This window comes from Dendrobates tinctorius, unplaced genomic scaffold (genome assembly GCF_039654945.1).
Source record: "Dendrobates tinctorius isolate UK_male_01 unplaced genomic scaffold, ASM3965494v1 ptg000093l, whole genome shotgun sequence".
NCBI lineage: Eukaryota > Metazoa > Chordata > Amphibia > Anura > Dendrobatidae > Dendrobates > Dendrobates tinctorius.
The window spans coordinates 12,529,990-12,590,937 of record NW_027361761.1 but is presented as its reverse complement, the minus strand read 5'-3'; the positions used below and the strand labels follow the sequence as shown (position 1 = coordinate 12,590,937).

The window sequence follows — 60,948 nt, the reverse complement described above, 5'->3', positions numbered from 1 at the left end:
CGCTTCTGGAGGAGGAGGAGGGTCGAACGCCTACAGCCAACTGTTTCCTATACCGTGGGCTAGGCAGCACTGTCCCACCACCGCTGTCCTCTGTGGACCCTGCATCCACCACATTAACCCAGTGCGCAGTGATGGACACGTAACGGCCCTGGCCATGCCGACTGGACCATGCATCAGTTGTGAGGTGCACCTTTCCACTCACTGACTGCTTGAGTGCATGGACAATGTGGTCTTTCACGTGATGGTGGAGGGCTGGGATGGCTTTGCGAGAGAAGAAGTGGCGACTGGGTAGGTCATAGCGTGGTACTGCATAGGCCATGAGTTCGCGGAAAGCTGCGCTTTCCACCAACTGATAGGGCATCATCTCAAACGAGATTAGTTTGGCAATGTGGGCGTTCAAACCCAGTGTACGCGGATGAGAGACTGAGTACTTTCTTGACCTACTCATAGTGTCTGGGAGGGTGAGCTGGACTTGAGAGCTGCATATGGTGGAAGTAGCGGTGGACAGGGCGGACTGAGAGAGGGTTAATGATGGTGATGGAGTTGGTGTTCTTTCTGATGGCCTAGATTCAGTATTTTGTTGATATAACAGTGGGATTCCCTGACTGCTGTGGCCTTGCAACGACACCTCAACATTTGCTGCTGTGCTAACCGGTGGGCTTACAGTGGGGGAAACAATGTAGCGTTGCTGACTACCTTCTTTGTGATCAGTTGCACATGTGGCACTTGAGGTTTGGTGTTGTGTCCACACTTGCAAGTGCATGCTGGTTAAATGTCTAAGCAAGCAACTGGTATTCAAATTTTTCAGATTTTTCCCTCGGCTAAAGGTCTTTGCGCACTTCTTACAGATAACCTTGGCCTGATCATGAGGATTTTGTTCAAAAAAGTGCCACACTGCACTCTTCCTACTTTGGCAGACATTTTGCGGCCTAGCACGCTGTGATCTTTTGACCCTCTGGACAAGCTGTCCAGCAACTCTTTTGATGTTTGGAACCTGTCTTTGGAGTGCTCCGGGCCTGCCAGATAACAGCTGTTGCGATGTCGATGTCTGCTGTGGATGCTCCTCTTGTGAGCTATTGGAAGCAGCACCCTCTTCCCCCAATGGATGCCAATCTGGGTCAACAACTGGGTCATCCATCACCTCCTCTTCAATGTCATGTGCACCTTCCTCTGTGTCACCCTGTATGGTGGTATAGTGTGCGGGAAGGGGCACCTGAGTCTCTTCAGGGTCAGAATCTGGCTCTGTACACTGCGAGAACAATGTAGTGCTCTGAGTGAATGTACCAGCAGAATCATCTATCAGCGGCTGTGCATCAGTGCACTCCATGTCAGATTCATCTTGGCCTGGGTAATTCACCATTTCACTTGATAATCCAGGCATGGTATGTGAAAACAGCTCCATGGAGTAATCAGTAGTATGGCCTGCGTCATCCTTCAATCTTGGTTGGGGTGAAGGACACAAGGAAAGGTGTGGTTCATGAACATGAGCCTCCAATGACGACTCAGTGCTTTTACTGTTTACAACTTCAGAAGAGGAGGCGATAGAGCTGGAGGCTGAGTCAGCAATGTAAGACAAAACTTTTTCCTGATGCTCTGGCGTTAAAAGCGGTTTGCCAACTCCTAGAAAACTAAGCCTTCGAAGCCTTATGGAGCCAGACGATGACGCAGGCTCAACACCTCCTGCATTCGGTCCTATTTTGCTTTTGCCACTACCATCAGATCCATCACCAACACCATCATTACCAGCTGCCAACCCCCGCCCAATTCCACGGCCTCTTCCACCAGCCTTCCTCATTTTTGGTAGAAATGTAGACAAAATCCAACAAACTATATAGTAATGTAAAACAAGGTACAAGGTGTCTATAGGACAGGGGAGATTTAGATTTTCTGCAGACACTTGTGGACACTGGACACTTGGATTGTGTGAGGCCCACTGAATATCAGAGCGCTATGTCACAGGCTCGATGCAGCAGGTGTGAAAAAAGTGACTACAGGATAAGGGAGATTTTGAATTTCTGCAGACACTTGTGGACACTGGACACTTGGATTGTGTGAGGCCCACTTTATATCTGAGCGCTATGTCACAGGCTCGATGCAGCAGGTGTGAAAAAAGTGACTACAGGATAAGGGAGATTTTGAATTTCTGCAGACACTTGTGGACACTGGACACTTTTGGATTGTGTGAGGCCCACTGAATATCAGAGCGCTATGTCACAGGCTCGATGGCACAGGTGTGAAAAAAGTGAATTGTAGAATTGGGCAGAATAGGAATCTCCCTAGAGTGTAGGTCTGTAAGAACGGAACAAGTCCTCCACTTATCCTTCCACAGTGACACACAGATAGCTTCACTGTGGCTATGATAACAGCTGTTACACGGTACTGTGTGAGGAGCGTACACCGCTGTATGGTGTGAATAAATGCACGCTCAGTACCTCAGCAGGACAAAAAAAAAATTGGGATTGCTTTTAAAAAAGCTGTTTGCAGAGCAGTGGGGAAACAGCAATCCAGCTGTCAGGAAGCCTTAGAAGGCAGCCTAACAACCAACACCGCTGATCCACCACAATACAGCCTCCCCTTGCACTGCACACACAGTGACTGGTGTGTTGCACAGGCAAAATCGCTAGCAACAGAAGCAGTTTTTTTTTCTTCTTCCCTGCCTAACGCTCTCCCTACAGAATCAGCAACCTCTCCCTATGCTAAGATCGGCAGAAGTAAGATGGCGGTTGGCGTGCACGCCCTTTTATAACCCCTGTGCATCCCACCAAAGCAAGCCAATCACTTGCATGCCCTTCTGAAAGATGGTGGTGACCCCTGCCTATGTCATCACGTTGCCCACAGTGTCCGTGGATCCTGATTGGCTGAAAGAGCGCTAAACAAACTTTTGAAACGCGACTTTGGCGCGTAAGTCGCCGACCTCGTGGCCGACTTCATCCTAGGGTCGGGTTTCGTTTCATGAAACCCGACTTTGCCAAAAGTCGGCGACTTTTGAAATTGTTCGACCCGTTTCGCTCAACTCTACTCATGATATTAAAAAGATGTACCAGATGTACTTTGAGTCAACACGGGGTGATCAAGACAAAAGCTGGGCCCCTCATCTGATATGCTCAAGATGTTCAAATGGTCTTCATCACTGGTTGAATATGAGGAACGTGGCTATGCCATTTGCTGTTCCTGTGATTTGGAGAGAACCCAAAAATCATAGTGATGACTGCTAATTTTGTTTTGCCAAACTGAAGGGCTTTTCTACAAAGAACAAATGTAAGATTAATTACCCTGAACTTGAATCTGCGATTAGGCCAGTTCCACATGGTGGTACCTTGCCAGTTCCTGTACCACCATTGTCTGGATTGGATGAAAATGAAGTAGAATATGAAGACTATGGAGATGAAGATACTGGTGAAGATATGGAGACCTCAAGTCAAGATGATTATGTACCTGATGGAGCAGCCGAGAAGCTAGAACGCTTTGCTCAGCATGAATTAAATGATCTCATCAGAGACCTTTCATTGTCAAAAGATGAAGCTGGACTTCTTGCATTTAGGTTGAAACAGAAGAATCTTCTTCATGATGATGTCAAAGTGTGTCATTACTGAAGCAGAAGTAACACTTTAACACAATTTTTCACAGTTGATGGACCAATGATGTACTGTAACAATGCAAATGGCCTCTTTGAAGAACTGAATCAAGAGTATTTTGTTGCAGATTGGCGATTGCTTATGGACTCATCCCAGAGAAGTTTGAAAGCAGTGTTGCTTCACAATGCAATCCCTATTCCTCACTCATGTCATCTAAAGTAAAGTTATGAAAATCTGTCCGTTGTTTCAGATGCTATACAATACGAGGTATAGGCATCATCAATGGAATATGTGTGGAGATTTGAAAGTGATTGGTCTGCTAATGGGAAAGCAAGGAGGTTTCACAAAATATTTTTGCTTCTTGTGTTTATGGGACAGTAAAAATACAGTAGAGCATTATGTTCATCGTGATTGGGGACAGAGAAACATCTATTCTCCAGGTAGAGACAATGTTCAGCATAATTCTTTAGCTGTTCCAACACAAATCTTTCTTCCTCCACTACATATAAAGTTGGGATTGATTAAAAACATTGTGAAAGCCATGGCAAAAACAAATTCACATGGAGTCCAGTAAATTTCACAGAAATTCTCCAGCATTTCACCAGCAAAACTGAAGGAAGGGGTATTTGTTGGTCCTCAGATCACAGAGCTTATGAGAGATGATGTGTTTGAAGGAACTCTAAATAATAAGGAATTGAGATCTTGGAAAAGCTTCAAGTGGATCTGTGAAAACTTCTTAGGAAAAAAAAATCTCCTTAATATGTAGAAGGTGTTGAGGAACTGCTAAAAGCGTACCAGTGTCTTAGATGTCGCATGTCTCTTAAAATGCACTTTTTGCAGTCACATTTAGATTTCGTCCCTCAAAATCTTGGGGATGTAAGCGATGAACAAGGTGAGCAGTTACACCAGGACATTAAAGTAATGGAACACCGCTGCCAGGAATGACTCAATGATGGCTGATTACTGTTGGATGTTATATAGGGACAACCCGGACAAATCGCGTCAACGACAGTCTAATGTCAAGCACTTTTAATTTCTGCTCATATTTTGGTTTGTATTTTGCATGTGAAATTATTTTGGTTCAATATAAACTGTTTTGTAAGATGAAGCTTTTTTTATGATATGTAGGTTACTGTTTTCTTAATGTCGCCTGTATATTTCCTATACCTTATAATAATAATGCTGCTCCATGAAAAACTATGTACAATTTTGAAATCAGGACAAAAAGATGATTCAGAAAAGTACAAAGTCACCTGCGATGATTACAAAAAAGATATTTTTTGCAGACCTGTGTTATTGTAAACATTTTAATAGCAAGATTTCATTATTTGCCTACATCAGAAATTATCTTCACGTATGTTTTAGATCAGGCTGTAATAATAAAAAAAACATGTTCTAGTTGCGGGGTATAGCACGGATTTCATACTGTTTGGGACCATTTGTCACCGACATTGCAGGGTTCAGGTCCAATATTGCTCCAGGTGGGGCCTGGAAATTGAAGTTCTGTAACAGGGTGGTGAAGAAGATAAACAGCTCCATTATGGCCAAGGTCTCACCTGCACAACTTCTTCTACCTGGTAGAAAAGGAGACAAGAACATGAGCATGAGCTAATAACTATCCGATACTAGAATAGTGGAAAGGCAATAATAAGAGCAATTCACACTCAAATGGATCATATAACACTATATTTGCCCTGCAATGGGCACATGGGCTTAATGGTCAAGAGTAAAGTTAGACAATTACGCAAGGTCCAGCTGTAGGTTGAGGTCCAGCTTTGGATTCTCAGGCAATTCGGCTGTTATTAGCTGAGCTTCAGCCAATATGAATCGTATAGCCAAGGATTCAGGAACTAGACCTCCATGTAGAGGTCTGCTTTTGCCAAACACCTACCTTGTTGAATTTTTTTGCTATACCACATTTGGGTCAATAATATAGACAAAACTGAACTCATTATCTTTCCTCCATCTCACGTATCTTCCCTACCCAATCTATCTATTATGGTAAATGGCATCACGCTCTCTCCTGCACCTGAAATCCGCTGCCTTGGATTAACTCTCGACTCTGCCCTGTCATTCAAATCACACGTCCAAACTCTTGCCACATCCTGTCGCCTCCAACAAATATTTCCAGAATCCGTCCCTTCTTCAGTCCTCATTCTACTAAAACTCTTGTACATGCCCTCATCATCTCCCGCCTTGACTACTGCAACACCCTCCTCTGTGGCCTCCCTGCTAACTCTCTTGCACCACTCTAGTCTGTCCTCAATTCTGCTGCCCGACTAATTCACCTCTCTCCTCGCTACTCCCCTGTCTCCCCCCTCTGCAAATCCTTCTATTGGCTCCCAATTCCCCAACAAAACCAGTTCAAACTACTAACACTGACCTACAAAGCATCCACAACTTTTCCTCTCCCTATATCTCTGAACTAATCTCCCAATATCTTCCCTCACATAATCTTCGATCCTCCCAAGACCTCCTACTCTCCTCCACACTTATTCGTTCCTCACACAACCGCCTCCAAGATTTCTCCTGAATATCTTCTATCCTCTGGAATGCCATGCCTCAACACGTCCGATTATCCACCACCCTTGGATCCTTCAAATGGAACCTGAAAACCCATCTTTTCAGGAAAGCATACAGCCTGAAATGACCATTCTGCCGCCTAACCACCACCTGAGCTGCCGCCTCATCATCACCAGAGCTGCTGCACCCCCAACCATCTGTCTCTCCCCCACTATCCCGTAGAATGTAAGTCCGCAAGGACTGGGTCCCCTCCCCTCTGTACCAGTCTGTCATTTTAAATTTGTTTATTGTTAACAATATCTATAACTTTGTATGTAACCCCCCTTCTCATGTACAGCACCATGGAATTAATGGCGCTATATAAATAATAATAATAAATTTAACATGGATGACCATTTATCTAAACGACTTCCATTTATTACTAAATTTTCCCTATAGCAGTTACTGCTATATAGGTGGTCCTGCAAAAATGTTACTTCATGAGGGTCTCCAGAGCTGGACCATTATTAAATGGCTGTCTATGTTAAGGCAACATCTTTAAAAGTGCAAAGACTAAATACCTAAACATCCACTATAAACTATAGCATTCAGTAATAGTGTTACCTATGGAGAATGGTATGAAAGCCTCAATCTTCCTCAGCTTTCCTTCTAAGTCAAGAAAGTGTTCAGGGTAAAACTCAGTGGGTTTCTCAAAGTAAGCTTTATCTCTGAGCACAGAGTGCAGTAACGGGATGACAACTGTGCCCTGGGGGGTCAAAGAGCTTTGAATTAATACAGAATAGATATTCAGAAGTCGATATATCCTATGCATTCATCTACAATGATCAGTAAAAGATTTTATTTAGGCAATCACAAAAAATATTATCTGGCTGTCTCCCTCCCTGTTACCTTAATTATAATTTTTTACTCCTCTCAGCCCCTACAGTAATTCTTGTGGCATGTTACTATATACATCCTGAAATTCCTTCGCACAGCCACATATCAATTAAAATAGTAATTTTATTAAACAACTTCATAAAATAATTTTTTTAAAAAAGTTAAATACAACAGGTACAGAAAAATTTGGATGGGTATGCCCAGGAGAATTAATGATCCTCACAGAATAGTGTTGTACAAATTTGTACAAAAATTATCTGTTGCATATACAGTATATTCCATTATGCACACAAAATATTATATTTGATATCACACAGTAGGGAGAGAAAAATCCTGAATATATCAAAAGGCAAATAGTAAAAGGAAGCCACAATACCATACAACATAGTCCAAGTAAACCCATATTATGAAGATCTAATTTGCAATAAGAAAGTAAGGAATGTATAGGTGTGTGGTAAGAGAGGCACAATAAAGGAGCCTCCTGTATAAACCAAATTAATGATAGCAGAATAAAGTATGCATACATGTCCAGTGTAATGGTATAAATGGTAAACCAGGTACAAAGGAAAGTATGATTACCTGAGTTTGAAACCTGTTGGACCCACAAAACCTGACGCGCGTTTCGCTTGGAAATGCTTCATCCAGCATCTCCCTGGATGAAGCATTTCCAAGTGAAATGCAAGTCATGTGTGGTGGGTCCCCTGAGTTTCATCCTCAGGTGATTATACCTTCCTTGCTCCCTGGTTTAACATATAGGCACCTTTATTATGCCTTCACAATGGACATGTATACATACTTTACTCTGCTATCATTAATTTGGCTTATACAGGAGGCTTCTTTATTGTGCCTCTTTTACCACACACCTATACATACCATACTTTCTTATTGCAACTTTGATCTTCATAATAGGGGTTTACTTGTACTATCATGCATCAGATAATAATTTATGTACTAATTTGATTGTACAATACTATTCTGTGAGGATTGTCCAAGAAGCAATGCTTTATCTGTCTCACAACTACATCACTCCCACTCCCACCAAGCTCCATCCTGAGACTCCAATAGTCTCCAGTTGGTTAATTTCCTGCACATACAGTTTATCCCTATCAGCATTCCTCTCATTTCACCCAGTATGTACTACCCTGACACTCTACTGCAGTCAATATTTGGTCCTGGTGTTGACACTGGCAACACATAGACTCAGTGTGCTACAGGGAAACAATGGGTCAGACAATCCATTCACTGTAATCTAGTGCTTCAGAATTCCCATCACCATCACTTATGGACAAAGTTACAAGCTGACAACACTACTTGTTCAGAGTGCAGTCTGCAATGTCTGGGTCCTCTCCCTCTCTTACTGTGCACATCCCCAGTCACTGTAAACTTGCTGGAAATCATACAAAAGAGCACACTATGAAGATGCTGGCTTAGCAATTCAAATCAAAGACTTGAAATTTCTGCTCTTGATGCTACAGTACATCAACCTAATTCTTACTGTGATGGTGTGATATGTTATGTGGGTATCATTTTGTGTTTATTTATATTTTACGGATTTCCATAGTGTTCTCTTGTTGCCCTGTATCATTCCGTGTATTCCCCATATTGTCTAGCATCTCAATTACCTTCCAAAAGTCTGATAATTGAATTAGCTCACTTACTGTCTGCAGCCTGACAGTATCTATGCCTCTTGATGAAGCCCCTGAAGTGCCTTAATCCCCAAGGCACTTTTGTCAGGTCTGGGAGGCCTGAAAGCCACCCCAGCCTGTCTGACTACCACAGGACATAAGGAGGGGGCTGGGGAGGACAGGAGCTGTTCAAGTCAGACCCTGTGTGGTATTGATCGTGTGAAGATGGCACGTCAGAGAGAAGGGGGAAGCATATGGACCCATTTTATCCTCTGTCTCCTGGATTATTGGACTCTCATCTCCTTGGACATTCATCCTGTTACTGAACTGCATTCGTGTTCTGGACTATTGTATCCTCAGTGTGGTGGATTGTTTATGGACCTTTTAGTTTTGCCTATAATAAAGGTCTTGGGATTGTTCACACCTCCCTTGCTCTGTTGACTGTGTGGTATCGGAGAAGGACCCGTGACACTTACTTTAGGAATAGAATAACCTCTGAAGGTAACATCGCGAGAGGTGGCATGGGGAGCGCTTCCAGGTACAATATCACCAAATCTTTGGATTTCATGTATGACGGCATCTGTATACGGCATTTGTTTTCTATGTTCTATCTGAGGCTGCGCAGATCCGATCACTGCTTCAATTTCATCATGAACTTTTCCTGAGAAAATAAAAATATTGATACTGATTATTGTCCTTACTGTTCATTTTTAATGACAATCAAGGTTAATTATCATTTTAAAAAATCAACTTTCAGCACTTTTCGTATAGTTTGAATGTAGTTAACTTAAAAAAATCTTAACAGAATTAATCATATTGCATCACTTATCTTTTACTGAGTTACAGCATATATTGTACTCCAGAGCTGCACTATCTATTTTCGTGGCAGAGTCACTGTGTACATACATTACATTACTGATCTTGAGTAACATCCTGTATTATACTCCTGAGCTGCACTCACTATTCTGCTGGTGCAGTCACTGTGTATATACATTAAATTACTGATCCTGAGTAACATCCTGTATTTTACTCCAGAGCTGCACTCACTATTCTGCTGGCGCAGTCACTGTGTACATACATTACATTACTGATCCTGAGTTACATCCTTTATTATACCCCAGAGCTGCATTCACTATTCTGCTGCTGCAGTCAGTGTGTACATACATTACATTACTGATCCTGAGTTACATCCTTTATTATACCCCAGAGCTGCACTCACTATTCTGCTGCTGCAGTCAGTGTGTACATACATTACATTACTGATCCTGAGTTACCTCCTGTATTATACTCCAGAGCTGCACTCACTATTCTGCTGGTGGAGTCACTGTGTACATACATTACATTACTTATCCTGTACTGATCCTGAATTACATTCTGTGCCTTACCCCGGAGCTGCACTCACTATTCTGCTAGTGCAGTCACTATGTACATAAATTGTATTACTTATCCTTTACTGATCCTGAGTACATCCTGCATTATACTCCAGAGCTGCACTCACTATTCTGCTGGTGCAGTCACTATGTACATAAATTGTATTACTTATCCTTTACTGATCCTGAGTACATCCTGCATTATACTCCAGAGCTGCACTCACTTTTCCGTTGTTGTAGTCACCGAGTACATAATTTACATAACTTATCCTGTACTGATTCTGAGTTACATCCTATACCAAACCCCGGAGCTGCACTCCCTATTCTCCTGCTGCAGTTCCAGTTACTGTATACATATATTACTGATCCTTTACTGATCCCAAGTTAAAGCAATCATTCCATTACTCTCCTTAGTGTCTAAGGGACCTTAAACCATTGTTCTCCCTGCCACTAGTCCCATTGTGACTCACATGCAGTCACAGGTGATGGGTTTGGACTGAGGAACACACCTCGACCAATGCACAATTAGCTTTGGGAGGAGAATGTGAACACTTCTACCAGCTCAGGAGAGGAAGGACAATAAACCTTGTGTTTAGTGAGTGTAGCACTTGCATCCCAGCACGGTGCCCCTCTCACCCAGCAGGAACAGCGACACACTCACCGCCATGGCCCCTGTCCCATTCCTCCTCTTCCTTCCCTGTCTGCATGGCATGCAGATCCCTGGGTATTGTGCTTAGGGCACGCTCCCTCATTCTTAAAAGAGGCAGGACTGTAAGTGTTTAAGGCACCTCCATCTACATAGAGGTGCCTGTGCATCATTGTTAGGCTGTTCCAACACGCTTGCTGGTTCTCAAGTGTCTGTCTGCTAGTTCCAGCTAGTTCTTCTAGTCTCTGTATCATCCGGAACCTGCCTGTACCTGCCATGCCAATCTGTATATTAGCCGGACATGCATGCACCTGCTGTGCTTGTCTGCATATCAGCCATAGTCTCCTACTGGGCCATTCTATTTCCTTGGGGGCCACATGCCGTGCATCCGTGGTCTGTTCTGGAGTAACACCTGGTGTCCATCGGGAGCAAAGTCTAACCCTTCCATCAGGGCCTCTAGTGAAGAGTTAGGTGATCATCTATTCCTGGCCCTTCAGGCTTTCCTCAGACCATGGCACAATGGTTCCACCAGTCTCATTATAGTTTGCACAGGCAATGGAATCTGCTGGTACTCAGGCTACCTCTATGTCTGGCCAGTACCATGAGGTTTGCCACAAGAAAGACCAGCAGGATAAAATCCTTTATTACCTGGGGACAATAACCACCCATCTGAAAATTCCAGCCGCTTCTGCACCTACCCAAGCTGCAACCACCTCGGCTGTGTCCCTTCAGCTCACCAGCTATGTGCCCAGTTCCGAATCCTGTCTGTCAGCTCTTCCACGTTATGGTAATGACTGTGCCCTATGTCAGGGGTTTATTAAATGCATGCTGCACTTCAACTTCTTGGCTCATCAGTTCATCTCAAATCATGTCAAAATGACTTTCATTATGTCTTATGTCACTGGCAAAGCTCTGGTGTGGCTCAATTCTCTATGGTAGAGAGGGTATACTTTTATGTTGAACCTACAGCCCTTTATTGATTCCTTTCGTAAGGTCTTCAATGATGCTGGCCGTATCTTCTCTTCTCCACAGAATCTTCACTCCTCTGACTCCGCAAACTAAACCTCACAGAGGGCCAGGACGCTGTTCATTTCTGTGCACTGTCATTCGAACAAGATTTCTCCCGCGCATCCCCCCTACTCTGGAATTCTCTACCACAACAAATCAGACTCTCGTCTACCATGGAAACCTTCAAAAAGAACCTGATCTACCTCTTCCGACAAGCCTACAAACTACAATAACCACCGATCCACCAAACCGCTGCACGACCAGCTCTACCCTCGCCTACTGTATCCTCACCCATCCCTGGTAGATTGTGTGCCCTCGCGGGCAGGGTCCTCTCTCATCCTGTACCAGTCATTACTTGTATTGTTTAAGATTACTGTACTTGTATGTATTATGTATACCCCTCCTCAGCACTCTGTGAACAGTCAGCTTCTTTAGCAATGATCTTTTTGGTTTACCCTCCTTGTGGAGTGTGTCAATGACAGCCTTCTGGACATCTGCCAAGTCAGCAGTCATCCCCATGATTGTGGAGCCTGCGTAAACAGACTAAGGGACCTTTTTTAATGCTTAGGATGCCTTTCCAGGAGATTTTTGTTAATAATAACAATAATTTGCTGAGAGAACGACTTTTGGGTTTTCATTGGCTGTAAGCCATAATCATCAACATTAACAGAAATAAACACTTGAAAGAGATCACTCTGTGTGTAATGACTCTATAAATTATAGGAGTATCAATTTTTGTATTGAAGGACTGAAATAAATTAAGTTTTTGATGATACTCTAATTTTGTGAAAAACACCTGTGTATGGGGTTCAGGTTCCGGGGTCAAGTTTGAGTCAAGTTCGCCCCAAGGACCAGACTTTAAAAGAAAAAAAAAAAGTCTGCACGAACCAGCCGAATATGGACATCCATAGATTCGCTCATCTCTATTGATGGCTTTCATCGACAACCATAGAGACCACTTTAAAACTACAAAGTATTGCCTTTTGCTCTTACTTTGAATTTCTGGATATTTCATCATGAGCAGGAGACCCCATCTTAGTGTAGTTGAAGTGGTTTCCATTCCAGCAGTGAAAAGATTTTCCACAAGTGCAATTAAGTTCTCATCGTGGAAATACTGTGCATATTCTGACTTTCCCTAAAATAAAAACAACCATAAATAGCACATTCTTTAAATAAAATTGAACTTTTAAAAAGGTTATGTTTGATTGTAGAGGGTCTGTCCACCCTTCTCATGAACCTAGCATCAGGCTGGCTGTTAAACAACTGTCTGCAGCAGAAGCACGCCCCAACTTGAATGTCTGCTTTCGAACTTTGCATACTAAAACCTTAGCTTCATTTCTACCTTTTTAAGACAGCAGAGACCTAAATATGAAATGCAGACAAGAGGAATTTGCCCTGTTTGCTCCCTACAAAGTTTGTACAAGACTGTGAGAAGAGCAGAAGACCCTGAAGACCGAGAAGCACCAAAGGCAATTTTATTCTGTTTATTTTATAAATTTGAAGATTAAGGTTGTGTGCCCACGTTGCATTTTTTATGCATTTCCACCGCATTTTTGCCGCAGCGGAGACTCTTAAAAAACGCTAATAAAATGCATCCCCATGCAATCCTATGGGATTCCGCAGTTGCTGTGCCCATGCTGCGGATTTTACTGTTGCGGAATTGCATAGCGGTAGAATCCGCAGCATGTCCATTGTTTCTGCGGAATCACGGCGATACTGCTGCCATAGGATTGCATTGAAACGCTCACTTTATGCATGTGGCTATTGTCACCATGCGTAAAGTGAGCCCTTCATGTGTGGATGGTACCCCGGGTCTGGAGAGAGGAGACTCTCCTCCATGCCCTGGGTACCATATGCCTGTAAAAAATAGAAATAAAATAAAAAATTGGGATACACTCACCTTCTGTCAGCCCCCGGAGTCCCTCCCGCCTCTCAGCGACGCTGCCAGAATCTTCCATTCCCAGGGATGCATTGCGCGAATGACCTCTGATGACGTAGCAGTCTTGCGTGATGCTACGTTATTAGAGGTCATTGTTGCAAGGCATCCCTGGGAACGGAAGATTCTGGCAGCGTCGCTAAGAGGCGGGAGGACTCCAGAGGCCGACAGAGGGTAAGTGTATCCCTATTTTTTATTTTTTTATTATTTTTAGCATTCTATCTTGACTAGCACTATGCTTGACTAGTGTGACCAACCTGTCAATCACTTTTTCAAGCGATCGTTCAAATCGCTTGGAAAAGCACAAGCTAAAAAGGCTTGCAAAACGCTTTGTGTTTTGCGGGAAGATGCATGCGAATTCCGCATGCGTTTTACCTGCGGCGGGGAGTTGCGGAAATGCTACAGACATTTCCGCAGCATTTCTGCAATGTGGGCACTTAGGACTAAAAAAAACTCTTAGGCTAACAGAAGAGTAGCAATCAAGGGCTCTGTGTTCCACAACCTGGGTAAGGAAAATTAAAAAGCTACACATTTTTATTTAATGTAAATCCAAAGTTAGACAAAAAAGTCCTAAAAAGGTAACACAGACTGTGTGTCACAAAGACTGAGATACCAATCACCTATGCAGTGAAATATGTAATCTCCCATTTGATCTCTATAGACAAAAGTCTTTAAGGTGCAAAATTTTCTAAATTTAAGAAATTTGAAGATTGATGAATTCTACCAAAGTGTTTGCATAACGAGCATCAAAGGGAAAGAAAGAACAATATTGAATTCCAGGCTCTCTCCCCCCCTGCATAGTGTATATGACCATGAAAATTTAAAATTAGCCTCTTCCGGGGGTAGCCCAAATTAATAGAGGATTGATGCAAATATGGCTGACAGTGAAGGCACAAAATGAGTCAACCTCTTTTTCATCTAGAGGTGGTAAATCGGTGGCAGAAGTTAGGACATTTTGATTTTGTCAAGTATCGGTTATAGCTGATGAAATCTAGTTTTTACCTCTTGTTGCTTGGCAAGGTAGGCGTCAACCAGGTTCCTCTGGTCATTGACATCCAGCTCCTTCTTCTGTTTTGTAAATGTTGCTCTTATGAAGTCATGCATCTCCCTCATGTTCACAAGTACTTTCTTGTGTGGTCCGGGCATCCAATGAATCAGATATGGATAACTATTGTACAGCTTTAAAGAAAATGAGAAAAATGGAACTCCATGAAATTTCATTATATTCAATTTAAATATGACAGAATACAATTTTTTTTAAAAAAAGGAAAGAAAAATTACTTAGCTAAATAAACTATTCATAATAGAAATAGAGGATATGCAAGAAAAATTGTGACTATATTCACAGTGCAAAGTAAAGATGGTAGAGATGGTGGGAATCGATCTACAAGAGTCCAGCGGCCACATCAGTCATCTGGCCGCCTGACAGGAGCCCAGCAAAACTCCTGTTGCTTAACGGCATATGCACTTCTTCTTTAATTAACCAGCATGGCACAATACCATAGTTCAGGTGTGTCACACATGTGGTTGGCTAATCGAATGAAAAACTGTTGATGCCATCAAGTAAGAGGTGGTTTCCTGGGCTTACTTGACCACTTGCCCAGGACCTGTGAATCAATTTGCACCATCTCTGCTTGACAGATGTAAAGTATAGTATATATTTATTCAATATACCAAACAACAGTTATTTGTAAAGATTGCCATGTAGTGATGTGTGATTGTAGTAATTAGATGTTGAATTTTTAGAAATTTACTGAACCTAGTGATGTCTTTAGAGTTAAAAATGCAGTCATATTGGCAAAAAGAGCAGAGCAGATGGTATAATTATTATAGTTTTTTGAAAATATTCAGTAGAACCAGTAACTAAAGGTAACTTCTCATGTCCCCAATTGCTATTTAATTGCAGATTAACCTTTTATAGCATTGCAAAGTCATCTGGCTGCTTTACTGAAAGCATGGCTAACAGGAGAAAATGAATGCCTACTGGTAGCCGCCAGCTCTCAGTTGTAGAAGCGTGCCAGAGTGGTTTCAGTCATTTCTCAAAGCACTGATCACTATACTGTATGAGCAGCGGCTGTAAGCCCCCTCTCTTGCACTTTGTCTGACAGTTCACTCTGCTGGCTAGCAAACTGTCAATGAAAGTACTTGATGTGCTTATAGCTGCTGAGTGGTGACTGAAATGGCTTTGGGCACGTGTTATGAACGAGTAACCGTAGGAGGCAGACACAAAAATAGAAGCTACGTCCAGAAAACCGGAGAAGTTGGCAACTATCAGATTGCAGACCCCTGAACCTATCAACACAACTAGCAGTAGCCGTGGGGGGTTCCTACGGTGCCCTAGATCCCTTGATCACAGCCGGAGAACTAAATAGCCTAAAGACAGAAAAGGAAATCTAAACTGCCCCAGAGCAGACCCCAAAGTAAAAGGCAGCCCCCAACATATAATGACGGTGAAGCAAGATGAAAAAACACTCACACAGATAGAAAGATAGGCTGAGCAAACAATGGGGCCCAAACTAACTAAACAGGACAGTAAAAGGACGGTTGCTGTCTGCAATCTGCAAAAACCCTATGAAAGACATAAGCCAACCGGCTGATATGGAAAAAGGCCCTGAAGCAGCTAGGCTTCAAAAACTAAATCAGCACTCTGGTATTTTCTGAAGACAGCGCTAAAGGAATTCAGCTCACCCCAGCAGGGAATGGCAGAAATCCAGCAAAACAAAGACAAAGCACAAATGCAAAAAGCAGAGCAGAAAACTTAGCTTTAGAAGAGCAGGAATTCAGACTGGTATCCAAGGATCCCACAGAGAAATCACCCGCAGGGCAGAAGGGCGTCGACGGCCTTATATCCAGTCAGTAACTCCACTCAGCCAGTCATCATCATTAGTCTCAGATGTTTGATAATCAGACTCACTACCTTTCTTAACCAGCAGAGGGAGTTCATCGGGCCTGAGTGGTGAAGGAGAAAATGAACTCACAACAGTACCTCCCCCTTGAGGAGGGGTCACCGAACCCTCAACCAAGCCACCAGGGCGATCAGGGTGAGCCCGATGAAAGGCACGCACCAATCTTTTGGCATGATTATCAGAGGCAGAGACCCAGGAATTATCCTCCTGACCATAACCCTTCCACTTAACCAAATACTGGAGTCTCCGTCTAGCCAGACGGGAATCCAGTATTTTCTCTACCTCATATTCCATGTTACCTTCCACCAATACAGGGTCTGGAGGTGCCACCCCCGGAACAACAGACTCAACAAACCTCTTCAACAAAGACTTATGGAACACATTATGGATTTTAAATGTGACAGGAAGAGCCAAACGAAAAGAGACCGGATTAATAATCTCCAAAATCTTGTAAGGTCCAATAAATCTAGGCTTAAACTTAGGAGAAGCCACCTTCATAGCAATATTTTTTGACGATAACCACACCATATCACCAACCTTAAACTGGGGACCCATGGTCCTATGTCGGTTGGAAAACCGCTGGGCCTTTTCCTGGGAGAGGGATAACTTATCCACCACTTGGTCCCAGATCTGGTGCATTCTCTCCACCACAGTGTCAACACCTGGGCAGGCAGAGGGCTCCACCTGCCCTGAAGAAAATCAAGGATGAAACCCAAAGTTACAAAAAAAAGTGACATCAAAGTGGCAGAACTAGCTCTATTATTTAAAGCAAATTCGGCCAAGGGCAAAAATGAAACCCAATCATCCTGATCAGCGGAAATAAAACATCTCAAATATGACTCCAAGGTCTGGTTTGTTCTCTCTGTCTGCCCATTGGTCTGAGGGTGAAAAGCAGAGGAGAAGGACAACTGAATTCCCAGCTTGGAACAGAAAGTTCTCCAAAATCTAGACACAAACTGAACTCCTCTGTCAGATACAATGTTCTCAGGAATCCCGTCAAGCTAACCACCTGTTGCAATAACAATGGCACCAACTCAGAGGAAGATGGCAACTTAGGGAGTGGTACAAGATGGACCATCTTAGAGAATCTATCACAAATCACCCAAATAACAGTCATTCTCTGAGAGACAGGCATATCAGAGACAAAATCCATTGAAATATGGGTCCATGGCCTCTTGGGGACAGGCAAAGGCATCAACAACCCACTAGAGCGAGAACACGATTTAGACCGGGAGCAAGTCCCACAGGACTGCACAAAATTCCTGACATCACGAGACAAGGAGGGCCACCAAAATGACCGACTCACCAGATCTCTAGTACCAAAAATACCTGGATGACCAGCCAAAGCAGAGCAATGAACTTCAGACATCACTCTCTTCATCCACTGGTCAGGAACATACAACTTTCCACTGGGACAACGCTCAGGTTTGTCCTCCTGGAACTCCTCCAGAGCACGTCTCAAATCGGGCGAGATGGCAGAAAGAACTACACCTTCGCCTAAGATGGTAGCAGGTTTGGTCACCACAGGAGAATCAGCAAAGAAGCTCCTAGAGAGGGCGTTTGCCTTGACATTCTTAGTTCCAGGAAGAAAAGAAACCACAAAATCAAAACGTGTAAAAAACAAGGCCCACCTAGCCAGTCTAGGGTTCAAGCGCTTAGCCGACTCTAGGTAAATCAAATTCTTGTGGTCAGTGAGGACCACGACTTGATGCTTAGCTCCCTCCAACCAATGTCTCCACTCCTCAAATGCCCATTTCATGGCCAACAGTTCCCGATTCCCCACATCATAGTTACGTTCAGTTGGAGAGAACTTTCGGGAAAAGAAAGCACAGGGATTCATTTTAGATGTTACAGGATCCTTTTGGGACAAAACAGCTCCTGCACCAATCTCAGAAGCATCCACCTCTACCTGGAACGGAAGTGAGACATCAGGTTGCCGCAAAACCGGGGCGGAGGTGAATCTTCTCTTCAGCTCCTGAAAGGAAGAAACAGCCTCTGGAGACCAATTTAACACATCAGCACCCTTCATAGTCAAATCAGTCAATGGCTTGGCAATACTAGAAAATTTTGCTATAAATTTCCGATAAAAATTAGCAAAACCCAAAAACTTCTGAAGGGCCTTCAAAGAAGTGGGCTGAACCCAATCGTAAATGGCCTGTACCTTGGCCGGGTCCATTTCAATAGTTGACGGAGACAAAATAAATCCCAAAAAAGAAATCCTCTGTACCCCAAAAAGGCATTTAGATCCTTTAACATACAGGGAATTCTCCCTCAAGATCCGGAACACAGTCCGAATATGTTCCACATGAGAATCCCAATCCTTGGAGAAGATCAAAATATTATCCAGATAGATAATCAAAAATTTATCGACAAAATCTCGGAAAATATCGTTCATGAAGCACTGGAAGACAGAAGGGGCATTAGTGAGCCCAAAAGGCATCACCAGGTACTCAAAATGTCCCTCTGGAGTATTAAACGCCGTCTTCCATTCATCCCCATGCTTCATGCGAATAAGATTATACGCCCCCTGAGATCAAGCTTGGTAAACCAGCAAGCACCTTTAACTCTAGAGAATAGATCCGAAATCATGGGTAACGGATACTGATATTTAACAGTAATTTTGTTGAGGGCACGATAATCAACACAAGGTCTTAATGATCCATCCTTTTTGGCTACAAAAAAAAACTCGGCACCTAAGGGTGACGAGGATGGTCTAATATGACCCTTCTCCAATGCCTCCTTAATATAGGATCGCATAGCCTCGTGCTCGGGTACAGATAAATTGAAGAGCCGACCCTTGGGGAATTTACACCCCGGGCTCAGTTCAATTGCACAGTCATAACTCCTATGAGGAGGCAGAGACGCAGACTCATTCTCACTAAATACATCATAAAAGTCCGCCAAATTATCAGGAACATCATGCGACTGAGGAGACGTGGAAAACACCGGAACCTCACTAAAGGCACACCGACAACCCCAACTCACCACAGACACAGATTTCCAATCCAAAACTGGATTATGAATTTGCAACCAGGGAAACCCCAGAACAATGGTATCATGCAGATTATGCAACACCAAAAATCTGCAATTTTCTTTATGGTCTGGGGCGACCCACATTACCACCTGGGTCCAAAACTGAGGTTTATTTTTTGCCAAAGGAGTAGCATCAATCCCCCTCAAAGGGATAGGCGTCCGCAGAGGTGTCATCGGAAATCCACAACGTTTAGCAAAATCCAAGTCCATTAGGTTTCGAGCTGCTCCCGAATCCACAAAAGCCTTGGCGGAAAATGTGGACAGGGAGCAGATCAGGGTAATAGCCAGAAGAAACTTAGGTTGAACACCACCAACAGAAAACGTGTGTGCAAAGCGTTTCTCTCGTTTAGGACAGACAGAAATAATATGCGAGGCATCTCCACAGAAAAAACACAACTTATTACGCCTTCTGAACTCCTGACGCTGCTCTCTGGACAAAACTCTATCACATTGCATAGGCTCAGACATTTGTTCAACAAGTGGCAACACTTCTCGTGCAGTTTTGCGTTCGCGCAAACACCGATCAATCTGAATGGCTAATGACATAGAATCGTCAAGACCAGAGGGAACAGGAAATCCCACCATGGTATCTTTTACGGCTTCTGACAAACCGTTCCGAAAGAGAGCAGCCAGGGCATTATCATTCCAGGTAGTAAGTACCGCCCACTTTCGGAATTTTTGACAGTACGATTCTGCAGAATCTTGACCCTGGTTCAATGCCAGCAGGGTCTTTTCAGCCTGATCAATGGCATTAGGTTCATCATACAACAACCCCAAGGCTTGAAAAAATGCGTTCACATTAGTCAGAATAGGATCATCAGGTTTCAAAGAAAACGCCCAATCCTGGGGATCGCCACGCAGCAAAGAGATGACAATTTTAACCTGCTGCGCGGAGCTCCCTGACGAGTTAGGCTTCAAGGCAAAAAATAATTTACAATTATTTTTGAAATTCAAAAATTTAGACCGATCCCCAAAAAATACATCAGGTGTGGGAATCTTTGGTTCAGCAGCATGTGAATGAGCAAGGTAGGCGGAAATTCCCCGCACTTCCGAAGCGAGCTGCTCCACGCGATCAGACAATTGCTTTATCTCCATTGAGAGAAAAAAAAATTCCCCCTACGGCCTCAGAGATATAGAGGAAAAAATATACACACTTTTTTTTTTTTTTACAATTCTTTCCTGCTACTGAGTACCCTAGGATCTGCGGTATGGCGGGTGATTCTGTTATGAACGAGTAACCGTAGGAGGCAGACACAAAAATAGAAGCTACGTCCAGAAAACCGGAGAAGTTGGCAACTATCAGATTGCAGACCCCTGAACCTATCAACACAACTAGCAGTAGCCGTGGAGGGTTCCTACGGTGCCCTAGACCCCTCGATCACAGCTGGAGAACTAAATAGCCTAAAGACAGAAAAGGAAATCTAAACTGCCCCAGAGCAGACCCCAAAGTAAAAGGCAGCCCCCAACATATAATGACGGTGAAAGATAGGCTGAGCAAACAATGGGGCCCAAACTAACTAAACGGGACAGGAAAGGACGGTTGCTGTCTGCAATCTGCAAAAACCCTATGAAAGACATAAGCCAACCGGCTGACATGGAAAAAGGCCCTGAAGCAGCTAGGCTTCAAAAACTAAATCAGCACTCTGGTATTTTCTGAAGACAGCGCTAAAGGAATTCAGCTCACCCCAGCAGGGAATGGCAGAAATCCAGCAAAACAAAGACAAAGCACAAATGCAAAAATCAGAACAGAAAACTTAGCTTTAGAAGAGCAGGAATTCAGACTGGTATCCAAGGATCCCACAGAGAAATCACCCGCAGGGCAGAAGGGCGTCGACGGCCTTATATCCAGTCAGTAACTCCACTCAGCCAGTCATCATCATTAGTCTCATATGTTTGATAATCAGGCTCACTACCTTTCTTAACCAGCAGAGGGAGTTCATCGGGCCTGAGTGGTGAAGGGGAAAATGAACTCACAACAGGGACGCCTCTATGACTGAAAGCCAGTGGCTCCAAGGTGAAATAAAGTTAATTTTCTTCCAGTAGCTGCCCTTTCAATACAGCGGCCAGACAGCAATGTAATGCTATTAGCCTGCAGATTTACCCTATATTTGCAGGTTAATAATGTTTGGGGACATGATAGGTTAACTTAAGTTATGTTGCACCTCTGTTCGTTCTTCAGTTGAGTCCAGTGGGCAATCATATTACCTTCTGAATAGATATCATGTGTACCACGTAGAGCATAGATGTACAAAATATCACTATTTCATCATACAGGCCTTTCTCAAGCTGTGTATATCCAAGGATGGCCACCAATCATCAAGTGTAATTGTGCTACATAGACTGCTCTGTTGATTAAATTTTCCTCTGGGGCTATCTACAGATTTTGCTATATTGCATTCCATATCTACACTGTGTGTTTATAGACTCTGATGTTTTTCCAGCACCTGTTTGAAACACCGCGTGATATAATATAGACTTTACCACCTTTAAACTGTGTCCTGTAGTTGTCTTGTTCCACGCAATCAGACTCCTGAGTCATCCATTATAATAATTACACTGGCATTACAGAAAGCGTGGCTAACAGGAGAAAATGAATGCCTACTGGGAGCCGCCAGCTTTCAGTTAGAGAGGCGTGCCAGAGGGGCTTCAGTCATTGCTCACAGCACTGATCACTATAGTATGTGAACAGTGGCTGTAAGCCCTCTCTTGCACTTTGATTCACAGTTCACTCTGCACAATTATGCTAACGAGCAAACTGTCAACCAAAGTACTTGCTGTGATGAAAGCTTCTGAGTGGTGACTACAATAGTTTCGAGCACGCCTCTATGACTGAAAACCGGTGGCTTCCAGTTGGAAAAAAGTTAATTTTCTCCCAGTAGCTTCCCTTTCAATACAGGGGCCAGACAGCAATGTAATGCTATTAGTCTGCAGATTTACCCTATATTTGCAGGTTAATAGTGTTTGGGGACATGATAGGTTCCCTTTAGTTATGTTACACCTCTTTTCGTTCTTCATTTGAGTCCAGTGGGTAATCATATTATCTTCTGAATAGATATGATGTATACCACGTAGAACATAGATATACAAAATATCACTATTTCATCATGCAGGCCTTTCTCAAGCTGTGCATATCCAAAGATGGCCAACAATCACTATATAGGACCACCCACTGGACTCCGTATACTAGAATTAACAGACGATTATATGGAAGATATAGAAATATAAACTGTATATATAAATACATGTACATACTGAAACCTTAGTTGAAACAAACACCTTAAATTAAATTCAGTACATCATGTTACACTGGCAAATTTTACAAAATTTACTTTCTGTTACCTGCTCTCAACTAACACTTTTATTGATAACACTTAAAAAAACAATCTTACAAAAACATCAGAAATATAAAATTCATTAGGTCAAGTGAAAGCATAAATTAATACTGTGCCTGGTCATTAGCAGGGAATGTGGTTAGTCACCATAAGAATCACTCACCCTGAGCAATGGACTTCCAGATAGTCTGATATTTTCATTAATTAGACTGACGAGCTTCGTTATAGTGGGATCTTCATAGTCAAATCGAACACCAATGACCGTGGATACAATTATATTGGCCACCGCAGTGTTGATTATATTCAGGTTATCGAAGGGTTTTCCTAAAACAAACAGAAAAGGGAATAAAAAGAAATCAAAACTTACAGTTAACAAGGGAAAAGAACTGCACATTTCTACTTCTCAATTGAAACAATGGTTTTATTTAATAAAGGGGTTGTCCAGATGAGTACTGTTGTGTTCCACCAATGGGAACAACCTGTAATATATATATTCTCTGTATTGAGTTTTTTCTCCAATCAGCAAATTCCCTGCTGTTGCTAGGTAGAATTAGACTGTGTGAAAATTGTCCCTATGTCCCTCCTGTAGTTGGGCTCTGTTAGGTAGCTCCTCCCATCTTCAGTTTAGCCTACAGCAGCCATTACTCAAGACACGTGTGTACTCCCCTGTACAGATTACTCCTTTTATCTACTGTTCATTGTAACTAATGCAAGACTTTGGAAGAAAACAGCATTGTTTCTCCTGGTCGTTCTACAGTTGCATTGTCGGTGGAGTTAAACTATCTGCGGACACCTGGTGGTGTGAGTACGAGTTATAAAATTATCTAAGAAGCTGATAATTAGAACGCTTGCACAAATATTAACAGGTAACTCGCCGATGGTCTGCCGCCCTTACAAAGTTCCACCCGGTCTCCGATTCCTGGTCTTGTTTTGACACATCGGAAATTGAAGGAAATGCAAAACATTGTTCATTTTTTCAGTGCGTTTTGCTCTAAAATTGAAATTGAGATGAACTCAAAGACTGCAATGACACAAACTCCGTGTGTTTCTCTTTTTTCTGGAAGTGTCCATCATTTTAATGTCTGCTACGTTCCTGTGCTGATTCTGATATGTTCAACACTGTCAGAAAAAGACAAATGGTTTTCACTTGAACTCCTTGGTGTCATTGCACTCTGTGGCCCCATCAGAGGTTCTTCTGAATTCTGCTTTTAGAGACATTCAGGCAAACTCCCCAAATTCACCTATAATGGACACCACCATTTTACACATTGGGAAGGTTGCACTACTGATAAGGATCACATAAGCTCGAGCACGGCTCTTAGATTCTTACCTTCAAACGCTTTAAATGTCTGAACTAAACTACTTGCTTCGTCCATGATCTTGTGCTCTATGCCCCTCTTCCCCATTCCATAATCTCGTAATGTGGAAAGAGTAAACCTTCTCATCACTTTCCAGTTCTCTCCATTAGCAAAGATAACGCCTGAAAAAAGCGAGAGAGAGCAGTGTGAGCTGTACAAAGCATGATCGATAGATAGATAGATAGATAGATAGATAGATAGATAGAAAATTGTATGACAGTAGCAGGGTGTGCTGAAAACTCCTAGCAGCACTAGGCGAGGAGCATGTGGGGATTGAAAGGTGAGCCTGTATTTTTTTTTTCTTTATACCATCCTGTTTTTGACTTATATATTTTTCAAAGGAAATATGTCAGTAAACCCATGGTCAGCCTAAATCCGGAGTCGCCCTACTATTAAGAGAGCCGAGTGCTACGTGATAACATATTCTACAGCACTCGGCCCAGTGTTATACTATGGGTCAGCTCAGATCTGTGATTATTTTCTCATGCCAATTTGGCAGCGAGACTCGGCTCACCCGCACCCATACAAGTCTATGGGCGCGCGGGAGACATCACATTGCACTCAGATATCGCCCAAGTACTGTGCGTTTAAAGCCGACGGCGGCAGCTGGGGAGATAGAGAAATTACTTTCTCTGTCTTCTCCACAGCTGTGCTTCAATCCTGTCTTCCGAGAGGATCGGAGCACAGATCACTGATACTCGGTTCACGCTTGCAGCAGAGCAGGAGCCGAGGGTCATTAACTCTCGCATCCGATCCTATCACATTGGATGCCATACAATTGTGTGACTCCAGCCTTAATCAGAGCCTGGCTGAATCATTGCTATTAGACAACAGTTTGAAGAGGTGGGGACAATAAGGAAAAACAGAGATAATCCAGTTGCCCCCCTTCCTAGCTCCTATCCGCCAATCAGCAATTGATTGACAGGTCTATCCCTATCTACCAGATCTATCTTGTGTGTGAAGACATGGAATAACTGCAGCACTACCTTACACTTTATATTATTGGGGTATGCAGCTCACCTCTCATTCATTAAAATTAGAGCTTAGCTTCAGTCCCCTAGAATGGTCACTATGGAGCTGCACTCTCCCAGTTCTGTATTCTTTGTATGTCCAGCTGCAGTGAGAATCCAGAACAGCTGATCATTGGGGGTGACCAAAGATGGACCCCCATTGATTTAAAATTGATGGATACCTGATCAGTCCAGTCCAGGATAAACCATTTTATTGGCCACAAAATTGAGATGGCGTCAAAAATGTTATAAAGAATACAAAATATATATTATTATGAAGAATATACAACAGTTACCGTGATCTTTTGTCGTTCTAGCGAACAGTTCAATTTTTGGTCGGTCAGAGAATTCATCCGCGTGGTTGACTAGAGCATCTTTGATGGTTTCATAACCACACAGGACCACCATCTTACTAAAGCCGATCTGCACGCTGAAGACTGTGCCGTACATCTTTGACAGCTATGAAAAAAAGAATGAGATCATTCATTAGACCTAATATTGTCAGAAAACTCTGTCCCCGAATCATCATTGCCTTTGCACTTTTTTTTTGTCTAGTTTTGTATTTTGCACCCACATCATTATTCTATTTTTTACCTTTTTTAAGTCTATTTTATGTGTGTTCATCTGTTTTTCTATTTTTACTCTAAAGGGGGCTTCACACATAGCAATATCGCTAGCAATATCGCTAAAGCGTCACCAATTTTGTGACGCAGCACAAAAGGTAAGTATCACATATAGCGATATTGCTAGCAATATCGCTATATGTGATACTTACCTCCGACTGGCTCCCCCGCTGGCTATCGCTGATCGCGCGAGAACGTCCTGGGCCGTTTCTCGGCGGGGGGCTTCCTGCTGGCGCCGATGAGCGATGCGTGGACGTGGGCGGGAGGATGTCTTCATCTCCGCGTCTGACAAGTAAGTAGCGACCGCCGCTGCATTGCTAGTGAGATCTACCTGTTTGGCAGCTCACTAGCGACCATTTAGCGATGCACCAGCGATCCTGACCGGGTCATATCGTTGTCGGGATCGCTGGTGCATCGCTAAATGTAACGGGACCCTTAGTGGGCAGAGTCTAGAGATTCCAGATGTTTTTGCCTGATTCATCAATGATGACTTTTCATTAATTAGCAAAAACATTTTGGTGCAACTTCACCCCCATGGTGTGGTTATCTTCACCATCATGGTGTGGTTATCTTCACCCCCATGGTTTCATTTTCTGCACTAAAACCCAAAAGTCAGAACATCACAAAAATAATAAGCATCAGGAAAAAAATCTAGTTTTGACTGCACCAAATCCACAAACTATTTGCGCTAAAAACACCAGTAAACACCAGAAGACAAAAATAGAATAAAAGAGACATAAAAAACTGCGCCAATGACAAATCATAGAAGAAAAATACGGCACTCCCTTTGCAGGGGAAAAAATAATTCTTTATTCACAAAGTAGGAATCCACAAGGTTTATAAAAATGTAACGTTTCGGTCTCAATCTGGACCTTTTGCAGACCTAATAAACCTTCAAAGCACAGTGTGTCCCATCGTTTAGAGAAAAGGTGAAGCCACCTGTCATGGCACATAGATATGTAGTAACCAGGTTACCTGTGACACTGGCACCGGATAGAAGTGCGGGTGATCCGCTACAGGAAAAAGGGTGCTGTGCCATGACAGATTGCTTCAGTCCAGTTTGAGACTGAAATGTTACATTGTTATAAACCTTGTGGATTCCTACTTTGTGAATAAAGAATTAATTTTTTTCTCCTGCAAAGGAAGTGCCGGATTTTTCTTCGATATATTATTGGGATTGGTACCCCTTTCTCTGCACCCCTCGAAAGTGATCGGAATGATGTGTCTGCCTTGGTCTACAAATGACAAATCATGGCCTCTAACCCCTGTGCTGGAATCCAGTGATGGAATGAGATCAGTGCCAAAATCCCATCCTAGATTATGATTCCTATGGAAGCCATCATCTGTAGAAATTATGTTTTCTTGCTGTAGAATCATTCTATCTTACCTCCAAAAAACTTCTATGAGGCTTTGCGAGGTCCAGGGACAGCGCATTTCCAATGACTGGTAGAGGGGTTGGTCCAGGGGGAAAATTGCTGTAACGGGTTTTGTTTTTGTTAAAGACAAAGCCCAAAAACAGGACAACAGCTAAAGTCAGAAGAACAGTGATCAGGTCCATGTTCTGTAAGTAAGCAAACCATGCATCGTGAGAGTCCTGTCACTGGTGTAGATTTCAGTGAATTTCCTTAAAAAGGTAAACTTCACATAATACAAATCAAATTTATTATCTCTACATATTACAAAGAAATTCCCAAAGAACAACATTTCCAAAATAATGTTTGGGTGGTCACATGTAGACAGAACAATTGTAAACATCTCCCAACATAATATCGGTAATTCAAATTTTCTTTTAAAAACTAGTCATCTCTACATATCACTTGTGTGTGTGGAGCCAAGAAGAAAAGTACGGAAAGACACAGCTGTATATTGAACCACATCTGCAAGGTCCACTTACTGACATAATCCATATCGGCATGGGTTTATGAGGAATCGATCCTGTCAAACCAATCTAATCAGCTTTTATGAAGAGGTAAGCTATAGACTGGACCAAGGTGAGTCATTGAATGTGGTATATCTTGATTTTTCAAAAGTGTTTGATACCATGCCACACCAGAGGTTGGTACACAAAATGAGAATGTTGGGTCTGTGGGAAAATGTGTGTAAACGGGTAAGTAACTGGCTTAGTGATAGAAAGCAGAGGATGGTTATAAATGGTTAGTGTTGAGCATTCCGCAATATCGGATATCGGCCGATATTCGCGGTATCGGAATTCTGATACTGAGTTCCGATACTTTTAGTATATCGAATACCGGAATCGGATGTTCCCATAATGCAATGAGCCAGTTTGATTTTATTCAGCCAATGAGGATCCTAAGAAGTGTGGGCACATCCTGTTAGAGCATGTTAGGCATGTAACTACTGGCATGGCTGTGATTGGCTGCTGAAATGATGTCATGATGCACTATAAAAGCCGCCGCCGCCGCCATTTTGGGTTCACTCTGCTGTGAATTCAATTAGGGATAGGACGCTGCTGTTCTGAGAGACAGTGTGACCTAGCGATTTGCTATATAATATTGTGCTTTACCCAGGCTACTTTATCAACCACTGTAGCTTTCTTTTGCCTTGCAGCACTGTTCACGGCTGTCTGCGAGGTCTCTGTGTGAGTGCAGCTCACGCTGTAGTGTGTTCTGCAGCCAGCCACCTCCGTTTGTAGTCCGCTCAGCGTGCGTCACTGCCTCATACATTGTCCTTTTTTGCATTAGTGCTGCTCATTTTTCCAGATTTCTCCTATTAGTGTGGTCCCATCTGTGTCCAGCTAGAATATTTGCAAACACTATATAGGAGTAGATAGAGGAGCCTTTCTCCTGGCTTGTGCCCTGCAGCCCCAGCCAGATTAGTATTAGCCTATTTTTTGGAGCCTCATCTATTGCATTGTAGGTTACCTTCCTGCATTGTAATAGCTACAAAAAGTTTGTGAACTATCGGTTTTACATCTTTGGGCACATCAAGTGTCTTTTTGTGAAAAAAAAAAGTTAATAAAGTTCACCAAACACTCCACTTTACAGTTGTGTAGGCCACATTAGCTCAGATTAAAGTGTAGTCCACACTTTATAAAATTGGTATTTCTTATACCTGTTAGCAGTTGTTCAGGAATAAGCACACTAATCCCTTAGTACTTTTCTGCCTATCTTTATCAGTCTACCAAGATGAAGAAGGCAGGGAGTAATGCACGTGGTCGTGGGCATGGAGTTTCTGCAGGGAGAGGACGTGGGGATTCTGTGCCTGCTGCGGGCACCAGTGACTCAGCATCCCCCAGTTTTCCCAGGGAACAGTCCTTTATGTGCAGCTTTGTAGGAGCTCGCCGTACCCCACTGCTGCGGGACGAACAAATTGAAGCCATTGTCAGATGGATGGCAGCTAACGCATCGACTTCAATTAGTTCCAGATCCTCTCCGGTCCACAGCACTGAAGAGCAACCATCTGTCTCTTCACCACCTGCCAAATTGCCCAGGCAGTCAGAGAGCCCTGGACAGGAGCCATCTCTACTTCTATTCTCTGAATCTGTTGGCTTGGAAAGAGGGGGCCAGCCAAGCAGCATTCGAGAATTTGAAGAAGAGGTAGTATGCAGTGATGCGCAACAGCTTTGTCTCTTGTAATCTGAAGAGGCGGGTGGGCCAGTGCCTATGGTCAACACACCTAGTCAGTACGCATCTGATGATGAGACTCAGGTGCCACTTTCTGGTGTATACTGTGCTGTTGAGACTACCCAGGAGAAGCAGTCGTTTGAAGAGGGTAGTGTAGATGATAAGGTCCTTGACCCATCATGGCATGAGGTACGGGAAGGTGGTGGGAGCAGCTCTGAGGAAGAGATTCCCCGAACGGCCAAAAAAGGAGGGAGAGGGAGGGGGCAGACTCGGTTGCCTGTAGCCTCCAATTCGGCACCCATTAGGAGCATGCCTCTTCCAAAACCCAAAACGGGCGCTTCCAAGACATGCAGTGCCTTGTCCTTTCTTGACACAGTTGCAGATGACATTTGCTTTGTCAAATGCAAGCTTTGTAATCAGAAAGTGAAAAGAGGGAAAAGTATCAGCAACCTCAATACCACAAATATGCGGACCAAGCACGTGGTGGAGTTACAAAGATACACTGAAGACCTAGGCCAACCTACAGCGCCACCTACCACCTCTTCAGCTCGTGTTGCAGCCTCTTCCACCAGCTCACACACAGCTGGTTCGGCTCCCTCACAGGATCGCCATGGAAGAACCTCTGGCACTGTTGTACAGAGACACAGTGTCATTCCACCCACAGCACCACGTTCCCTGTCATCCTCACACTCCTGAGCCAGTCTACAGCCATCGGTAGCACAGGCATGGGAGAAAAGGCGCCCATACTCAGCAAACCACCCCTGAGCACAGGCTCTGAATGCTAGCATTGCAAATCTACTGTCCCTTGAAATGCTCTCATTTAGGCTGGTGGAGACTGACACCTTCCGTAACTTCATGGCATTGGCAGTCCCACAATACACCGTGCCCAGCAGCTTTTATTTCCAGGACGTCCACCTGACAGCACTATGGAGGACGTCCTCCTCCTCCTTACAGGGACAGGAAAGCACACGAGAGGTTAAAAGGCCATGTCCCACCCCCTTTCCCTCAGTGTTTTTCCTGTCCCTGCACGGAGGGACACGCGAGAGCTTACCGGAGGGACCCAGGGGATCGTGCGGCCGGTCCAATCCTTCCCCTGTCAAGAGGTCCCGGAGCCGAAACTTCCCGGTGGGGAGTCCCTCGGTTCCAAAGGCCAGGAGCAGGACGGCGCTCCTGGAGGGAGCCGTTCCTCCCGGTGGGGGGGCTCTCGGCTCCAGGACGGGTCGGCTCCCCGCAGGCGGCTGGCCATGCGGGCACCGACAGAAGCGGGGCGGCGGGCCGAGCCCGCAGAACGACGCTGGCGCTGGGCAGTGGAAGCCGGAGGGCTCGCGCCGAGCGCGGTCGCGCGCAGATGCCCGGCAGGAAGTGGAGGCGCGGCTTACCAGCGTCACATCCGGTGACGTCAGACGCCGGTTTCAGATCCAGGGCGCGCGCGCTCCTGGACCAAAGCCTTCTCCAGAGTCGTCACAGGCGGTTCCAGGCTGTGTGACTGCATCGGACGCCAGGGGATGGAAGGCAACACTGCATCTGGTGGAGGGGTAAGTGCGCATAGCGCAGACCACCCTCCCCACTCGTCCCCACAGCCCAGATCTGATGAGGTGCCCCTTATATTATTAGGAAAAGGGAACCCCGGCTGAGTCCCCCTCGGGAAAGGACCCGGCGAAAGCTACCGCCAAATCAGTCAGATGTCCGGTGTGCAGAGTAAAGCTGCCAGACACCTATAGCAAGACCCTATGCGGTCCCTGTACCTCCAGGGTCATAGGCGAGGAACAGCCATCTCTGCTTTCCGAAATGAGGTCGCTGATAAGGGAAGAGATTCAGGCCTCTACGTCCCGTCGATCCCCCAGCCCTGGGCCAGGTCGCAAGCGTCCGAGGTGGGAACCAGTCCCAGTATCAGAGGCGAGCCCTAGCGAGGAATCCGATTTCCGGAACTCAGATCAGGAGGAAGAAGGCGAGATCCTGGGGGATAGTCAGGAACAGAACAGAAAGTACCTGTTCAGACTGGAGGATACGGACGAGCTGGTACACGCGGTCAGAAATACCATGCAGATGGAAGAAGTCCCTAAGCCACAGTCCAGACAGGACTTAATGTTTGGAGGACTGGTGTCCCGCAAACAGGTGGTGTTCCCTGTGAGCGAGCACATCAAAGCAATGATCCAGGAGGAGTGGAAGGAAGCAGAGCGTCGGTTGACACTCTCCCGAAACTTTAAAAATAGACTGCCCTTCGATCCCGAGGAAACTCGGGCGTGGGAAGAGGTCCCTAAGATCGACGTCCCGGTTGCCAAGGTTACAAAGAAATCGGCTATCCCAGCCGAGGACTCGTCCGGTCTTCGAGACCCAATGGATAGAAAGGCGGACGTTTTGTTAAAAAGAACATGGGAGACGTCGGCGGCCCTGATTAGAGCCAACATAGCAGCCACCTCGGTGGCCAGGTCTATGTTCCTGTGGTTGGGGCAGTTGGAGGAAAACCTAACCAACAAGACCCCGAGGTCAGAGATTCTAGCATCTCTTCCTCTTTTGAAATCAGCCACGGCGTTCCTGTCGGATACGTCGGCGGAATCAGTTAGGTTTGCGGCCAGAAACAGCTCCCTCTCTAATGCGGCCCGGCGAGCAGTCTGGCTTAGATCCTGGTCGGGAGATAACCCTTCTAAGGCCAAGTTATGTGCCATCCCTTTCTCGGGTCTGAGGGTGTTTGGTCCAGCCCTGGATAATATCCTTGAGCTGGTGTCTGATAAGAATAAGGGATTCCCGGAAGAAAAGCCCAGACGGTCCCAGTCCTTTCGGAGAGGCTCCTTCTTCAGAGGACAGTCAGAGTTTAGGGGCCGGGCGAGGTCTAATAGAAGCTCCTACAGAGGCTCCTTCAGCCAAAGTGGGAAGAGCAGAGATCCCCCATTTGCATCGACATCTAGGTCGAGGAGACAATGACGCCATAGGCATTGGGGGGAGACTTCGCCACTTTGCAGCAAACTGGTCGCGAGTCACCAACAATCAGTGGGTTCTCAGAACCATCAGAGAGGGTTACAGGATAGAGCTCTATTCTCCTCCCCCCGACAGATATATTGCCCCCACTGTCGTCCAGGAGGACTCCGCAATGTGGTCGGATCTTCAGGACATGCTAGACTCAGGGGTCATAATACCAGTTTCACCATCAGAAAGAGGGAAAGGTCACTACTCTTCCCTGTTTGTAATTACAAAAAAATCCGGAGAGGCCCGCACCATCATAAACCTGAAGCCACTAAATGCTTGGGTCAGATACAGGAGGTTCCGGATGGAGTCAATCCGATCCGCAATTCCTCTGATAGACAGGGACGCAGTTATGTGCACCCTAGACCTAAAAAAGGCATATTATCAGGTTCCTATTCATCCCTCATCCCAAAGCCTACTAAGGTTTGCGATCAGTTCACCAGCCCGGACCTGCCATTTTCAGTTTCAGGGTCTTCCATTCGGGCTGGCCTCAGCTCCCAGGATCTTTACAAAGCTGGTGGTAGAGGTGGTGGCCTACCTGAGAGATCAGGGTATTGTGATTGTGCCGTACCTGGACGACTTCTTACTGGTGGCAAGATCCAAGGAAGCGCTCATCCGAGACAGGATCCGAACAACTACTGTGTTGGAGTTCCTGGGCTGGGTGATCAACTGGGAGAAGTCGGACCTCACTCCAAACACCAGAAAGGTATTCCTGGGAGTCCTCCTAGACTCAGCCGACAGAATATCCTGGCTACCCGAGCAGAAGCAGAAGTCCATTCAGGCCAGAACCAGAGGTCTGTTGAAGCGTCAATGCTCCATAAGGGAAGCAATGGAGGTCCTGGGCCTTATGACAGCCTGCATCCAGTGTGTCCGTTGGGCCCAATTCCACTCGCGGTTGTTACAAAGAGAAATTCTCGCGAGGTGGGACAGGAGTCAGGCGTCGCTAGACAAACCCCTAAGACTCTCAGGACGAGTAAAGGAGTCCCTTCGCTGGTGGTTACAGGCCAGGAATCTTCAGGTGGGCGTGCATTGGACAACCTCTCCATACGTAGTAGTCACCACAGACGCAAGTGCGTGGGGATGGGGAGCCCACATAGAAGGGAAGATCTTCCAGGGGAAGTGGCCAGCAAGCATCAAGGCCAGATCCTCCAATTTCAAGGAACTCTTCGCGGTCTGGGAAGCGTTGCGGAGAAACCGGTCGGTACTAAAGAGTCGTCATGTCCGCATTTTATCCGACAATACGACGACAGTGGCATTCCTGAAACACCAAGGAGGAACCAGACATCAACCACTTCAGGCACTGGCGGAAAAGATATTCACGTGGGCAGAACGGACAGTTCGATCCGTGACCGCGGTACATCTAGAAGGTTCCCAAAACGAAGTGGCGGACTACCTGAGCAGACAACAGATCCACCCGACAGAGTGGGAACTGAACATAGAGATCTTCAACCAGCTTTGTCAGCGCTGGGGGAACCCCAGTATAGATCTCTTCGCAAGCCGCAAGAACGCGAAGGTTCCCAGATTCTACTCCTTAAATCCGATGGACCATCCAGAGGGCGTAGACGCCCTGAGTCAGACTTGGGGAGAATCCCTCTCTTATGCGTTCCCACCACTGGCCCTCATACCGGCAGTGCTCAGAAAGATACGCGAGGACCACGCAAGAGTGATATTGATAGTGCCATACTGGCCGAGGAGAAGCTGGTTTTCCCTTCTGGGAGCCATGGCAGTAGAAGATCCAGTCGAGCTGCCCTTGTGGAAGGACATCATCCACCAGGGCCCGATCCACCACCCGGACCCAGCAAGACTCCATCTATCGGCTTGGATCCTGAGAGGGACATCCTGAAGGCAAAAGGATTGTCGGAGCAGGTCATATCCACCCTACAGGCCAGCAGGAAGCCGGTGACGTCGGCAATCTATCGGAAGATATGGAGAAGATTCTGTCTGGAGGGTGGCAGGTCCGAGCTCGTGGCAGGTACCCCGGATCTCCCTAACATACTAGGGTTCCTGCAGGCAGGCTTTAATAAAGGCCTCAAGCCCAGCACTCTAAAAGTCCAGGTTTCAGCTTTGAGCGCCTTCTTTGATTATCAGTTAGCTGCACATCCCTGGGTGATAAGGTTTATAAAAGCCACACAACGCCTGCGTCCCACGATTAGGCAGCTCACCCCACCATGGGACCTGGGCCTGGTACTTCGGTTCCTCTGCTCGGACACTTTCGCCCTTAGTGAGAAGATACCCATCCGTGCTCTCACTCGTAAAACGGCCTTTCTAGTAGCCATTACCACGGCCAAAAGAATAGGGGAGATCCAGGCCCTATCCACTAAGGATCCATACCTCCAGATAAGAGAGGATAGTATAATCCTTAGGTTAGACCCGGCATTTACCCCGAAGGTAGCCTCCACAAGAAACCTGAACCAGGAGGTAGTGTTACCCTCTTTCTGTGATAATCCCCGAAATGAGAAGGAGCGGCGGCTCCACTCGCTAGACGTGAGGCGCGCAGTTATAGAATACCTAGAGGCCACCAATAGTTGGCGTATCGACCCGAACCTCTTCGTTCTCTTTGGTGGTAGGAATAAAGGGAAGAAGGCCTCTAAGGCGTCCATAGCGCGTTGGATTACCTCAGTAATCTCGGACGCCTACCAGGCTGAAGGCGCCAGCCCGCCTGATTCCTTAAAAGCCCACTCTACAAGGGCGGTATCGGCCTCATGGGCCGAGCGGGCAGGGGCGTCAGTTGATCAAATTTGTCGAGCGGCAACCTGGGCTAGTCTTAATACATTCTGCAAACACTACAAACTAGATGTGTTAGCTGGCCAACAAACCGCATTCGGGAGAAAAGTTCTCCAAGCAGTAATCCCACCCTGAGGAGGTGCTTTGGTACTCTCCATAGTGCTGTCAGGTGGACGTCCTGGAAAATAGGTATTAGACCTACCGGTAATGATGTTTCCAGGAGTCCATCCTGACAGCACGGGTAGTTCCCTCCCTGGTATGTTATACTATGTTGTATTATGTTATGTCATATGCTGTAATATGACTGTTTCATTAAACCGTTACTAGCATCATCCACCTTGTGGTACTTGTCAAATCACTGAGGGAAAGGGGGTGGGACATGGCCTTTTAACCTCTCGTGTGCTTTCCTGTCCCTGTAAGGAGGAGGAGGACGTCCTCCATAGTGCTGTCAGGATGGACTCCTGGAAACATCATTACCGGTAGGTCTAATACCTATTTTCAGAAGTCAAGCCATCCCTGCCCTGCAAAAGCATATGGAGGGAAAAATTAAACATACGCTACTAAACGCCATCAGTAGCAAGGTTCACCTGACCACCGATGCGTGGACCAGTAACCATGGACAGGGACAATATCTTTCCCTCACTGCCCATTTTCTAAATGTTGTGGAGCCAGATACAGATCTTGAGAGTGGCGCTGTACGTGTTCTGCCAACTCCAGGGATTGCAGGAATCCAGTCTGTACACATTGACTCCTTCTCATACTCCAGTTCCTCAGAATCAGCGCTGCAGGAGCCGTCACAGTCTACCTCCACGTGGACCCGTGAACGCTTACTTGTTACGACCGATATGAGCACAGCCATGGCCAAACGTCAACAGGCCGTATTGAAATTAATTTCTTTGGGTAATCGAAGCCACACAGCGCAGGAGCTCTGGAATGCCATCAAGCAGGAGAGCGACGTGTGGTTTGTGCCAGTGAATCTCCAGCCAGGCATGGTAGTGTATGACAATGGCCGAAACCTGGTGGCAGCTATGGGCATAGGAAAACTCACTCACATCCCATGTCTGGCACATGTGCTCAACTTGGTCATGCAGAGTTTTTTGAGGGACTATCCGGATCTTGATGCACTGCTGCACAAGGTCCGCATAGAGTGCGCTCACTTGTGGCATTCCAGCATGGCAAGATCGTGCATTGCAGCTCTGCAGCGCCGATTCCGCCTTCCAGAACATCGCATCATATGTGACCTACCCACCAGGTGGAATTCAACGTTACATATGTTGGAGAGGTTGTGTGAGCAGCAGGCAGCAGTAATAGAGTACCAGCTGCATCAGGCGCAAACAAGTCGCACTTCGCGCCGTTCACACTTCACCACCACTGAGTGGGCCTCTATGAAGGACATCTGCCACGTTTTGCGTGCCTTCAATGATTCCACGCGGATGGCGAGTGCAGATGATGTACTAGTCAGCATGACTATCCCCCTTATCTCCCTGCTTGAAAAAACACTGCAAGCACTAAGGGAGGAGGTTGTGGAAGTGGTGGAGGATGAGGAGTCACAAATGCCATCTGCTTCTGGACAGTCTGCGCAACATGGTTCCTCACAAAGGCCTAGCCAGGGGACACTTTGTGAGGAGGATGAGGAGGAGTCAATGGAGGAGGAAGACATCTGTCCAGAGGAGGGAGGTACACAATGCTCTAGTAGTCAGTATGTAGAGCGAGGGTGGGGTGATGCAGAGCAGGCAAAGATGATGCCTCAAGCAGGGGACAGCGTTTCTTGGCCAGTTGGCAGTCTGCAGCACATGGTTGATTTCATGCTGCAGTGCCTGAGAAACGACCGCCGCATTGCCCACATTCTCAACATGGCTGATTATTGGGTGTACACCCTCCTAGATCCTCGCTACCGGGACAACTTACAAAGCCTCATAACACCGTTGAACCGGGAGCATAAAATGCGGGAGTACCAAGACACACTGGTGCATTCCATCATGTTCTCCATTCCACCCGAGAGCAGTGCTGCTAGTGCTTTACAAAGCAGCTCAGTGCGTCGAGGCAGTGGAGGAAGCTCTGCACAAAGAGGGAGCTGAAGCAGCACCTCAGCACAAGGCAAGACCAGTATGGCCCAAAAGTGGCAAAGTTTTGTGTCCCCGCCACAAATGTCTACACCATCACAGACGGCTCCAGTCAGTAGGAGGCAACGTTTCCGTCAGATGGTGACAGACTACATGTCTTGCCTTCTCAGTGTTCTCCCACATGGCTCTTCCCCCTTCAAGTTTTGGGTCTCTAAGCTGGATACATGGCCAGAGCTTAGCCAGTATGCATTGGAGGTGCTGGCTTGCCCTGCTGCTAGTGTATTATCGGAACCCGTCTTTAGTGCCACAGGTGGTGTACTAACAGACCGTCGCATGTGACTATCCACCGATAACGCTGACTGGCTAACTTTTCTGAAAATGAGCAAGGCCTGGATCTCGCAGGAATTTGCCAGTCCTCTTCCAGATTAAATAATTGGTCGGCAACAGTATCCAGGACTCCTGTTGTTTTCATGTTTCTACCACCTGCACTGTAATCCCTGGGCTCCAACACTGCCAGTTGCTGCTCAGAAGTGCCGTCTGTGTTATTGGGGTTCAGTAACATCAGCTGATCCCCTGCTGTGTCCACATTCACACTACTTCAGATTTTAATCTTGCTCCAATTACGCCTCTGCCTCCACTCTGTTTCTCCTGATATCCTTGGGCTCCAACACCACCAGTTCCTGCTCAGAAGTGTCTTTGGCATGGGTACTCCCTCCTGCCCAGCCTGGTTCCAGCACACCAGCTGTTTCCGGGTAGTGTTAACATCACTTTGCCTCCAATACGCTGGCCTGTCGTGTTGCGGTCCGGTTAGCCGACTCTATGGTGCCTGCAGTTTAGGTGCTTCCTTTGTGGGCTGCGGGATCTGGCAATGAAGGCTGTTTCTGTAGTGTCAATAGGACAAGCTCCCCCTGTAGGACTGTGGGTTTCGGTAACTCCGGCCGGTTCGTGGACTTGCAACTTTTTTTTTCATGTGTACCTTCTGCTGCCTATCTGAGTTCCAGTACCATTAGCTGGTTCTTTGGAAGTCAATCTTGAATATGTCCCCCTGGGTTCCAGTAATGTCAGCTGGTTCCAGGCAGAGCCTTTGGCTTAGGTGCCTCCTTCTTGGTATCCGAGTTCCACCAACGTCTGCTGGTCCTTGGTAGTGCTTTATGGCACAGGTACCTCCTGCTTAGTAACCGGGTTCCAGTACCATCAGCTCGCCCTCGGTAGTTCCATTGGCTCTCGTACCTTCAGCTACCCATCCAGGTTCCAGTTCCGTCAGCTGGTTCTCAGCAGTTCCTCAGCCTTCTTGTACCTTCTGCTACATTTCCAAGTTCAAGCTTTTTGAAATGGCTTTTGATAATCACTCTGGATCTCCATGATGACGACCCTAAAGACGATGACCCTGAAGACCACCCCGAAGAAGACGACGACCCCGAAAACAATGACCCTGGAGACGACGACCCTGAAGACCACCCCAAAAAAGACGACGACCCCGAAAACGACGACCCTGGAGACGACAACCATATTTTCATTCCGATATTTGTGTCCCATTGACTTGCATTGGTTTCCGGTATCGGAATCGGCGATATCCGATATTTTTGGGGTATCGATCCGATCCAATCTGATCTGATTTTTCCCGATATTGGAAGGTGTCGCTCAACACTATAAATGGTATATTCTCTAACTGGGTCGCTGTGATCAGTGGTGTACCGCAGGGGTCGGTGTTGGGACCTATTCTCTTCAACATATTTATTAACGATCTGCTAGAAGGTTTGCACAGTAAAATATCGATACTTGCAGATGATACAAAACTATGTAGAGCAGTCAATACAAGAGAAGATAGTATTCTGCTACAGATGAATCTGGATAAGTTGGGAACTTGGGCCGAAAGGTGGCAGATGCAGTTTAACAATGATAAATGTAAGGTTATACACATGGGAAGAAGGAATCAATATCACCACTACACACTGAACGGTAAACCACTGGGTAAATCTGACATGGAGAAGGACTTGGGGATCCTAGTTAATGATAAACTTACCTGGAGCAGCCAGTGCCAGGCAGCGGCTGCCAAGGCAAACAGGATCATGGGATGCATTAAAGAGGTCTGTATACACATTATGAGAGCATTATACTGCCACTGTACAAAACCCTGGTTAGACCGCACATGGAGTACTGTGTACAGCTTTGGGCACCGGTGCTCAGGTAGGATATAACGGAACTAGAGCGAGTGGCAACAAAATTAATAAAGGGGATGGGGGAACTACAATACCCAGAGAGATTAGCAAAATTAGGATTATTTAGTCTAAAAAAAGACGACAGAGGGGCGATCTAATAACCATGTATAAGTATATAAGGGGACAATACAAATATCTCTCCAAGGATCTGTTTATACCAAGGAAAGTGATGGTCGCAAGGGGGCATTCTCTGTGTCTGGAGGAGAGAAGGTTTTTCCACCAACATAGAATAGGATTCTTTACTGTTAGGGCAGTGAGAATCTGTAATTCCTTGCCTGAGGAGGTGGTGATGGCGAACTCAGTCGAGGGTTTAAGAGAGGCCTGGATGTCTTCCTGGAGAGTAACAATATTGTATCTTACAGTTATTGTTAGGTTCTTTAGAAGGACGTAGATCTGGGGATTTATTCTGACGGAATATAGGCTGAACTGGATGGATAAATGTCTTTTTTCAGCCTTGCTTTTTATGTTACTATGTCACTATGATTGGGCATGTGGGTTTTCAGCTAACCCTTTGATGTTCTATTACTTAATTTTGTCAGCTCAGCTGTTTTTTCTTTAGATGTTTATTGTCTTTAGATTACAGAACAATCAGTAAAATTTCAGACAATTACCATTGACAGCCATTCAGTGGCGTGTAAAACTTTGGGCACCCCTTGTCAAAATGTCTGTTTTTGTGAACAGTTAAGCAAGTTGAAAATGTAATGACCTTTAAAAGGGCTAAAGATAGAGATGACAAATTTCCTTTCTATTTTATGCAAAAAAAACCTATTGTAATCTTTGACATTTTAAAAATTACAAACAGGAAAATGGGCAGATGCAAAAGTTTAGGCACTTTTGGAGATTTGTGTGCTCAGATAACTTTGACCAAGATTTCACACCTTAATTAGCCTTTTAGGGTCATGGCTTTTTCACTATCATCGTTAGGAAAGCCCTGGTGATGCAGATTTCCCAGCTTTATAGACACTAACATTGTACCAAAAAAAAGGAGCAATGGGTTCTTCTAAGCAGCTGCCTAGCACTGTGAAAATGATGGAGGCCCACAAAGCAGGAGAAGGTTATAAGAAAATAGCAAACAGTTTTCAAGTTGTCCTTTCCTCAGTATGGAAAATGTAATTTATGTAATCACGGCTAACATAAACAATGAAGGTCAAGATAAGGTCTCGAAGACCAAGCAAAATTTCAGTGAGATTTGCTCATAAGATTGCTAGAGCGGACAATCAGAACCCCCGTTCGACTGCAAAAGACCTTCAGATTGATTTAGCAGACTCTGGAATTGTGGTACATAATTCAACTATTCAGAGAAACTTGCACAAATATGGCCTTCTTGGAAGAGTCATAAGAAGAAAAGCTCTCCTGGGTCCTCACTAAAAAAATTCAGCATCAGAAGTATGCAAAAGAACATGTAAACAAGCTTGATGCATTTTGGAATCAAATCTTGTAGACCGATGAGATTAAAATAGAACTATTTGGCCACAATAATCAAAGGTATGTGTGGAGAAAAAAGGGCACCGGATTTCAGGAAATGAACATCTCGCCAACCATTAGGCATGGAGGTGGATTAATCATACTTTGGAATTGTGTTGCAGCCAATAGCACGGGAATATTTCATGGGTAGAGAGAAGAATGGTTTCAATTAAATTTCAACGATGTACAATGCAAAATAATATTGTGGTACCGTGTTAGCCAGAAAAATAGATGTATATGCTTATGTCCGCAAAAAAAAAAAATTGAGAAAAGTATTCAAGGAGTGATATCTTTATTGGCTAACCAGAGAAATTATATTTGCAAGCTTTCAAGGCTCAGAAGGCTGATGAAGGGGCCTTCTGAGCTTTGAAAGCTTGAAAATATAATTTCTATGGTTAGCCAATAAAGGTATCACTCCTTGAATACTTTTCTCAATTTTTTTTATTGGGGACATAAGTAGTTACATCTAATGAAATTTCAAAAAATTCTTGACACAAACATAAGAATCTGTAAAAAAGCTGAAGTTGAAAAGAGGATGGCTTCTACAAATCGATAATGATTCTAACACATGTCAAAATCCACCATAGATAACCTCAAAAGGCGCAAGCTGAAGGTTTTACAATATAACTGAGATGTGCAGATGTGATATTCTTATTTTGACTTAACATATTCTAAGATTAGTGAAGTGACCAGTTTTTAACCAATATGATTTTTTAATTCTCTGTTGGGAAAAGTTCAAGATATATGCAAATTGCCTCTTCAAAGAGGAATAGACTTGAACACTAGTGCCACCTACTGGAAGTAGCAATCCTAAAAGTCAACACTGACCCTTTAATGAGCATAAGATTTAGGATAAAAACCTAATTTTGCATGAGGTTGAAGTCTAATCACTTCTTCAATGACAGCAAAGTGGCTTTTTTTAGATAGCTGCGGATCCCATTGATGGTACCCACATACAGTATATCACAAAAGTGAGCACACTCACATTTTTGAATATATATTTTACTAGCTGAAGACCCCGGCACTGCCCGGGCATAGTAACTAACTATGGTTAGTTATAACAAATTATAATGATTATATCTATATATAAAGCTGAGTGTAGAGCCCCGCCCACTCCGCATAGCCACATTCGCTATAATATCCCACATCATCCCGTCAGCCAGAGCCACCGGACTACTATCCCTAATATCCCACATCATCCCGTCAGTCAGAGCCACCGGACTACTACCCCTAATATCCCACATCATCCCGTCAGCCAGAGCCACCGGACTACTACCCCTAATACCCCACATCATCCCGTCACAGACATCGGACTGCTCCCCCTAATATCCCACATCATCCCATCAGCCAGAGCCACCTGACTACTCCCGCTAATATCCCACATTGTCCCATCAGCCAAAGCTACCGGACTACTACCACTAATATCCCTCATCATTCCATCAGCCAGAGCCACTGGACTACTACCCCTAATATCCCACATCTTCCCATCAGCCAGAGCCACCGGACTACTACCCCTAATATCAAACATCATCCCGTTAGCCTGGGGTCTGAACCAGAGCGCTGAGTGGAACAGTCCTAACTTCCATACCGGGGATCCCTTTAAGAGAGGCCTAGGGTCAGAACCAGAGCGCTGAGTGGATTTGTCCTGACTTCCATACCAATGATCCCTTTAATAGAAGCCTGGGGTGAGAATCAGAGCGCTGAGGGATTTACCCTAACTTCCATACCAGAGATCCCTTTAAGAGAGGCCTGGGGTCAGTACCAAAGCGCAGAGTGGATTTGCCTTCACTTCCATACCGGGAATCCCTTTAAGAAAGACTGGGCTCAGAACCAGAGCGCTGAGTGGATTTACTGTGACTTTCATACCAATGATCCCTTTAATAGAACCCTGGGGTCAGAATCAGAGCGTTGAGGGATTTGCCCTAACTTCCATAAAGGAGATCCCTTTAAGAAAGGCCTGGGGTCAGTACTAAAGCGCAGAGTGGATTTGCCCTAACTTCCATACCAATGATCCCTTTAAGAGACCCTGGGATCAGAACCACAGAGCTGAGTGGAACGGTCCTAACTTCCATACCAGGGATCCCTTTAAGAGAGGCCTGGGGTCAAAACCAAAGCCCTGGATGGATTTGCTCTGACTTCCATACCAATGATCCCTTTAAGAGGGAAGATGTGCCCACGGGATGGAGGATGTGTGATGGGGATATGGACAGGGAGGGGGTGATTCCTTTCTGTCATGTGCTCTCTGTTCCTTTTATGGGGGCAGACAATGGCTGGGAGCTTATGTTCCCGGGGATGCTAGGTTTCTCCCACCATGTCAGTATCTGCTGAGGTGTTGTCAAGTGGGAAAACTTGCTCAAAGCAACCAGTCACAGCTCAGCTACTTTTAACCAGCTCTGGTGAAATGAGAGATGCTTAGTGATTGGTTGCAAGGAAAACTGTTGCTCATAGCAACCAATCAAAGCTCAGCTTCTTTTGAACAGCTCTGCTAAAATGAAAGATGCTTCGTGATTGATCGGTGATATACACACACATACATTCACTTTTATATATAGAAATTATATATTTTCAGGGACAACACTGAAGATGTAACAGTGTTCAGCTTGTATAACAGTGTAAATTTGGTGCCTTCTAAATAACTCAACACAATGACATTAATAATAAAACCGCTGGAAACAAAAGTGAGTATGCCTCCAGGTGAAAATGATCAAATTAAGCCCAATTAGCAATATTCTCTTCCCAGTGTCATGTGACTCATTAGTATTACATGGTCTCAGGTGTGAATGAGAAGCAGGTATTGTAAATTTGGTGTTATTACTTCCTCATTCTCTCATACTGGTCACTGGAAGTTTAACATGGCACCTCACGGCAAAAAACTTTCTGAGGATCTAACAAAAAAATTGTTGCTCTACATCAAGATGGCCTAGGATATAACAAGTTTGTCAACACCCTGAAAATGAAGTGCAGCATGGTTGCCAAGACCATACAGCAGTTTATGAAGACAGGTTCCTCTCAGAACTGGCTTCACCATGGTCAACCACAAAGTAGTTGAGTGCACGTGTTCAGCATCATTTCCAGAGGTTGTCTATTCAAAAGCAGTTTATGTGTGCTGCCAGCATTGCTGCAGAGGTTGCATGGGTGGGCGATCAGCCTGTTAGTGCTCAGACCTTACACCGCACACTGCATCAAATTGGCTTGCATGGCTGTCTTTCCAGAAGAAAGCTTCTTCTAAAGATGATGCACAGGAAAACCGCAAACAGTTTTCTGAAGAGAAGCAAACTAAAGGCATTGATTTCTGGAGCCATGTCCTGTGGTCTGATGAGACCAAGATAAATACATTTGGTTCAGATGGTGTCAAGCTTGTGTGGTGGCAACCAGGTGAGGAGTACAAAGACAAGTATGTCATGCCTATAGTCAAGCATGGTGGTGGGAGTGTGATGGTTTGGGGCTACATAAGTGCTGCCGGCTGTGGGAAGCTACTGTACATCTCATTGAGTGAACCAAGAATGCCAAGATGTACTGTGAAATACTGAAGCAGATCATGATCCTTCAGAAACTGGGGTGCAGGGCAGTATTCTAATGACCCCAAACACACCTCCAAGATGACCACTGTCTTGCTAAAGAAACTGAGGTTAAAAGGTGCTTGACTGTCCAAGCATGTCTCCAGACCTAAACCCTATTGAGTATTTGTGGGGCATCTTCAATTGAAAGGTGGAGGAGCGCAAGGTCTCTAACATTCACCAGCTCGGTGATGTCATCATGGAGGAGTGGAAGAGGATTCCAGTGGCCACCGGCGAAGCTCTAGTGATCTCTATACCCAAGAGAGTTAAGGCAAAGATTGAAAATGATGGTGGCCAGACAAAATATTGACACTTTGAGCGCAATTTGGTCATTTTCACTTAGGGGTGTACTCACTTTTGTTGCCAGCGTTTTAGACATCAATGGCGGTGTGTTTAGTTATTTAGTGAGCACACAACGTTTACACTGCTATATAAGCTGTGCACTGAATACTTTACATTATATTAAAGTGGCAGATCTTCAGTGATGCCCCATGAAAAGATATAATAAAATATTTACAAAAATTTGAGGGGTGTACTCACATTTGTAATAAACGGTATATTATACATTGTATAACAGTCCGTTGTAAAGAAGACCCTGTGACTATGAATAAATGTATAAATTATGTGTATGAGATGGGAATATTCCTGTAATTTGGTGTAACATCTGTGATTTCGCTGCAATCCATGCAGTTTTACAAAGCAAGTTCCTACCGCTTGTAATCACTCTGCTACACACATGTAGCCCTCTCTGAAATGCATTTAGTATATAGAATAGAGAACATACCTTCTTCCTGCAGTGAGTTGTTATTGTGGAGGTGACACCATGCACCGCTCGGACTCGTCTCTTCCGTCCTCGCAGGTAACTGTGAGCTTTAAACTTAGCTATAATCCCGAGAGCAGCTGATGAGATTCGCCCACAAGTCAGTGATCTTCCAACCCATAAAAAAGTCTCACTCTTCTAACGCTGAATCATTCGACCTGTGTGAGAAATATTTAACAGCAGAAATATTGGGGTATTCCAGTATGGGGTATTCCAGAAAATCACAACCCATTAGAAATAAACTCACACTTCACCTATACAAACCTTTTGAAATCTGTGGCACTATGTATTGTTTTTCTTATTCTTGATATAAGTGGATAAATTGTTTTGCCTGTGTGTAGCTGGATTTAGTACAAAATTGTGTTGCTCCTTAAGAAACAGGGATGAAAGACCGCCTCCCCACCTATGATACAGTCATGACTCATGAGAAAAACTAAGAACACCCCATTTGAATTCTACATTTTAAATAGGTTATCCACTACTAGGACAACTCCTTCTTAAGCTAAAATTTCAGCCCCGATAAAATAATAAAGCTTATACTCACCTCCCGTGCCGACTTTGTTCCAGCGGTGCCGGCACTCTCAGTCACCGGGGCTGTGATGCGGTGGAGTAACACGTGATACCTGGCGCCCAATCAGGGCTGTCGTTACTTTCTCCACCTTCGGACAAACTGAACATGAAGAGGAAGTCAGGGATCACCTCCAGCCCGGATTTCCTCTTCATTTTTGGTTCGTACGAAGGCGGAGACAGTGATGCCAGCTCTGATTGAGTGCAGTCATCACGTGCCACAAGACTGCATCACAGCCCCGGGTAGAAGAAGTGCTAACCCCGCGGGTACGGCACCAGCATGGGAGTTGAGTATAGGTTTTATTATTTTATCGAAGCATAACATTTGTTGTCCTAGTAGTGGACAACCTCTTTAATGTATCAAGTTCTAATAACTAAAAAGCATTGGGTCCTTAGGAGTTCTTTAGATTAGGTAAATCCTGTCTTAGGTCAACAAGACATGACAAATTGTAGAGGTGGTGGGGCGAGCTGGAGGGGGGTGATCCCTCTTCTTACCGCGCAAAGATGACACAGAGACAAGATGGAGGCAGGTACTGGGTGCAACAGGTCCAAGTTTATTTCTTTACTTGCCGTCCGCCTGACGGCCTCCGCAGCACACCGCACGTTTCTTCACTTGTCGGCCCTCCGTTTCTAGAGCCGTTTACACACCGTACTTTTACATTAGGGACGCACATATGTGTACCGTCCCTCCTTCACTGTTTGACGCTCCTGACAGGTCCGCCACTGTGGCCGCCCTAGGCCCAATAACCAACAGCGCTTTCACTGGTCAGTCGTCGTGTCAAATACGGTATATAGCAATCACTGCCTCGCCTCTTCTGCGGTATCTTCCTGTCAGGACCACCCCCCTGACGTTCTCTCTCCTCAGTCCCCCTGGTCGGATTCTCCTCAGAGCGCAAAGACTGTCACAGTCCTCCTGTCACCTGAGCTCCCCCTGGGGACTGGAACTTTCTGGAACCCTCCCTCAATATTTATAGCTCTCCCGGTTCCTTGAAACTGTCACTCTAACTGTCACTCCGCCCCCCATGACCAACGGTTTCTAAAGCCCTAAGCTGATGTCACGTCCTCTGCTCACACTCCACCCTGCCATCTAATGGTCATCCCAAGGTACTGCACGTCCACTACTCTTTCCTAGCTGTTTCCCACTGTATTAACTGACACCTACCAAAACTGTGCAAACCTATCTTCCTCCATTCTGAGACGTCCGTCCGTACGTCAGGTCACCTTCCCTACACTCTCCCTTCCTTTGTCCATTGTCGTCCTCGACAATCATCCTTCTTCTGGGGTGTCCGTGGTATCGGGGACCTAACCTAGGACGGCTGTCTTTCCTACGTCATCCATCTTTTACCTTTCTTTTCATAACGGGTCATGGTCGGCATCCCGGTCTCCCAGACCTTCTCAACTCGTAGACCCCTTTCGGATCTCAACTCTTCCTTTTGGTCCCTCGGACCTTCCCGCACTCGGACCTGTTGCATTTTTTTCCTTGTGCATATTGTACACCAAAACAACTTTACAATATCACAAGTACCCATTTTTATAATTTTTTTTTTCATTTTCTCTTGCTTTTAAAACCAAAATATAACATAACATTACATGTCTCCTTTCCTCCTCCCCCCTTCCTTGGACCTGGACACTCCTCCGTTTTCCATATCCCCGTTCTGTCAAGTTTCCAAATTAGTAAATAACATCCTGTAAGAGGAACATACTAAAAAAAACAACTTAGCACATAAAACATTTTTTTTTAAAACTAGAACTGTTCTTTCAGACTCTGACAGTCCAGGCCATCTCCTGATGGCCGGTAGCAAGGGGCCCCACAGCCGTGGAACTCCTGGGGTAAAGGGAGTATCCAATACAGTCCTCTTTACGGGGGTTCGCATTCCTCGGGTACCGCCAGTACTGCCACCGCATAATACCCGCGGGGGCAGTACTCTTTATAATAAGAAACCAAGTCCCCTTCTTCCAGAGCCCGGCCATGCCGTATAGAGGCCACGTTCACATACACTTTCTGGCCAGTCTTATCACGGATAAAACCGTACCCCCTGTCGACGTTGGTGTATACCAGCCGTCCCAGTGATCTCTTCTCCGCCATGCCAGCCTCCCCCTTGTCATGCAGCTGTTTCCAAATCGCTTGCTCCCATGCCTTTTTCCTTTTAATAACCTCCGCAACCCAAACGGAGGATACCGCACCAGTCCCAGAGTCCGGTGGGCAGGAGCTTGCTGAAAAAGGACGTGGGGCAGAGGCGGCCAGTGGTATCTGTGGCCCAGCAGCCGCTGGTTTTGACGCTGGCATTATCACGGCCGCAGGGTAGGCCGCATCCACAACTTTCAGCAGAGCTAGAGTAACGGCCGGTTCGGGTGATGAGGCTGGTACCGGCCGAGGGAGCGCAACCGCGCCTTCTGTAAATAAGCTCCGCCCTGATGACTCCGGGCGGGATGGCTCAGGGACGGGAGCGGGGGCCTTGCTCAACCCCGCGTATAGCATAGGGCCCTGTGCAGCCGGGCCTTCCGGTACACTGGAGGCTGCGTGTTGTGGCAAAATGATAGGGGCCGCTTGTGAAGCCGCCGGCAGGGCCGGGGGAACTCTGACCTTCCCCGGTGCCGCGGCCTCCGTCACACCACCGCACGGCTCATCCCGCAGCCTCCGCTCTCCAACTCGCTGCTCAGCGGGCCTAGCTTCCAGACTCAGGGGCTCCGCGGGGAGACTCTCCGCCGGTATCAATGGCGGCCCCTCCTTCTGGCTCCGCACGGGCTCCGCACAGACTCCACTTCTTGCCCATGGACCCGAGGATGACGTCTTCTGTCTCAGCTCGTTCTCCTGCCGCCACTGCCACTCCAGGCGGCCGATGCCCCGACACCCGCAGCGTCTCATACCGTCCGGTGGGCAGCAATCGAATGGCGCCAACAGCCGCACCCAAGCTTTTCTTCGGTGTCACTCCCTCTGTGGGGTGGGGCGTTGGCGGCCTCTCCACCCACCTGTCAGGGTCCAATATATGGAAACGTCGGTCTCCCGGTACATACTGCTTCCTTTTGGGGTACGTTGTGGGGGGGTCCCAGTCCATTCTGCACAACTGCAAACACCCGGACCTCGCCTCTGCGCTGAAGCAGCACCGCCATACTGCACAGTTCCCGGTACCGCCCCGGATCCTCTGCTGGCCACACAGATCCGCCACAGCGCTTCCCATTTATATTCCACAGGTAGGTAATTTGTAATCCACAGGTAATTGTAATCCAAACAGAGTAGTCCAAGTCCTTTTCCATTCTTTGAGGCAGGTCTGCCGCAGAAGATGGGGTATTAGCGGCGGCGATCCTGCCGACTACGCCAAATGTAGAGGTGGTGGGGCGAGCTGGAGGGGGGTGATCCCTCTTCTTACCGCGCAAAGATGACACAGAGACAAGATGGAGGCAGGTACTGGGTGCAACAGGTCCAAGTTTATTTCTTTACTTGCCGTCCGGCTGACGGCCTCCGCAGCACACCGCACGTTTCTTCACTTTGTCGGCCCTCCGTTTCTAGAGCCGTTTACACACCGTACTTTTACATTAGGGACATACATATGCGTACCGTCCCTCCTTCACTGTTTGACGCTCCTGACAGGTCCGCCACTGTGGCCGCCCTAGGCCCAATAACCAACAGCGCTTTCACTGGTCAGTCATCGTGTAAAATACGGTATATAGCACTCACTGCCTCGTCTCTTCTGCGGTATCTTCCTGTCAGGACCACCCCCCTGACGTTCTCTCTCCTCAGTCCCCCTGGTCGGATTCTCCTCAGAGCGCAAAGACTGTCACAGTCCTCCTGTCACCTGAGCTCCCCCTGGGGACTGGAACTTTCTGGAACCCTCCCTCAATATTTATAGCTCTCCCGGTTCCTTGAAACTGTCACTCTGTCACTCCGCCCCCCATGGCCAACGGTTTCTAAAGCCCTAAGCTGATGTCACGTCCTCTGCTCACACTCCACCCTGCCATCTAATGGTCATCCCAAGGTACTGCACGTCCACTACACTTTCCTAGCTGTTTCCCACTGTATTAACTGACACCTACCTAAACTGTGCAAACTCTTCCTCCATTCTGACACGTCCGTCCGTACGTCAGGTCACCTTCCCTACAAAATTACAAAGTAGTCAAAAATGCAGAAGGTGTGTGAAAAATTAATTAGACTCTGAGTCAATAGATTGTAGAAACACCCTATAGCTGCAATAGTTTGGAGTAAGGATTTTCTACGTGACTATGGTATCTGTGACGCTCTCGTAAGGACCTCACATAGTCTTTCAGTTGGGATCATTGTCCTGTTTCATGACCAATTGTAGACCAAGCTTTAGCTTTTGGTCTTAGAAGTTCATGGTCGACTCAATGACTGCAAGATCCCCATGTATTGTGTCTGCAAAAAAGCCCAAATTATCACCCTCCCATCGTGCTTTACAGTTAATAGTTGACAGTTAGTATGATGTGTTTGTGCTGATGTGATGCTGTGTTTCTTTTTTGCCCAACATATCCTCTTTGACCTGGTCAGTCTAAAGGACATTGTTCCAGTAAATTCTTCTCTGCTTCCATGCTCTTTTTTAGAAAGAAGATACTTTCTCCTAGCAAATCTTCCACACAAGTTGACCCATATTTCAGTGACCTGTCAGGCAGAGACAGGGGCAGGCAGTGGGCAGGGGAAAGGCAGAGAAGCAGAGGAGCTTTAAGCATGGGCCATGCTCAGTGCTCTTGCGACTCATTAGCATACCATTTTAACAGTGGATTTCTCTGACACAGTAAAATGGATTTTTACAAGAAAGGCCAGGATTTACACAGCATTAAACACTTATATACAGTATAAGTTGTTAGTTTGGGGTATAAAATCCTGGTTCTCTTTAAATTTACCTTTATTTTAATTAAGCATTTTTTCTTTAATTCTCCCATGTGACTTTCTTTCTTAAGCCTTTCCCACAAAAGGGCATTGAACTAATATCCCGGGAAGGGGTCCTCACATGTGGAGTCGGTTCAGGAGCATGTCTTTGGAGAAAAAAAAATAAAATAAAAAAACTGTCAGAATTGCATTTCTTTGGTCACATTACTTCCCTAAAAGAAATGTAATAAGTTATCAAAGCAAATGTAGGGATGGACGAACCCGAACAGTAAAGTTTGTGGTCCGAACTGGATACCTACTGTTCGTGCATGGACCCAAACAGTGAAAATCCATGTTACTGTTTAGGCTCAGCAACCCGAACAAAGCGTGTGTGCACTTAGCCTTAATGGCTGCTTAATCTTGGCATGTTATCAAAATATGAGGGGCCCCCATGGCATTTTCTATTATTATTAATAGAACTAATTAACAAAAATGGCATGGGTCCCCCTCATTTGTGATAACCAGACAAGGTAAAGCAAACAGCTTTGGGATAGTATTTTTAGGCTGGTAAGGCCTATGAATATTTGGCGCTCCCCAGCCTAAAAGAGTAACCCTCAGCTGCCGCAGTAATGGCACATCCATTGGACAAGCCAATTCTGGCACTTTACCCTGCTCTTCCCACTTGCCCTGGTGCATTAGCAAGTGGGGTAATATTTTGGTGTTGATCTCGGCTGTATAGTGTCCGCTGACATCAAGCCAAAAGGTTAGTAATGGGGAGGCATCTATCAGACACCCCTATTACTAACTCAGTAAATGAATATTTAAAAAACACAGAAAAAGCAAGAAAAAAATATTTTATTTGAATAACAACTCCCCGATACTCCCCCGTTTACTCATTTATTAATTAAAAAATTGCGAAGGTAGTCCAAAAAGGAAATGTCCCACGACGCTCATCGAATTCTTTAGAATGTCGTTGTGGGAAAGTTACAATTCTTATGGAACTAATTTATGGAATTCCATGCGCTGCTTGACAAAATACAGGATTCCAATTAAGGTGGAAGATTAATCATTTATTCCCAACGCGTTTCGAAGTAAGAACTGCTTCTTCCTCAGGGGATGACAAACATGAAACCAAGGCAATCGGGAAGAGCCAAGCCTATGTGCCAGAATTGACACATCTATTGGATGCACCATTTCTGGGGTGGCTGAGAGCTGGTCTAATTAGACTGGGAATAGGCTAATATCCATGGGTCTTCCCAGCCTATTAACCCATTCACCCCGCAGCCTGTTTTCACCTTCCTGACCAGACCATTTTTTTCAGGTTTGGATCTCACTGATTCTGAGATTGTTTTTTTTTGAGACTTATACTTCACAATAGTGGGATTTTTTTATATGACTCGCTTATTTGTGAAAAAATCGGAAATTTGGTGAAAATTTTGTAATTTTCAAATTTTAATTTTATGCCCTTAAATCAGTGATTCATGTTACACAAAATAGTTAATAACATTTTCCACATGTCTACTTTACATCAGCACAATTTTTGAAACTTCATTTTTTTTGTTAGGAATTTATAAGAGTTAAAAGTTTACCACTAATTCCTTTTTTTACATAACAATTTGCAAAATGAGTTTTTTTATGGACCACCTCCTCACATTTGAAGTAACTTTGAGGGTCCTATATGACAGCAAATACCCCAAAATGACACCATTCTATATATTTTCTTATGACACATTACTTTTAATTGGATCTAGGAAAATCACAATTTTTGTCCATTCTCCAATTACATTACTGACCGCTGAGCTACCAAAGCTTTCTCTCATAACAATATGTACCGGTTATTAGAGATGAGCAAATATTTTGAAATTAGAATTTATCAGCTTTGCCAAATTTTTCCAAATAATTGCATGAGCAGCATATTAAGTCACCGCAAATTAAAAGTACTGCAATGCTTCCAATTTTCCTGAAAAGACATGTATGTCACTATTCTACTTTCCTCCTACACTATTCTTCTTCACTGCTGTGCTGTCACACACTATCTGTACAGATTTATCAGTATTTCATGGTTTTATTTTTCTATCTCTATAGGTAAGCTGCGAGCTGTGTGTGACAGCCATTCACTGTTCAGATTCGCCTTAAAATGGTGGCTACATTCCTTGCTTCTGCTTTTATACAGGCTATGATAGTCCCCCCTGATTGGCTTTGCTATGCCCTATAATATGCTGGGCATTATTGAGAAGTATATGTGAGCCATCTCTAAATAATGCAATGTTCTAGAATGTGTAAAATGAGGTAGGCTATTTTTTTTTAAATTCACGCTTTTCGCAAAAAACTTTCTGGGTGAACCTAGCAGATTCAATGCATCACTCTGACCAGAAGTCAGACTAACAGTCACAAACTCTCAATTAAAATGTCTCAACTCTGTTGTCGGGTGTCCCACGACCAGGGGCTCCTTTCCTGTTCCTACCACTAGGGCACCTTAGATCGTCCTGTTACCCATATTACTTCTGATGGTGAAGACAATGGGGCCATGCACCTTGCAACTGAATCTGCCCTGAGTTTGTACCCTTCCTCCACCCAGGGAAGAGGGGAGTAGTAATGTACCGTAATACACCAGCAAAACTAACAAGGTAATATGAACAGGGGAAAAATACCAAACATACAACAGAGGAATGCACCAGGAAGTGGAGGATGGCGGTTAACCAAAGTAGGAGAAGAAAAAAAATTATCAAAAACTCAAAATCTGGCAAAATTCACTGACAAATCCACCAAACGCCTTCTCCAATAATAACCACTAACAACCTCCAGCCAAAAGCTACTCTGACAATGAGTGCTAGCCAGATCCCAGATTATAAAGGAGATGGGAGTGGTTAACAGTGCATGGCTGGGAGCCTTAACGCAGGAAAGCTTCCAGGAGTTCTCATCTGAGCAGAATATCCATGCACTGCTAAAATAAACTTGCACTATTTAATATGAAATTGACGTTCTTCTAATCAGTGCAGGAGTAGGAGAAATAAGACGCTGCAGTCCTCTGGCTCCTCTCTGTCGTGGTAAACCTGTGACAATACCCCCCTCTCTACTAGGGATCTCCGGAACCTCAGAACTGGATTTATCAGGATGTGCCACGTGAAAAGACCGGATTAGCCTGGTTGCATGAATGTCAGATGCTGGTACCCTTTCTTCAGGACTGTATCGCTTTCAATGTACCAGATACTGAAGCAACCGCCGAACTAAGCGAAAATCAACAATCTTAGCTATCTGAAATTCCCAATTTTCATCAACAATGACCTGAAATTGCTGTAGCGGTGATGGTACAGAGGATGCATTGTATTTCTTGAGTAGACATTAATGAAACACATGGATCCTAAAAGTGGATGGCAAAGCAAGGGAGAATGCTACAAGATTGACGACGGTCACAATCTTATAAGGACTCATTAACCTGGCACCTAGTTTCCAAGAATTAACCTTCAACGTAATGTTCCTTGAGGACAACCACACCAAGTCACCAATACACAGGTTTGGACCCATCATACATCTCAGATCAGCCACACTCTTATATATGGACCCCATCTTTATGAAATTATCAAGAACCCCTTGCCACACAGATGTAATTGATGATGAAAACCACTCCTCTCCAGGTATTCCAAATTAACGATTTCTATTAAATGAGCTGAACTGAGGATGAAACCCATATGCCCTGAAAAAGAGGACTTACTGGTAGACTCATGTCTAAGATTATTTACCACGAATTCAGCAAGAAGTAAGTAGGTAACTCAATCCTCAGATTCTCAGATACAAACACCTAAGCTAAGTCTCAAGATTCTGGTTAAACCGTTCAGTTTGCCCATTAGACTGAAATGCTGACGAGGGTGGCAGATGGATCCCCAAATTAGTGAAAAAACGCCCTCCAAAATTTGAAAAACACAATGTCAGTAGGGATCCAATGGAATTTTTAAAATTTCGCTGATGAAAATTTGCGCACATTTCTGCAAACTCAATCAGATCACGGTCCGGGATCCATTTCCGCTCCCTTTCAATAAGCTGTTTTCCACTCATCCCTCTCTTTAATATGAATGAGCTTATATGCCCCCTGAGATCCAGTTTAGGAAACCATTTTGCTGCTAGAATCTGATTAAAGAGGTCTGGGATGAAAGCAGATACGGATCCCGGACCGTGATCTGATTGAGTCTCTTTCTCTCCTTCTGAGTACACTTACCTAATGCTGTTATTTGTGCCCAAACATTTCAAAGATGATTTATACATTTCAAACCATCAAGGATTTTTGGTGACACCTGCTGGTGTTGTGCTGCACTAGCACTTTATTTATACCTCTTCATATTTATGTGCTGTGCTATGCTGACACCATGAGACAATGTCTTGTAAAGTCATGGCCCATCTTAGGTACGGATCCAACACTGGCCGTCTATTTACCCGATAATAATAATAATAAGCTTGACTGGGCCCATCACTTGGATGCAGTGTACAGGAAGGGCCACAGTAGGCTTTATCTGCTCAGAAGGCTGAGAGCCTTCGGAGTTAGAGGGGCACTCCTTGCATCCTTCTTCAACTCTGTTGTGGCATCAGTCATCTTCTTTGGTGTGGCGTGCTGGGGTAGTGGCATATCAACCAGGGACAGGAATAGGCTGGACAAACTGATTAGAAGGGCCAGCTCTGTCCTGGGATGCCCCCTTGATCCAGTTCAGGAAGTAGGTGACAGGAGGATACTGGCCAAGGTGAGCTACATGGTGCAGAATGATTCCCATCCCATGCATGAGACCGTGACAAAGATGTGCAGTACTGTCAGTGACCGGCTACTTCATCCTAAATGTGAGAGGGAGCGCTATCGAAAGTCCTTCCTGCTGCAGTTAGGCTGTATAACCAGCACTGTCCAAAACGGAGAACGACCCAAACAGTGAACTAATAGATCCAAAGTTGTGATAGTCCAGTTACATCTTTTTTTTTCGTATATTTACCTACCTACTGTCAATGTAATGCCTTTATGCATCTGTATCTGTACTTGTTCCTGCCTTGCTGCTGTAATGCTCTGAATTTCCCCATGGTGGGACGATTAAAGGATTATCTTATCTTATCTTAATTCTCAAATTACATTTCACTGTGCAAGAAATTTGCATGATCATCTTATCAAGAGTCATTACTATGTAGCTCCCATGAGTACATTTCTTGACAACTTTCCTAATTTAGAAAAAGGCTATTCTCCATGTGTTGGCTGTGTAGCGTGTCCCAACGTGGAGCGCACTAGTACGCTTTCTAACCACGATGGTACACGGACATGCAAAATTTGAAATCACATCACATGCACAGCTAAAGTAGTAGTCTATTTCGCAACTTGTTCTTGCCCCAAGATATATACTGTATAGGTGTTACCATGAGGCAATTAAAAGTACGCATTCGGGAACATGTTTTTGGAATTTCGGTAGCCAAAAATGAGAATGATATTAATGCCCTGAAAACAATCCTGAGACAATTTAAAATTCACCATAACTGCGACATTACTCAATTGTGTACATGGTATTGACATGATAACCACCAATTTTAGGGGTAACAAGGTCAGCCGTAAACACGCAAAGTGAGAGACAAAATGGATCTGGACCTTGAACATCATTCATCCGTTTGGCCTTAATGAAAACAATAGTTATGTCCCCTTTTTCTGACCACCATGCGTTGTTAGGTTGTTTTAATTTTATCTTACATTATGCTTTCATCTATGTTTTTTTTAACAATTTTTTTAAAATTTTCTTAATTTGCACAAAAGAGGAACAACACAATTGAGTCCCCATCCAAAGTGTCAATCCACACACAAAAAAGAAAAAACATCATAATCCTGCCCCATTCAGCAATAAGCCCCTAGACCAGATAGCTCCCCTTCCCAACATATAGTAACAATAACCAAGAAGTTTGGACCTTCAGTTTACCCAAAAAGCCCTGTAGATCGTTCATCAGGTACCATTTGTCATGATCCAGTGTTGGATCTGGCGGTATTAAAAGCACAAAGTGAACTTTTTTTACTTTGGTTGAGTTCAAAGGTGTTTTGACTGTCCCCGGTGGTGGTTAGCGGTATCGCACCTTAGGTTTAGGTTAGGTTGCACTTAATTAGGAATCAGGTGTGACTCCCTATAAAGGTGTGCTTAGGGGGTTCACTCACCGCTGGTGATATTTCTTTCTGAGTTGTTGGAGAGCCTGGTGGAAGGATGGAGCGGGATAGGAGTCCTGCGCAGTCAGCCAGAGAGGATGAGTGCCAGCTAATGGTGTCTGCAGGAAGGACTGGCATGGCTTGGTGGAGTCGCAGTTTGTGGTGTTGGCGGGAAGTGCGGGCATGGCTTAGAGGAGTGGCGACTAGGAAGAGAGTTGCACTCAGCATGTTCGACTTGGTTGCTGAGAACTGGACTCGAGCATGCTTGGATTCTTGGCAGAGGCCGGACTCATCTTGGGACTCTGTGTACTGGACTGCTGCAAGTGGTGATGGACTCTGCTCCCAGGCTGCACGATGGTGACGGATCCAGTTATGTGATGGATCAGGGTGGAGGAGAAGATGCACACAGGTGGTGGGCTCTGTTGCTAGGAGCGCACGCAACAGAGCAAAGATAAGTGGTGTTTCCCCTGTATTGTCTCTTTCCTCATGTGTGTTATTAGTGCAGTGGTGGGATTAGTCTCCGCACCAACCCATTCCCTAGTGAGGGTTTAGGCTCAGGGCGAGCAAGGGCGTTAAGGTACGCGTGCGGCGACAGGTGCGGAGCCTGTTTAGGGAATGTGAGGAGTGTAGGGACACTGGCTCAGGGGAGTGCAGGAGGTCTCCTTTTCCCCATTCCCTATCGCAGGGCCCACCATTGTTAAAGTTTCCCAGGTTCCCCCTTTATTATTTAAATTCGCCTTTCTGGAGGCGGGGTTTCCAGATTGTATGTATAACGTGTAATTCCCAAATTCGCCAGGTGGAGGCGGCGTATCCACCTGCACGTTTTATTATTTAAATGCGCCCCACTGGAGGCGGTGTATCCAGGGTCACGTGTGTCACATAGGTTCGCCTTGCGGAAACATCTGCGTCCTGACACACGTGATCATGACACCATTCTCTCTGCAGGAATGTAGTCATTATTCTCTTAATCTCATCCTGCGAACACTTAAGTTCAATAAACTTCTTCCACTTATTAAAGAATTTCCCTGTTAGTTTTATCTTATCACTTTCAGCTTCCAACTTTTCTAAATGTAGCAGCTGTTTCAAATTGCTTAGTAGTTCACTCATAGTCGGGCTCTCTGCTGTAATCCAGTGCCTTTAAAAAACAATTTTTTTTTTTTTGCTAAAATAGCTATATAATGCAGGAGTGATATCCTCCCCCCACATTATCATGGAAGATCCATGGCAACGGATCCAACTCCCAATCCTTTCTCCCTAACCCCTGACTAAAGGCACAGACTGACCTACAGAATTGTTAGTGTATTCCAACCCACATTTCAGACATTTCTGAGCCCTGCCTGGGCTAGTTGAGTGTGATGGCAGGTTAAAACCATAAATAGCTTTATGTATAATCCTGTACTGAGTGTCCCTCTAGTTCTCGTTGATGATATTCTTTCTTAATATACACCAACCCTGAAGAACCTTGACTATAATGTCTGCATCCCCGATTTGCTTTACCCATGCTTTTGCACACGTCTGGCTCCCTGCTGGGGTTAGCCATTCTCTTATGATGCCATAGATCTTTGACACATTCAAACTAGGCAAGTCACGATCCATTAAACCATCTTACTGATTCTTGTGCAACTCCCTGGAGACATCAAGTAAATCTTGCATAATAGAATTCTTAATTTGTGCATACTGTAAACCCTGTTGCTTGGCAAATTCAAACTTCTCTACCACCTCTGCTCATTCAACCATCTCCTGGCATCAAATCTTTCATTCTCAGAATACCCTTCTCCTGCCACAATCTAAACAAACTGTTTTCTCTGCCAAGTTGGAACTTCGGGTGGGCCCAAGGATTAAGATATTTGGAAACTTTCCGCGGAAACCCCAACTTTTTCTGCATTGCCTTCCAAGTCACTATTATGTCCCTATACATTACCGAGTTCCAAATATTCGGGCTCAAACAGCATAAAGGGGAATGCAAGACCGAAGCCGAGTCCCACCCACAATCTGCAGAACTCACTTTGTAGCCTCAGGTCCGTGTGTCTACTGGTAACAGGCAACTAATCAACCACATGTCTAGTCAAACAAGAGAGATTGTAACCCCTAATATTAGGGAACATGATCCCCCCTCCCTCCGCAGAAGACAAGAGCGTGCTCATGTTTATTGTAGTTTTCCTCCCTCCCCAGAGGAACTTCGTAAACGCTCTCTTTAACCTGGAAATCTCTGAATTTAAGTAGCAAGAGGACAGTCTGCAAGGGATAAAACAGCCTCAGGAAACTCATCACTTTTTTTCAGGTGACCCTTTGCTAACAGCACAAACCACTCCATCCTCTCAATTGTGCCTCAAGTTTTGAAATAAGTGGGAGATAATTTAACGCATAAACTAAAACTGTCGTGCGCCCCAGATGAACGCCAAGATATCTAATTCAGGATTTTGCTATCGGGATCCAATGAACCCCAGATTGTTGATTTTGAACTAGAAACCTCTCCCCTCCCCTCAGGAACAATAACTCACACTTTTTCTTATTAAGATTAAAACCTGAAAACTCCCCGAACTTGTCTATGAGCTAGTGTTTGAGCCATATCGTTGCATGGATTACGCATAAACAATATGTCATTCGCAAACAGTGCAGATTGTATCATTTTGTCCTCTATTTTAATCCCGTCATGGCTATCCCTACTATTAAGGATTCTCGACAGGGGTTCAATAGCTATGTTAAATAATAAAGGCAAGAGTGGGCATCCCGGGTGCGTGTCTATCCTCAGAGGGAACACGTCAGAAAGAAATGCAGGAGTTAAAACCTTGCTTACAGGTTCAAGTAAAGCACCTGTATATAATGACGCATTTTACCCTTAAACCCCATTCTATCTAGAACCAATTCCAGCCATGACCAACTCACATTGTCAAACACTTTCTCAGCATCTAATGTGACCAAAGCCGGGACCCCGCATCCTTCTACCTTCTCGCTCTGAATCACATCCATAATCAACATGGCTTTTCTAATATTGGAAACAGCTGATCTACCTTTTATAAAATCCGACTGGTGCGGTGTAATCACTCTAGGTAAAACCAAGGGAAGTCTGTCTGCAAGAATTTTAGATATCAATTTCAGGTCTTGGTTTATAAGTGAGATTGGTCAGTAGCTGGAAGAATCCTCCAAATTCTTCACCCCTTCGGAATCAACCTAATATACGTCGTGTTGACATCATTAGAAATAATCCCCCCATCCATCCATTGAACATACCCGTCAAAGTAGGAGATATCTAATCAGTCAGGACCTTATAAAATTTGCTTCCGAATCCATCCTGACCCGCTGCTTTGCCGTTATTGAAACTTTCAATTGCAGCTTTTACCGGGATCTCAACATTCAGGATCTCTAGCTTCTGGTGCGTGAAACAAGGCATATTTGCCCTCCTTAACCATTCCTCCACCCCAGCACCCTCTTGCAGCATCCCATAAAGATCTCTATAGAAATCCCCAAGAATCCTATTTAATTCCCCAGGATCAGAAGTCAGGCCCTCACCTTTTTTTTTCCGACACGGTATTAGAGTCAGCTGTCTCCAACCCCTAGGTAAGTTGGCAAGCATCTTTCCCGCCTTGTTCCCAAATCTATGAAGAGCTATTTCCTGCTGAGATCTAAGTATTTGCTCTTTATCTGCCAATGAATCAAAGTTACTTTTAGCCTCAAGCCATTTCTTTTTTACTAATGGGGAGGAATCTGCCAGAAATGTCATGTACGCCTTTCTCAAAATGTCACTCGTCTTTGCATACTGCTCATTAACCCTCTGTGAGGCTGCAAATCCCCGGGAGCTGAACCCTCAGGACCGCGACGACGAACCTCCCCTAGGCGAGCTGACCAGGTGGACCACCCCTATACAGGGAGTGTTAGGGGCAGACCCAAGGGAGACTATCGCCGCGGAAGCTGATACCCGGGGACAACCGGAGGATGACATAGGCAGGGGAAGGACTGGAGAACCGATGGGGAATGAAGACGACCACAGGGGAGACTGCTGTTGCCCCGAGGATGGAGGTGACCACCAGGAGGGATGCTGGAACAGGTAGCAGAACAGGAACGGAGCAGACCTGGAAAGGAACACGAGAGGGTAACTAATAGGCAGACTAGCGGGAAGTCAGGAGGAGTGCAAGGCACAGACAGACTGAGCGCTAGGAAGCGTGGACCCGATATCAGAGCGCGAAGCACAATTGATAATCAG

General features: G+C 45.1%; 1 protein-coding gene across 1 annotated transcript; it reads right to left on the bottom strand.

The window, feature by feature from the left end:
- Nucleotides 1-4,912: 4,912 nt before the first annotated feature.
- LOC141098555 (cytochrome P450 2K1-like) lies at nucleotides 4,913-45,301 on the bottom strand. The gene is made up of 10 exons (XM_073586445.1): nucleotides 45,178-45,301; nucleotides 27,209-27,382; nucleotides 25,495-25,657; nucleotides 24,161-24,310; nucleotides 22,994-23,154; nucleotides 14,562-14,738; nucleotides 12,617-12,758; nucleotides 9,076-9,260; nucleotides 6,702-6,843; nucleotides 4,913-5,149 (listed from the first exon to the last, which is right to left on the bottom strand). Exons 2-10 carry the CDS (start codon nucleotides 27,377-27,379, stop codon nucleotides 4,971-4,973), a joined length of 1,470 nt encoding a protein of 489 aa, XP_073442546.1. The 5' UTR covers nucleotides 27,380-27,382; nucleotides 45,178-45,301; the 3' UTR covers nucleotides 4,913-4,970.
- Between the last annotated feature and the right edge of the window lie 15,647 nt (nucleotides 45,302-60,948).

Excerpts from the sequence above, each read along its gene's own strand:
- LOC141098555 (XM_073586445.1), bottom strand. The coding sequence starts at position 27,379 with ATGGACCTGATCACTGTTCTTCTGACTTTAGCTGTTGTCCTGTTTTTG. Across the intron at positions 23,155-24,160 it reads GACATTTAAAGCGTTTGAAG|GAAAACCCTTCGATAACCTG; the intron begins GTAAGAATCTAA and ends TGTTTGTTTTAG. Across the intron at positions 12,759-14,561 it reads ACCTTGCCAAGCAACAAGAG|GGAAAGTCAGAATATGCACA; the intron begins GTAAAAACTAGA and ends TTTTTATTTTAG.